General features: G+C 43.9%; 7 protein-coding genes across 7 annotated transcripts; 1 reads left to right on the top strand and 6 right to left on the bottom strand.

Moving 5' to 3' along the window:
- Positions 1-26,686: 26,686 nt before the first annotated feature.
- LOC308294672 (gamma-crystallin M2-like) lies at positions 26,687-27,764 on the bottom strand (the record flags this gene model as incomplete). Its single annotated transcript, XM_080737451.1, has 2 exons — positions 27,522-27,764; positions 26,687-26,968 (listed from the first exon to the last, which is right to left on the bottom strand). The coding sequence occupies exons 1-2, from the start codon at positions 27,714-27,716 to the stop codon at positions 26,687-26,689; spliced, it is 477 nt and encodes a 158-aa protein (XP_080593577.1). The 5' UTR covers positions 27,717-27,764.
- Positions 27,765-30,246: 2,482 nt separating this feature from the next.
- On the bottom strand, positions 30,247-31,324 carry LOC308294645 (gamma-crystallin M2-like; the record flags this gene model as incomplete). The annotated part of the gene is made up of 2 exons (XM_080737404.1): positions 31,082-31,324; positions 30,247-30,528 (listed from the first exon to the last, which is right to left on the bottom strand). The coding sequence occupies exons 1-2, from the start codon at positions 31,274-31,276 to the stop codon at positions 30,247-30,249; spliced, it is 477 nt and encodes a 158-aa protein (XP_080593530.1). The 5' UTR covers positions 31,277-31,324.
- A 2,482-nt stretch (positions 31,325-33,806) lies between these two features.
- LOC308293926 (gamma-crystallin M2-like) lies at positions 33,807-35,371 on the bottom strand (the record flags this gene model as incomplete). Its single annotated transcript, XM_080736592.1, has 3 exons — positions 33,807-34,088; positions 34,642-34,884; positions 35,339-35,371. The coding sequence occupies 3 exons, from the start codon at positions 35,369-35,371 to the stop codon at positions 33,807-33,809; spliced, it is 558 nt and encodes a 185-aa protein (XP_080592718.1).
- A 1,351-nt stretch (positions 35,372-36,722) lies between these two features.
- On the bottom strand, positions 36,723-38,303 carry LOC308294426 (cytidine and dCMP deaminase domain-containing protein 1-like; the record flags this gene model as incomplete). Its single annotated transcript, XM_080737159.1, has 1 exon — positions 36,723-38,303. One exon carries the CDS (start codon positions 38,301-38,303, stop codon positions 36,723-36,725), a length of 1,581 nt encoding a protein of 526 aa, XP_080593285.1.
- Positions 38,304-39,488: 1,185 nt separating this feature from the next.
- Positions 39,489-40,934, top strand: LOC308293868 (adenylosuccinate lyase-like; the record flags this gene model as incomplete). Its single annotated transcript, XM_080736512.1, has 1 exon — positions 39,489-40,934. The coding sequence occupies one exon, from the start codon at positions 39,489-39,491 to the stop codon at positions 40,932-40,934; it is 1,446 nt and encodes a 481-aa protein (XP_080592638.1).
- Positions 40,935-43,549: 2,615 nt separating this feature from the next.
- LOC308294425 (CCR4-NOT transcription complex subunit 4-like) lies at positions 43,550-45,589 on the bottom strand (the record flags this gene model as incomplete). The annotated part of the gene is made up of 2 exons (XM_080737158.1): positions 43,550-44,184; positions 44,356-45,589. The coding sequence occupies 2 exons, from the start codon at positions 45,587-45,589 to the stop codon at positions 43,550-43,552; spliced, it is 1,869 nt and encodes a 622-aa protein (XP_080593284.1).
- A 5,248-nt stretch (positions 45,590-50,837) lies between these two features.
- LOC308294041 (alkaline ceramidase 3-like) lies at positions 50,838-51,623 on the bottom strand (the record flags this gene model as incomplete). Its single annotated transcript, XM_080736746.1, has 1 exon — positions 50,838-51,623. One exon carries the CDS (start codon positions 51,621-51,623, stop codon positions 50,838-50,840), a length of 786 nt encoding a protein of 261 aa, XP_080592872.1.
- Positions 51,624-72,089: the final 20,466 nt, after the last annotated feature.

Here is a 72,089-nt window from a genome sequence, read left to right as displayed (position 1 = left end):
GCTGGTCTGGGCTAAGATGCCAGGGCTGAATTTTAGTCCCAGTCCGTCCCTGGTTGTGTTGTCAAGAGGAAGATGAGAGACACCAGACTCAACCACACAGATGAGCGTATGGCCTCTATCAAAGCAAACCTGGGCTTCCATAACACTTCAGCAGTACCTCAGGCTGACCAACTTCATGCCACGCTCCACTGTTGAAGGAATTTGTTCAAAAGTATTCCATACAAAGTACTGAGTGCATAAATTAACATAACCTTTCAGAACTTTGACATTTCTGTAACCTGACTGCGCCAGATGACGGCAGCAGCGTGTATGCCTGGCTGCATACCGCTCTGCTTACCATCGGTACGCACTACTGCCACCATCTGGCGCAGTCAGGTTAGTCAATGTCTCTCGGCTCCACAATTTCACTTGCAAGTGTGGGTCCCACATTTATAAAGATTGTTGAATTCATTTACTATTTTCCTTGTTTCATGTATTATTTTATTATCTTTATTAAATTGGTTTGGATAATCAGCTTTTACTTTACCTTTTTTAATTACTTCTAGCCACTTCCGGTGCGCTGGTACAGGGGCTGCACTAGCTCCTTTCGGAACCCCTCACTCCACTGCTACGCAGCTCCGAGATGGGGTTCCTACTGGTCGGCTGCCGAAATCTTGTTGTTGGATCCACGATCCGCCGTTAGCGATCACTTCTTACCTTTGATGAACACTCTATCCAAAAAGTAACGGGCCTCTGTGAAAGTATAATCGTTTTACACTTTAAGCGTGGAACAACCTCGAAGCACTGGGATGAAATGAAGACTTTATATCGCTCGAAAGACCAGCCGGCTCTGTGTTTTCCCGTGTTTTCCCCGTTGTAGTCTCGCGTGGCCAGACTGTTGCCTCCGTTTTCCCGTATTTTCCCCGTTGTAGTCTCGCGTGGCTGTGAGCATTTGACCAAATCGCGGAGGCAACAGTCTGGCCACGCGAGACTACAACGGGGAAAACACGGGAAAACACAGAGCCGGCTGGTCTTTCGAGCGATATAAAGTCTTCATTTCACCACAGTGCTTCGAGGTTGTTCCACGCTTAAAAAGTAAAACGATTATACTTTCACAGAGGCCCGTTACTTTTTGGATAGAGTGTTCATCAAAGGTAAGAAGTGATCGCTAACGGCGGATCGTGGATCCAACAACAAGATTTCGGCAGCCGACCAGTAGGAACCCCATCTCGGAGCTGCGTAGCAGTGGAGTGAGGGGTTCCGAAAGGAGCTAGGCTGCACCGCAACACAGCGTGTCGCGTATGCCTTGTTTGTTTGTTTTTTGTCTGTGTGCCTAAGTTTAATGTTGTGAGTCTTTATATGTAGGGATGGTTAAGATGAGGGCCGTTGAAATCGCTCTGCTGATCCTGTGGATAAACTTCTGTGGATTATGCCTGTTAGGATATAAATTATGATACATAATTGTATGGTTTGTGTACGAGGCTCATATGACCATATAAGGATATATTATGAACTGAACTTACAGTATAAGAGACCACATTTTGGTCGGATACTGTAAAGCTCAGGCTAATAGATTACAGGTCATAGTAACTTTGGTTGCCCTGGCTACGAAATCATGATATACTGTATGTCACTAGTGGAAAATTACCAACACTACGTGTCACTGTCTTCCTTGTTATGATCTGGGAACAAATGAATGAGTCCCACGATCTTATACTGTCATAACTGTACTCTTTATATACATGTTCTCTTCCATCTTGGAAGAGAGAGAGATTTAGAAAGCTGCCGCAATGGTAGCTCACTGTTTGTCTCCTCTGTCTGACTCCTCTCAAATACAGCAATCTAAGATATACGTCCTTTGGTCTCTTTGTCTTATTTTAATTATGGATTTATAGATCCATACTTATTTAACTTTAATAATTTATTTAACAATAATGGTCCTTCGTAGCCGTATACAGTTTGTCAACATTGGCCGACTGAGGGACGGAGTGTTCAGGCTGTTTAGCCATGGTTCACTCTCTCCCCCGGTGGAACAATGTTGCAACACGTATGAAAAAGTACCAGCCAGGAAATCTCTAAATTGCTGTATTTTCAGACAAAGGATTTTATTTAGACAACAGTGTTATCTGAGTTTTGGATTAATGTGGACCCGCGTGGACATCCATCAGCACCGAACCGTGTGACGAAGGGTTGGATATCTCCACCGATGCTCCCTGTGTGCGGTGCTTTGGGATCTCCACGCCTGGCAAATTCCTAAGTTGATTAAGATAAGTACATATTTACTTAACCCCGTAACGTGTTGTGTCTTTCGAATTTTGAATTAACGATGTTAATGTAATGATAACTAAGATGATTTTGAATTATGTTTTCTCCCCGTCTGGAGGAGTCCGAAAGCTCCTAATAATGTTTTGGTTTGACACGCGTCGTAAATTAATCCTTATCTACTAGATCAGAATGGTTGTAAAACTCTTTGTTTCATCTTACAAAGTTTCAGGGAGGTGTGCACAATCCCTATTCTATTTTTATCTATTTCTCTGGTTTGGTCTTGCTCTCTCGTTGTGATGAGGAAGCAGAGATAAATATTTTCAGACTTTAACTTTTTTTTCGGTACAGTTTTTGTCGTCGTCTTCCACAAGTTGTTGTTCAACTTGTTGTTTTGTCAGTTTGTTTGGACCCTATGAATGGTCATTATTTGTTTGGCTTATAACCTAGGGCGTGAGCTTTCTAGCCAGCCTGATTAAAACCGTGCTCCTTAGTCAGTTTGTGGTTATAGCTTGTTTGTCTGGACCCTATGAAGGGTCAGTATCTGTCAGTTTGTTACTGTCAGTTCACTGTACCGATAATACTGTGTTTATTTAGGTCTCTCACTTTCATGGCTTGGCCCGGCCATTGGAAAGTGAGAAACAACATTTTATCTTTGACTATGTTACTGACCAGTTCTGTTTTCTGTAATATTAAGTACTTTTAAGACGTTTTAAAATGTCTCTGAGAAATTAAAGTTAAGATTTAGACTAAGAATAACTAACTCAAATTATTGATGTCTAAATTAATTTAATATGTTGTAATGTTAAGTTTTAAAACCTACCAGAGGCTTCTGGCTGTGTCTGAGTATAAATTGTCATTTATTTGATGACTTCTCTGTGAGAATGAGTTTGCTACTGTATGTGTGAGGGCGTGCACGAGTTTTGGGGAAGTGCGTGTGCATGGTGTTCTGAGAGAGTGTGAGGGTGTGCATGCCGGCGCCGCCCCCCCCCTCCCTCATCTTGTCAACCCCCCCCCCCCCCCCCCCCCCAACTCTGTGTCTCTGACCCGGTATATGAGCGTGTGCGTGCGTGCGTGCACTTGTGTGTGTGTGTGTCTGTCTGAGTGCAGCGTATGTGTGCCTGTGTGGCTAGAAGACATCTGCAGCCTTCAAGGTCAGATGGTCTGTGTGTGTGTGTGTGACAATTGTTTTGGGAACATGTCTCTGTTTAGACCTCCTCTCTCCTAGTTTTCGTCCACATTAAATTGTTTTCTGTGTAAAGTATTTTGTTGATGTTCTATCCTGTCTTGTTATGAATACATTTTAGAAAAACTTCATTACCCATAAATCTCTTGTTTTCGAACTTCCTGTTCCCTGGTTACCATAACAACCTTTAGACCCCATTACTGGGAAGGACACAAGGTCGCTTCTCGCCCTTAAGGCGTCTTACTGGTACTAGACACAGTGTCTAGTAACTCACTACCCCTTAGCCCTTATTGATTTTCAAATTAAATATTTGAATAATTGAAATTATTTATGTAACTTTTACAACTATTGTTGTCAAAAAAACGGGGGAGTTTAAGGATTAATATATTTTAATTTTGATTTGTTTTTAATTAATTTAATTTGGTTTTTCATTGATTTAAGATTTATTTGAAACTTAATTTGAAATATTTCTGTTTTCATGGGCTTGAGACTGGACGGAGAGAGGAATGCAGTGTGGGGAAGGAATCGGGTCACCGGAAAACAACCACGACTGAGGCGGGGTGCAGACGAACCACCATCTGAGGCCAGGACAGTGCATGCCAATCCACCGCATCGGCACAAGTAAAATCGTGCCTGGTCGGTGAGTTTCTGTTGAAGTTATGCCATGTAGTACAAACTCTACCTGAAGAATTAAATTATTTTGGAAACAGTAAACTGGCCAGGTTCTCTCTGCTCCGTAGGAATTAATCACCTGAAAGAAGAAGACCCAGAAGAACCCACAGCTTCTGCATGTCCTCCTCCACACGTCTCTCCATGCCCCACCGTCATCATCATCCGATCCTTGGACTTATGGACTTTTTAATTCATATTTTATTTGTTTTCTTTCTTTATTCTTAATTTTTATTTGTTTATTCAATTTTAATTCTGTCTTCATTCATCTGTAAAAAATGATGAAATATTTTTATTGGTGTCATTTTTCTTTAACTTTAAGGTTCCCTTTTTGAAAATTTGAATTTCTAAATATTATTAAAGTCTTCATATTATTAGTATTATTACCCTGATAAAATGTTTAATGTGGAGGTCATATGAACCTCATACAAAAATAAAACGGTAGATTGTTAGGATATAAATTATGATACATAATTGTATGGTTTGTGTACGAGGCTCATATGACCATATAAGGATATATTATGAACTGAACTTACAGTATAAGAGACCACATTTTGGTCGGATACTGTAAAGCTCAGGCTAATAGATTACAGGTCATAGTAACTTTGGTTGCCCTGGCTACGAAATCATGATATACTGTATGTCACTAGTGGAAAATTACCAACACTACGTGTCACTGTCTTCCTTGTTATGATCTGGGAACAAATGAATGAGTCCCACGATCTTATACTGTCATAACTGTACTCTTTATATACATGTTAAACTTCCATTTTGGGAGAGAGAGAATTATCAAGCTGCCGCTATGGTAGCTCACTATATTGTCTCCTTGTCTGCACTCTCTCAAATACAGCAATCTAAGATATAGTCCTTTGGTCTCTTTGTCTTATTTTAATTATGGATTTATAGATCTATATTTATTTAACTTAATTAATTTATTTAACAATGCCTGACTGTGGAGCTTCGGAATCTACGCAACAGCGACACAAACAGCTGGCGTGGAGGGGCGCCTAGGCTCGGCTACAGCTACAGCCGAGAGGAGCTGCTGGCACTACGACCAGAGCCAAAAACAACGACCGCAAGCCACGTCCACCTACCGGTGTTGAATAACATCCCTGCGGAGCTGATCCGAAAGCGGAGGAGGAAAAGAGGGAAGAAGGGGGGCAAAGAGAGTCGCCTCAGAAGAAGGTCGACTCGCCCTCCGCTTCCCTTTATCGTTCTGGCCAACGTACGAGCCATTCACAACAAAATCGGCACGATACAGACCTATGCAAGGTACAGTCATGACTTACGTGCGGCATCGCTGTTTTGTTTCACTGAAACCTGGTTAAAGCCATCAAAACCAGACTCACTGTATGAAGTCCCCGGTTTCACTCTGGTCCGACTAGACAGAGGTGGAGGGAGCGGATACGGTGGCGTGTGTGTGTACGTCAATGATCTCTGGTGTCGAGCCATTACAATAAAAACTAGGATATGCGACGATCCCAACGTTGAAATCCTGGCTATGACTTTAAGACCTTTCTACCTGCCCCGTGAATTCGGCTGCATTCTGCTGTTCACTGTGTATGTGCCCCCAAAAGGGCCAGGAAGAGCTGCACAAGCAGCGAAGACCATTGCTGACTGTGTGCATGAACTCCAGCTGCAGTACCCAGACGCACCAGCAATCGTGCTGGGAGACCTTAACCAGTGTTATTTGGACACTGTGCTGCCGGGGTTTGATCAATACGTCAAGGACGCGACGAGGAAAAATAATATTTTGGATAAGTGCTATGTAACATTCCTAATGCTTATGTAGCCAAGGTTGGGCCACCCATATCGACCTCTGATCACAATGTTGTGTGTATGTCTCCAGTCTATAAGTCAAAGCTAAAGAGAGAAAAGCCAGAGAAGAAAGTAGTTAGGACGTGGACTCATGAAAGCAAGGAAGAACTCAAAGCATGCCTGGACTGTACAGATTGGGACACTTTTAAGAACGGTTCATTAGATGAAATCGCCACCGTTACAAACGACTATATTAATTTTTGTGTACAGTTGGTTGTCACCACAAGCGAGATAAAAATCTACCCAAATAACAAAACATATGTGACCAAAGACATTAAAGAAATTATAAATGAAAGAAAAACAGCCTTTGTAAACGGTCAGGTTCCGTACGGAACCCTTGTTTTCTTAGAGATGGAAGAAAATCTCCCACTTGGGTAATGTCGCCCCCTGGCGATCATTCAGAGAAAATAACTTCAGCTCCCGTACTAGCTCATTGGATAGGAAGGGCTGTCAATCAAATCCCGGAGGGATCCGCCCCACCGCTATAAAACCCCGGTGGGCGGAAGTCATGTCCTCTAAAACCTCTCTGCCACATTCAGTGAAACAGAGGGGCCTAGAAGTGGGAGATTTTCTTCCATCTCTAAGAAAACAAGGGTTCCGTACGGAACCTGACCGTTTTCTGTCAAGATTCCAGAAAATCTCCCACTTGGGATTCTTACACTCCCCGATAAGCCACAACCAAACCCAAACCTTCACATACCCATCAAAGAGAGAAGATCACGACCCAAACGGGCGTGACCCATCTCCCAAAGAGAGTCCCAGGCCCACCGGACCTGGGTGTAAAGGGTTGAGAATAGAGAGAGACCCTGACAGACCGAAGTCCGCCTCATTCAACTAAATGGACGGACAAGTCCGCCTTATAAGTAAGACACTCAATATAAGGGAAAAACAGGGTCCCCCCCAAAGCACCCCAGGTGGCTACATGCCCACCCATGGGAAGGGGAGAGCCACCCTTCTAAGAACTAGAAGAAGCGGCCGCACCCAGAACCGAATGCGCCAGCGAGGAGGATTCGATATCCAGGTGATAATAGGCAGCAAAGGTAGAAGGCGAAGACCAATTCGCCGCCACACAAATTTCCTGAATGGAAACCCCCTTTGCAAGTGCCCAAGAGGTGGCCACACCCCTAGTACTATGGGCTTTAAGTGCCACCGGCACCTCAACGCCCGCACTAGAATAGGCCAACCTAATAGCGTCGACAATCCACCTCGACAGAGTGGGTCTGGACACCGGCTTTCGGACAAGAACATTGCCCATCTCCACAAAGAGCTGAGAAGAAGCTCTGGAACTTGCAGTCCTGTCACAATAAACCTTCAATGCCCTGACAGGGCACAGGCAATTCAGCCGTCTATCCTCCTCCGAAACAAACGGGGGAGGACTGAAAGCCAACAGAACCACTGGTTCCTTTGGAACCACCATGTTCTTAGGAACAAACCTCAAATGAGGCTTAAGCAATACCTTGAGGTCATTGTTCAAAAACTGCATGCACTCTGAAGACACAGAGAGCGCCTGCAAATCATTAACTCTCTTAGCCGTAGCCAAAGCTAGCAATAGAGCAGTTTTGAAACTCAAAAGTTTCAAAGACAAACCCCCCAAAGGCTCAAAAGGACCCCGACACAGGCCCTCCAAAACCACCTGCAGATCCCAAACCGGGAACAAAGCCCTAGATACAGGTCTCAGCCGGTCAACCCCTTGCATGAACCTGATAATCTCTGGGACCTTAGAGGGGGCCTTGCCTGCCACCCCGAGATGACAGGCATTAATAGCCGCCAGATAACCCCTCAAGGTAGAGAACGCCAGACCACTGTCCAGGCGCTCCTGCAGGAAATCTGCAATCCTTTGGGCCGATGCCACATGAGCCACCACCGGCGGGTCCTGTACATCACACCACTCCTCAAAGGCATTCCATCTTCCATCATAAGACACCCAAGTAGAGGGCGCCTTAGCACTCTGAATGGTGTTCACCACCGCAGGAGAAAAACCAGCCGCTAGCAGGTTCTCCCTTTCACGTGCCAAACCCACAGGTCTAGGACCTGTAGGTCCTGGTGGAAGATCTCGCCCCTGGCCTGGCTCAGTAGATCCCTGCACTGAGGGATCTGCCAGCCCGGTTCGCAAAGGAGAGGAGCTATCACCGATCTCCAAGTCCCTTTGAAAGGAACCACCAGGAGCATCTCCAGACCCAACCTCCTGACTCTCTCCAGAGTGGGACGAATCAGGTCGTAAGGGGGAAACGCATACAGAAGGCCCCGGGGCCACTCGTGAGCGAACGCGTCCACCCCCATGGGAGGAGTGCCCCTCAACGCGAATAAAAGAGAACATTTCGCGTTCTCCTCTGAGGCAAACAGGTCTACCACCGGCTGACCAAACTTGCGAAAAATCTGTCTCGCCACTCTCGGGTGAAGAGACCAATCCTCGTAGCGAGGACCCCCCCTGGACAGGAGATCTGCCCCGCTGTTGAGGAGACCCGGGACGTGAGAGACCCTGATAGACCTGAGGCGCGACACGCACCAAAGAGTCAGATCCCGAGCCAACCGGTCCAAAGGTCGAGAAGACAGGCCCCCTTGTTTGTTGACATAAAACATGGCCGTCGTGTTGTCTGTCCTGACCAGGACGTGACAATCCAGAATCATGGGCTCGAAGTGCTTGAGCGCCAGGAGGATCGCCATCAGCTCCAGATAGTTGATGTGATAAACCTCCATCTCCGGGGACCACAGGCCTTGAGCCGTGTGACCCTCGTGAGTGGCGCCCCACCCGCTGAGGCTGGCGTCTGTGGTGATCACCTTGTGGGAGATCACCTCGCCCATCGTGACTCCGCTGGTGAGGAACCGCCTCGCCCGCCAGGGGGATAAGGTGTCCACGCAGTGAGGAGAAACCACCACCTTCTTGTACTTCAAGGAGGGAGGAATCCTGAGGGACAACATCCAACGTTGAAAAGGTCTCATATGAAACCTGCCCAAGCGTAAAAGAAACACAGCGGAAGCCATCATGCCCGCTAGTACCATGCAACTCATGTAAGTGAGTTCTCGTCCCACTCGAAAAGAGTCCAGGCATTCCCGAAACTTGTCCACCCTCTCTTGCGAGAGACGGGCCGACATGTCGGACGAGTCCAACAGGACTCCGATAAAGGGAAGACGACGCATTGGTGTCAGCATGCTCTTGCCGTGGTTGACATTGAAACACAAGGCCTTCAGGTGATCCAAAACCACTTGTGTGGGACTCGCCACTAAGTGGGCGGAGCCCGCCGAAATCAACCAATCGTCGATGTAGTTCGCTAGCCTGACGCCCTGTTGTCTCAGAGGCGCGATGGCGGCCTCGGTCACTTTCACAAAAACCCTGGGGCTCAGTGACAGACCGAAAGGGAGCACTGTGTATTCGTATAGGCGACCCTCGAAAGCGAACCGCAGGAATTTCCTGTGTGGTGGATAAATCTGAATGTGCTGATAAGCGTCCTTCAGATCCACTGAACAGTGGAAATCCCCCTGTCTGACAGACCTCAACAACGTGGGAACTGTCAGCATCCTGAATTTGAACTTTTTCAGATGTCTGTTCAGACCCTTTAAGTCCAGGATGGGACGAAGCCCCCCCCCCCCCCCCTTTTTGTGTACCAGAAAATAACGGCTCCAAAACCCAACGCGGGATTGGTTCCTGTCCAGCTCCACTATAGCCCCCTTGCTTAACAAGGAGCTGATCTCCTCACTCAATAAGTCTGCTTTCATCCCGCGCGCGCGGGTGTGAATAACCCTGCTTGACAACGGGGGTTTGTTCGCAAACTGCAATCTGTAGCCACGTGTTATCGTTCGAAACGCCCATTGACTCGGATTGCACGTTTTCCACCGGTCCGCACAGCGGGCTAGTGTGTTTTGAGAAAGAGAAACCATACCCCTGTCCCGCCGAGCCGGCAGAGCCTTTTTGCGGCGGGACCGGATGCGGGGGGCTCGGGTTTCCGTATCCGGTACGGCCGGATGCGGGGAGCACGGTCTTATAGCGCCGAAAGGCGGGGGAGGAGACACCCTTCGCTTGTACCGCTTGGCCGGCGGAGCAGCTAGGCGGTGGGACCGGAAGTGGGGAGCCAGCGTTTCCGTATCCGGTACCACCAGAAGCGGAGAGCGTGGCGTCCAGGCACCATGAAAGGAAAGAGCAGGAGGAACAGAGCGGACCGTCTGATAAGCAGAAGCTGCCGCACTTAACACATTCTCCCTGGACAGTGGGGGAATATTTACGTTTAACCCCTGTTCTAAGGCCTTTATAGCTGTCCCTTGACGAGGGACAATAGGCCGTTTCAAACCTAACCCCTGACTCAAACCCGGCCAAGAATTGCCGTTCATTGGTGGGTGAGGAGAACCCATAGCTTTGCTGCACGCTAAAATTACTGGTTGTTGAGTAACCCTGTGATTGACTAGAGAGTCCTGACGGGACTTCGTTAGACTTACAGGAGGCATGCAAAATGGGGTCGTCTGGGCTAATGCAAGAGAGTCGGACAGAAACAGACTTTGTTTGTTCAACACACTCTTTACTTGACACACTGGGGGTGGCAACATAGACATTTTCATTTTCATTTCCCCAACGTGGGGTACAGAAATCAAACGTCCACATTTGGGGGGAGGGGGACCGGGTAACGCCTCGGACCCCCGCCCCGGAGGAAACCCCCTCTTCAAAATGTCACTTGCGCTGTCCCCTGCCACGGGCTTTGTGGTAGGAGGACGGCTGCCTAGCGTCCTTACTTGGCTGACGGCGAGTTTGGGAGCGCTCGGGAACTACCACCTTGCTGCGGGGTCTGTCGGGAGCCCTAGCAGAGGAGGCACCCCGGGAGGCAGATGAGTGCTTCTTGAATGAGGAACGGCGCACATCCCTGCCACGGGAGCGCGATTCCTTCCTGGCAGACTGTGGTTCCTCCTGGGGGACAGTGGTAGACTCGACAATCTCCTTGGCTGTCTTAAAGAACGCCACTCTGCCTTGTAGTAGCTCCAGGCCCCCGCCCATGAGGGTGGTGGGGCTGCTCTCCAGGTCCATGAGGGTCTTGTAGGTCTCCGACCTGGGACCCTGGGGCTTGGAGTTCGGGTCCTCGCTTTCCAGTTTGACGTAGTCTAGCCAGCGAGCCCGTTCTGACTGCATGCAATAATCCATTGCTCTGCCCATCCATTTGACAGCATGACAGTTGACCTTCAGCATGATGTCAAAAAGAGAATTAAGCTCCGCGGTGTGTTCTCCAGTAGGCAGACCCTTGACCAGGTCCTTAGTGGAGGCAAGCAGGAGTTGGTTGAGGTTAATATCCTTTGCCGCCAGAACAGCAGATCGGTAGGTTTGCCGAGTTCTGTCTGACTGCAATCTGTCCTCTGCGACGTTGAAACCCGGGGGATTCTTTCCAACGGCTCCGACGAAGGGGCCATTTTTGCCCGTGCCCAAATCTCTGAACTGGGGTTTTACAGCGCCCATGAAAGATTGAGCAAGAAGCTTATCCATATTGGGACAAGTGGACATACCCGCTTCCTCTCCACCGACAGTGTCCAGGAGCGAGTAGTTCAGCTTCTTGGGGTCTTTGTGTAGTTTCCAGGAGGAGTGGAGTGCCTTAGTAAAGCCCCTCACCAGAGGCAGTCTGGTGAGGACATACGGGGCGGGAGTAGAGGGCTCCTGCCCGGGCATCTCGTCGTCCTCCTCGGCTTCCTCAGAGGGGAGAGGAGGTGGCAGCTCCTCGCCCACTCTAGCAATGGCGCGTTGATAAACGGTGAGGTAGTCCAGCATTTCCAAAGCAGCCGAGTCATCGTCCGTCGCCGCCCCTCCATCCGCCTGCGTGGCGGGAGGAGGGACGGGGGGTCGGGAGGGAGTAGAGGTGGTCCCCGCAGAGCGCAGTTGACGTTCTGGTTCTTACCATCCACAACAGCAGGATCACGGGAGTCATCGGTGTAGGAGCCATCCTCCATGTCCTCCTCATCATCAAACTCCCTGTCGGACTCCTCACACGAGCTCTCACTAGGAGAGTAGTTGGGATCCGATTCGGCTCGGAAGCTCCGGACCGTCTTTCCAATTTTCACAGCTAGGGGGACGTCCCCAACCGTGGCATTGCAAAGTTTCTTAGTGGGCCCCGCGCCCGTAGGTGATATAGTTACCGGAGGGATAGGAGAAGACTTCTTGGTGTGCTTCTTTCCAGCAACAGTGCCAGGCCCGCTCGCTCCAGTGACAGTGGAGCTAGCTGCGGCCGGCCGGGCAGGCGGGGTCGCTTCAGAGCGCTGGCCGCCACCTTGACGTTCGGTGGCGGGCACTTTGGTGCGCGGCGCCTCGCTGCGCGACGCGGCACCGACACGTTCGGTGTCGCGCGCTTGGGAGGGAACCGGCATAGAGGGTGGTGCACATCCTCCGAGTGCAGCTCTGGCCAGGTGGAACCGGTGTGCCAAAACGGAGGGGCTGAAGCCGAGGCAGTCCTGGCAGAAGACCCCGGCTCTCCCCGGAGGGCTGACGGCTCCGAAGGCGTGGGCCACTCCCAGGCAGTCCACGCAGTAGTCGTGAGGATCCTGGCCGTCTATCTGTCTCGGGCAGCCGGGACACTGCCTCGGCAGGAGACTCAGGAGATCCATAGCGCTGAAAGAAGTTAGCTTCAGCTACACAAACAAAGGAGCTAATCAGGCTAACGGCTAACGCTACAGAGCACTCGTGTCGGGCAGAGGCCTAACCGAGTGTCGCAGAAAGTTTCCAAAGTTCTGAAGACGGCTAACCGTCGAACTGAGCTGCAAAACAACAAAAGGGAGAGCTAAAGTACGATAAATAATCTAGACTCACCGGTGGGCGACTTTTAAGCCGCCGCTTTAGGCTAACGAGTAAAGATTAAATAACAAATTGGCTGAGTTTCACTGAATGCGAATCGCAGAGAGGTGAAAAGGGACATGACTTCCGCCCACCGGGGTTTTATAGCGGTGGGGCGGATCCCTCCGGGATTTGATTGACAGCCCTTCCTATCCAATGAGCTAGTACGGGAGCTGAAGTTATTTTCTCTGAATGATCGCCAGGGGGCGACATTACCCAAGTGGGAGATTTTCTGGAATCTTGACAGAAAACAAAGATTTTGGTACTATGAAATTGGCAGATAAAAAGATAAAAATCAAAATGAGGCAGGCAAAATTGGCACATAGACAGCGGTTGGAGGACGCATTTAATGCCAATAATCACAAAAGGGTGTGGGATACGATGAAATCCATGACAGGAATGTCATCCCCCACGAAACCTATTGTGACAGATAATGAACTTGGCTTTGCCAATGATCTAAATACATTTTTTGCTAGATATGAATCATTGGACAACTCCTCAAAGTGCACTGATATACTGAAGGCTGTAACACCTGCCCCCTCAGACCGAATTACTATCACGGAAGAGGATGTAAGGAAAGTGTTTCAGTGTACTAACACGAGGAAAGCTAATGGGCCAGATGAGTGCAGTGCTTTTCTCCTCAAAAATGTTGCATCTGAGTTGGCTCCAGTGTGGCAACCATTATTTCAAACCTCTGTAGACACACACACAATTCCTCTGCCTTGGAAAACATCATACATAAAACCACTGCCTAAAATCCAATGTCCAAAAGAACATAAGGATTATAGACCCATAGCTCTCACTTCAGTGATTATGAAATCACTAGAAAGAATACTCTTGCACCATCTTGTTAGTATGACCAAAGAAAAATTCGACCCCTGCCAGTTTGCATACAAGAAAGGTTGCGGTACAGAGGATGCGGTTGTCACACTAGTCCACTTAATTACAAAACACCTAGATAAGTCTAACATGAATCATGCAAGGGTGCTGTTCTTAGACTTTTCTTCAGCTTTCAACACAATACAGTCTGATATACTAGTGTCAAAGATGGTGCAGTTGGAACTGAATCCATACTTAATACACTGGTATGCTGCCTTTCTCACCAACAGGGTACAGAGGGTGAAAGTGAACGGAACCCTCTCCTCAGCAGTAACAACTAATGTTGGGCCCCCCCAAGATTGTGTAAGCTCAGCTATACTTTTCACCCTTTATACTGACAGCTGTCGTACTGAGGAATGTCTGTCTGAATGTCGTACTAACGAACCAGACCAACACATTCTAAAGTACTCTGATGATACAGTTTTAATTTCACTCTTAGATAGTTCCAGTGATCCTGGACTGCACCAACTAAGAGTAAATAAGGTGGTTGAATGGAGTGATAACAACGCTCTCATCATTAACACAAAAAAGACAGAAGAGATTGTTTTTGGTGCACCACCAGATACACACAGATCTCCCATTACTATTCATGGTGAACAGATCAACCAAGGTATGTTCGTATACGTACTTCGGAGTAGTAATAGACCATCTTTTGTCATGGAAAGATCAGATTGAATCTGTGTGTAAGAAAACAAAGCAAAGAATCTACTTCCTTCGCCGTTTAAGATCATTGGTGCTAGTAGACAGATTCTTCTTATGTTTTTCACGTCTGTCATTATGAGTGTTCTTCAGTACTGTAGTACCACCTGGTATGGATGCTTGTCTGCAGCCCTTAAGTCACAACTGCTGCAACAACTGAACATTTGTTCAAAGATAGTTGGACAACCACTTCAGAGGCTATATACGACTACGTATGATAACAGCATTCTAAGGTTGGCAAGAAATATTACCTCTAATAGTAGCCATGTGTTGCATAGAGAATATAGGTTGCTGCCTTCAGGAAGGAGATATGGTGTTCCAGAATACAATAAGGTCAGACTAAAAAGGTCCTTTGTTCATCAGTCGACTTTAAGGCTTAATCAGGAGTTTGGCCATAGGTAGGCTTGGCGGTGGACACTGCTCTTGTCTATATTATCCTTATGTATGTAAACCTGTCTTGTTTTTGTTACAGTATGTGTTAAAATGTTTGTATATATGTTATGTGTCGCATACATGGCTGCTGTGTCGCAAGACAAATTTCAGTGTGAACTGACAATAAAGTACTATATCATATCATATCTTTATTAAATTGGTTTGGATAATCAGCTTTTACTTTACCTTTTTTAATTATACTATTTAATATCTTCCAAGTCCCTTGTATATTACTCCTGTTATTCCAATTGCTTATGGTAATAATCCTTATTTTTTTATTCTTATTATACTTATTAGTTTATTTTTATGTTTTATATCTAATTTCTGCTTACTTTGTTCTATGCTTCATATCTAATTTCAGTGGCGGTGAAGTTTCAATATTGAGCTGGGTGCTCGTTTTTGACCCCGCCCCTTTCTGCCCCCCCACCCCCCATTCAAAATGCTGGCATGCCTACTTGAGTAAAAGTACAAAAGTATTGGTATAAAATAAAAAGCCTACAAAAAGGAAAAGCTTAAAGTATCAAAAGAAAAAAGTACTCGTTAAGAATTGAACAGTACTCATTATGAAGTAAAACATATTTGAGTAAAAGTACTCAAAATACAAAAGAGTAAAAGTACTCAAAATACCAAAGAGTGAAAAGTATTGTTAAAGTATCTAAAGTAAAAGTACTCGTCTCTACTCAAGTAATCAAGTCAATTGACATCACAATAAGTGTGTGTGCGCATTGGCCGTGTGTGTGTGTGTGTGTGTGTGTGTGTGTGTGTGTGTGTGTGTGTGTGTGTGTGTGTGTGAGAGAGTGAGTGTGTGTGAGTGTGAGTGTGTGTGTGTGTGAGTGTGTGTGTGTGTGTGTGTGTGTGTGTGTGTGTGTGTGTGTGTGTGTGTGTGTGTGTGTGTGTGTGTGTGTGTGTGTGTGTCTCGCACGCGCGCGCCTGCCTGCCTGCCATCACTCAGAGCGAGACCCAGCTGCACTGTCTGTATTCGCTATGAAACACTCAATACACGGCGTCCACAATCATTTGGAAGTCGGCGTGTCTCCCTCCCAAACGACGCTGTTTCCTTGGATTCACAGCCGAGAATATGAACGTGAAGCCGGGCTGAATGAATGAGAAGACATCACTGAGTACCGAAATTAAGTCGGGAGGTCACAACATTTCGGCAACACCGAGGAGCCGAGTTTAGTCGGTTGACGCCCCCCCGAACCAGGGGAGGCGAACCATATTTGGGTTCGCCTAGTGCCGAACCGAAATTAGTTAGGCTCTTTATTAGAGTGTGAATCGACCCTAACCCTAACCCTAAACTTAACCTCAGTAACCGTGATGAGTAACTAACCTGCCGACGCTAGTCGGAACAGCGGCCCGTCGGGATAGTGAGCGGACCCCTCTTTATTCTAGAAGGTCTCGGAGCACGCAAGCTCACAAGAGATTCCCTGAAGCTCCACTCCAAACCACGTCGCCCACCTTGATTTGTCTCTGCAGATTGGTCGGAGCTTCATGTGACATTTATACTACTACTTTCAGCGATATAAGTGGTAGCATGTGGCGTTAGAATTGCATTTATGGGACAGAGAAACAGAACTGAATTTTGGGGCGGAGTGACAAGAAAGCTGTGACCTTAGAATGTTCCACTGGACAGCACATATGAGAGTAGGGATAAAGTCTTTAGACTTTTATGCAGCTGTGGGGCTGCAGGACGAGCTGTACTGCTTTGGAGGAGGCAGAGATCAAATGAATGTTCACGTCTTCAACACAGTGTCTTCATGCTGGAGGAAGTTGACCCCTGGAAGAGGAGAATGTGAACTTGAAGTTCCCCTGGGGTGTTTTGGCCACACAGCCGTGTTGATAGAAGATGCAGTTTACCTCTGGGGAGGGCTTTATTATTTAAGTATTCCCGAGAACCATGATCTTTATGCATTTGATGTGAACAACCACACATGGTTCAAACCCTTGGTGTCCGGGACTGTTCCAAGGTGGAGTTGCTACCACACAGCCTGTGTGTTGAATAAGGTCATGTTTATCCATGGAGGATGGAGAAATGGCACCGTTAAGGACATGTACAAGTTGGACACCACCACAATGGTCTGGTCTTTCATTGACACCAGAGGCACAGCACCACCTGCTACATGGCACTCTGCCATCATCATCGGTACAAAGATGTTTGTACTTGGGGGAGAAGGGGACCCGAATATCAAATGGGACCAGAATGAAATCAAAGTGTTTGACACAGAGACCAACTGCTGGCTGAGCACGCCTTCTACAAAGATTTGTCCAGCACGAAGCTATTGTCCTTCAGCCTTTGCCTACAATGGAGAGCTGTACACATTTAGTTGTGAAAAATGTAAAGAGCATGACCTGTGGACATTCAGTCCAAAGACCTTCTCCTGGAAGAAGGTTCTGTCCAAAGGGAAAGCACCACCTAAGATGATTCTCACAGTCTGTTGCATAGTGGGAGATCGAATCGTCTTCTTTGGAGTACACAAAAGCGCCGATGACCTGCACATCTTAGTCTTGAGTCCTAGTCTCAAGACGCTTTGCAATCTAGCAGTTATTCAGTACGATCTGGTGCAGACTGAACTCCCACACAACATCAGGTGGGAACTGGCAGCTATGACTGCTGTCAGAAAAGTGTGACCACGATGAAGAAGGAAAATGTCAATAATGAAACATGGGACTTCCGGTTAGGATGTGAGAGAGTGTAGACACACAGCAGGGTGGCTCTCCACAAACGTGATATTTAAACTGGACTAAAACCATCAAGTCAAGAGTAAAGTACTTACTCTGAAAGCGTAATTTAGGTAGTTATATGTACAGCACACTATGTCCCACCGGGGTAGCAGAAACTCCCACCAACACAACATACAAGCTTATGTTACTCGACAGCGAACAAACACCAAGAGCAGAACAGCAGACAGCATGGTCAGCTCACCCGCTTGGAGAGGATGGCGTCACGTACGCAGGAGTCAGACCGCGAAGATCAAACAGAGGAAAATGATAATAAAAGGAAAAGGAATAGTGAGACAGCAAGTTCATGTGAGAATGTTCTGGAAAGAAATACTTGGTTGGAATGAGATCTGTATCGAAAACAAACGGCGCATTTAGTCAACCGCATGCAGTGAGCAAGTTTTTAGTGAATAGAGTTGGAGAAGGTCTGTGAGAGTGACAAGAACTGGGATGGTGATAGTGAAGTGAAGGAACGCAAGACAGATGGAGGAAATGTTGAGAGTTAAGCGGTACAACGGGAGCGAAGTAGCGTGTTTCGAGATGACAGAGAGGCCACGGAAGAAGGGAGTTATTAGTGGAGTACCACTGGATGTTAAAATGTGGCAAATTGTGGATGAGGACTGTGTGCAGGACACCAGGAGGATGTCTCGGTATAGATGTGATAGGGATGAAGGGAAGGTGTGTTATTGTTCATTTTTTTGTATTATTTCTTTAACTACAATGATGTTTTCTTTTTGTTTCTTTTATTTAAACTTTTATTAAAAACATTGTATTTCCGTTATAGTATTCTGTTGTAATAATTTCCTTCCCCCCTAATCATTTCTCTTTTTTTTCTGAATGGATTGCCTGGATGAGATAACGAGCGAATATGTTGCAGCCTATGCACTATGGGGTGATGTCCCAGCTTGCCAATTGGGTGGCGGCTGGGCGGACCGCAGGACTGTGAAAAGGGACACTGGTGGCTCAGTCGTGCTGAGCAGGGGAAGCAGCAGGACGTATTGAACAAGAGCCGAGGCTCATGTGCTTGAGTGAAGTAGCTAGGCTACACTGAGAGACATTGTTGAACCTTATAGTTACAGCGAACGGAGAGACTGGCTGCCGGTGAGAGAGGCTGCCTGGCCCGCTGTAAGAGAACGGAGGGACGACCGCTGGTCCGCTGTGAGCTGTGAGAGAACGGAGAGATGATCGCTTGACCTGCCGGTGAGAGAGGCGGAGAGGGACGGTCCTGCTTGTGTCGCACGTCTGCAACACTCACCGGGAAGCACCTGCTTCCCGGGTGTGTAAGTAACCTTCCTTGGCGACACATGAAGTTAAACACCGTACCCTTAAGACGATCCATGCTGTACCATTGAACATATAAGCTGGCGGCCTCCCTTTTTTCTGTGTGTTACAGAACGACGTAGGATGTATACTGTGGAATCCTATCTCTGCTGAGCTGTGTGGCTCCCTGGTGCCCACCCCCTGGCTACCATTCGTCGAACAGACGATTACTAGTAGAGTGCTTACGAGCTACACCTTGCACTTTACTAGTGGATCCAAGATGACCTTTTAATAACATTTTAACCATTAATAAATGATTTAAATTATGTTTTAGTGTAGCGGCGCCTTTTAGATATTTAGGTTTTTCTTTTTGTATTTGTCCAAAGGGCATTTTAGAGATCCCGTTTTGTATAGGCCGAATAAACAATTTGTACTTTTGTACCCCCCTGAACAAACGTTTGGTGTCAGTCTCTCTGGGTGTTTGAACCCACCTATTGCTCTCCCAACCTGGTATAATTACGAACCTGTGTCTAGCCTAGTGGTATTAAACCTTTAATGGTTTGTTGGTTAAAGTCCAACTGGCGTTGTCCGGCAACAAAGGTCCCCCTTTTCCATTTGGGTTTATATAAGAATAATCATACAACAGTAATATATATATATTCCTTTAATGGTAAATGGTTAATAGTATTGCATTATTATAATACAGCTGTTTTTGAACGTAACAGTAAGACTGGCCCACCTTACATAGAGATGGACAGAAGGAGCTAAGTGAATCAATCTGTGTAACGTTTAAAGACGAGTTGCCAGACAGAATTCGTATAGACTACGTGAGTTATAGGGTTATAAGTGTGTGCAACCTTGTATAGCAGTTGGTGTTAGCATTAGCATTTTTGCTAATGATTTGCTAACATCATCATCATTAGAATTTTTAACATTAGAATTTTTATCATTAACTTTAACATTAGCCACCCACCCACCGACTTTGAGACCAGTAACGTGTTGGGAAGTGGAGACATGGCTGTTTAAAGCCCAGCCAATAGGAAGGCAGCAATTACAGATAATTCCTATTGGCCATGTAAGTACACACAGCGAGTTTCGAGACGGTACCATGCTGCAAACTGGAGATATAGCTGTTTAAAGCTCAGCCAATAGGAAGATAGGGGCGGGGCTTAAAAGGGGGCAGGGCTTAAGTAATAAGTCCTTATTGGCCGTTTAAGTCCAGACACCAAGTTTCAAGACGGTACCATGCAGACCAATTATTTGTTTACAAACATTGAGACTGACTGCACAGGTGACTGTATCATGTAATCAATTCCCAACAGATCCGCTTTGGGGAGCACTGGTTATTCAACCTCCTCTTGTGTGCTAGTGAGGTGCGCCCATGGGTGCGCCCTTATCGAGACATATACCTGTAATGTATACTTCATTGCGCAACGGTATTCCGCGTCAAGAGTAGCTGATATACAAACTCACATCGCGTCACCAATGCTACCGTTCTGAGCTTGGAGGTCTGCGCGCGACACCGTCGCAGGACGAAGCATAAATTAGGCTTAATGGACTGCAGCTGGGCGAGCAGTAGACACTCTGGTGATCATGAGGAGCACTCCCTCTGTTCTGATGACGCTGAATGGAGGTGGGGTTTGAATCGCTATTATTGTTTACAATCAACAGAAACTAAGGATTATATATTTCAAGATTCAAGAGTGAGAAATCACAGTAAAAATCCTAAGCATTCTTCCTCCACACTGGGAGAAAAACGGCATCTGAAAGTTTGATGGAATGCATTTTTAAACGCAAGTGCCATCCATTGCATCCTATGAGTGGTGGGGTTCATTTTGTGCCGACTCGCGTGCGCATACTGGTTTTTATCAGTGTGACGTGGACCATTAAGGCATCTATAGGAATACAGATGGGGCGGGGCTTAATCAATTACAGCTCATCCCTATTGGCCGGAAAAAGACCAAAGTTGTGTGTGCATTGTAAAGTTTAAATGACGTTGCTAGGTAAAAGTATGGCAGAGTTATGTGGCGCCAAAGTTTCTGTTTTTTCTTTCCTGTCTCCCATTAAAAGTCAATGGTGTTTTTGTGCGTAGTTTTTTACGAATTACGTTGCCATGGTAACTCGGATCGGAAAGAAAAGTGATAGCACATTCCCGGCCGAGCCGCACATTTTGATGTATATATTGCGGGGGTGGCGTAAATCGTGCAGCAGTTATTACGTGCCGAAATTTCTCCCATTCAAAGTCTAAGGCAGGGGTCTTCAACAGGGGGTCCGGGACCCCTAGGGGGTCCTCAGAGTTACTACAGGGGGTCCTCCAAATCTTTGAGTGATAGAAAGTTTTTTTTTCTTCCTTTTTGAAGCGGTGGAAACCGCTTCCAATGAATGGCTTTGTGTGTATCACGCCCATATATGGTCATTTCAGTCCAGAATGAACAGGTTTTTTCAAAAACAGAATGTCCGTTACCTCCAATTTCTCTGTGTACCACGCCCATATATGGTCATTTCAGTCCAGAATGAACAGGTTTTTTCAAAAACACAATGTCCGTTACCTTATGTCCATATATGGTCACTCCAGGCCAGAATGAACAGGTTTTTCCTGTCCCGTACGTGTAAAATATCAGTCCAGAATGAATAGGCTTTTTCAAATATGCAATAGGTCTCACTTATTGCATAGGTCTCACCTATTGCATTGGATTGGTGAAGCTTCACATGACAATTCAACCCTATAGGTAATAGCATGGTTTATACTAAATAATTATTAACTTTGCTATAGTCAGCATGGAGAGGAACATGTACAATTTGATCGTCTCATCAAATGACTTGGTTGTGCTATTGGAGGTTTTATCTGTCCACCGCTTCACTTCGAACCGAGGTTCGTCTTGTTTTTTATATGAACCACTTGAACCCTAGTGTCCATATTCTGAGAACTTTAGCCAAAAATAGCAGATCTACAAGCACACAACGCCTCATGCTGCGAGGCGTTGTGAGCTTGTAGATCGGCTATTTTCGGCAAAGAGCTTTGGTGTAGAGGGGAAAAAGAGCAGACTAAGTACAGAGTGAAAGGTCAAGTTTATAGTGAAAGGTCAAGTTTATTAAGTATTGATGGTTCAAGTGGTTAAATATCTGAAAACACAAATTGACATGAATCCAAAATAAACTGTTGATTGTGCTGTCAAACAATTAAATTATATGAAATCTACGATAAGGTTGTGGGGGTCCCTGCTTCATCTCTCTCTCAACTAAGGGGTCCTTGGCCTGAAAACGTTGAAGACCCCTGGTCTATGGCATTTTAGGATGTCGTTTTTTGCGAATTACGTCGCCATGGTAATGCGGATCGGAAAGAAAAGTAATAGCAACCTATTCCCGGCCGAGCCGCACGTTTTGATATATATGTATATATTGCGTGGGTGGCGTAAACTGTGCGGCAGTTATTATGTCCAGAAATTTGCAAGAACATTACTTACTGACTTACTTAAGTATGGCGGATTACAATAAGTGTTTTGACATTGCATGGCAGGCACACTTAATAACAGATGAGCTGGCTTAATAAACTGGGCAGCTAATCAGACAAATTATCTACAGGAAGTTAAGCTTGATTGACACAATACATTTGACATTAAATTAGGCATTGCCACATTGATATTTGACTGTGACACTCCTGGTTCTCTCTTAACATGTACAGTAAGTAAAAATATGTGGGGTTGTTATATGGATCCGGGTTGGGCTCCTGGCTTGGTAAGCTTAGCTAAGGACTTATATACGTAAAACAAATATACCAATACATCAGCAGCTGTAGACAAATAGTTGTAACCTACAACAGAATTAGCGATGAACTATAAACGAGCAACCAGAGATGGGCAGTATTTGAAATACATGTATTTGAAATACGTATTTGAAATACTTTTTTGTATTTTGTAATTTGTATTTGGCTGGGACGGAAAAAAATGGATGTAATTTGTATCAAAATACTTTCAGGTCTAGTATTTTCTGTATTTGAAATACAAAATACTTTTTATGTAATTTTATTCTCAAATGGACACATTTTAAACATTCACAAAGGTTTAAACTGTAGGGGGAAAGATACATTTTCTTTCAATCTAATTTGCTGTTGGTTTGTGTGTGTGTGTGTGTGTGTGTGTGTGTGTGTGTGTGTGTGTGTGTGTGTGTGTGTGTGTGTGTGTGTGTGTGTGTGTGTGTGTGTGTGTGTGATACAGCCATAGCACTTGACTTTGGTTTGCTTCAAATGTATTGTGCATTATGATTACAATTTCGAATTACTTGCGCGCAAGTACTGCGTTCATCTGCGTATGTATGTAGGTTGGTAGGTAGGTAGGTAGCTGTGTGTGTTTAAGCATGTAGCACAATAAGGGACCAGCATTTCTGGCAATGTCATCATTAACAGCCAATGAGGGACCAGCATTCCTGGTGATGTCAGTGATGATATCACTGGCATCGCCAGTGGTGATGCCAGTGGTGAGCGCACCTCATGGCGCGCTCTGCTGGCGTGCAAGCAGGCCATACATGGCCTACTTGTGCACAAGGAGCAAGTTGGCACCTCAACAGAGTGCAGTTTTAGTAATTATAAGGCTGGCAGAGCGGGTTTTGCACTCTATGAAGTACTGGCGCAGAGGCAACTGTGCATTCAGTCTCATGCCATAGTTCCTTTAGAAGATAACGGTAAAGTGGGTTCCAGACGATACGCGGTCACCGCCTCCTAGTAATTCATTTTCAATGAGAGGCGGGCGGCTATTTCTGCCGCACAGCGAAGTTTTGAGGCGTTGAGCGAGCGGGCGCAGTCCCGTGAAAATCCCTGCGAGCATGCTCGTTTGTGCATGCGTACATGGGCAGTGAGAGTTGGATTGTGTTCATCTTTGTGAAATACCTTGTGGCGTTTACTCACTGAGCAAGTGTGTTTGTGTCTCACCGCGGTGCGGTAACCCAAGCGGCAGCCGTAGCGTTGACCGCTTATCGTGTGGAAGGCACTTCTGGCCTGAGCTCTCACACACTGGCACACAGTGGTAAACATTTAGGCAGCCTGCTCAAGACTAACACCATAGTATGGTCAATTTAAGTGCCTTCCACACGATACGCGGTCACCGCTATGGCTGCCGATTGGGTCAGCGGTTACCGCACGCGGTATTTCACAAAGATGAACACAATCCATCTCTCACCGCCCACATGCATGCACAAACAAGCACACTCGCGGGGAATTCACAGGACCGTGCCCGCTCGCCTCGCTAGTTAATTTAATACTTGGCAGTCAATCTATAAAAGTACTAATCATTGCATCAATTTTTATAAAAAGTATTTATGTATTTTCAAAATACAAAATACGTATTTGAATCTTAAATACATTTCTCTGGCCTGTATTTATATTTCGTATTTTGATACATTTTTTGACCCAGTATTTGTATTTTGTATCAAAATACTTTTCAATGTATTTTCGCCCATCTCTGCGAGCAACTGGTTTACAGTGGATGAACTGTAAACCAGTCTTTTCCAAACAAGCTCCTCATTTAGTTGGGTAAAATGAGCAAACTCTTTAAACATAGCCTACATTATAGTTGCCCTCAGCAATTTGAAACCCTCAAATGGGCTCTGTGCATATAGCCCGGGAAATTAGTACAACAATCGTTCACTTTGTGATACAAGCACCAAATTTTGCACAAAGTTCCCTATGAACCTACTTTTCCCAAAAAGCATGTTAGCCACTCAATTTATTTAAAAAAGGGTTGGGGTCCCATTGACTTTCTATACAGTAAAATAATACAACAAAATTAATCTGTTTTAAGTAGCATGTGAGGGGTCAAACTAGGGGTTTTTCATGATCCTGAATCCAATGCAAGCATTTGTTTTGCACAAAAAACATTCCTTGGGCTAAGAAAGGCCCAACGAAACTATGGTTTAGTGATGAGTCATCACTTTTCACAGTAGTGTGGGCCACTGTGGGGGCTATTTTTTGCCCAAGGAATGTTTTTTGTGCAAAACAAATGCTTGCATTGGATTCAGGATCATGAAAAACCCCTAGTTTGACCCCTCATATGCTACTTGAAGCAGATTTATGTATTTGTTTTGTTTTACTGTATAGAAAGTCAATGGGACCCCAACCCTTAAAAATAAAAAATGAGTGGCTAACGTGCTTTTTGGGAAAAGTATGTCCAGAGGAAACTTTGTGCAAAATTTGGTGCTTGTATCACAAACTGAACGATTCTTCCAAAAAATAGACTTAATTTCCTAGACTAATAGGCTAACTGAGTACCAGGTTTCCAGAAAGGTGACGTACGAATTCCCTGTTCCGGTTCAGTTTCCCATGCAGTAGCTTTGTTTGATTGGCAAAAAGGAAACACATAGCCTACAGTATGTGTTTCCGGAAGGTGTCATGTTTAATACAACTTCTTAGGTGTTTCCAGTTAAAATCTGCTGTCGAGCCAATCAAACAAAGCTATGGGAAACTTAACCGGAACAGTACTGTACTGTACATGGGTATTCTTCTGGATACACATACGTCATGTCCTAGCATGAGCGAGTAGGGGAAGGGGATTAACGTCACGTGATTCATTGAGACCATGGTTTCAAAAACGTGTATGTGTGTCTCAAATGATATGATTATTGGCAGAATCGCAGAAAGTTTGAATATTTGGCGGTCCGCGTCATTTCGCACAAGATGGGCGGTTGTTGCAATTGCCTGCACTACAATACTTTCACCATATGTTGCGCGATGACGGAAAAAACGAAACATTCAATGTAACAACATGTATGTTCGATCCAATCCAATGGTGAAATCTGTGTTGTTTTCACCAAATAGAAAATGGTGGCCCGTATACGTAAGTGTCTCAAAGAATGCCTTAGCAGGGGTGTCCAAAGTGTGGCCCGCGACTTCATTCCTAAATTGTAAGATAAAGGCCCACCAGCACCGTCAAACAAATATTTTCATGTTTGACGGTGAGAGTATAGCGGTGAGAGTATAATTTGCCAGGATTGTTTCCTGTTGTCTCATTCTGAAGGGTTCAAAGAAAGTCTATTTCATTTATTTTTTACCTTACCTGGTTACATTTGGTAATGTGAAATAAGGTCAAGAGTTATTTGTGTTTTATTCAGAGCGGACACCTGACAAAAGATAATTGATATTAAATATCGATGATGATAGTTAAATGAAATCGTTTAAATGCGATGCATACCGTTCTGTTTGTATGTGACTTTGTAATGGTCTGACCGAAAGTACATTATGTCGGCCCTTGGGTGTTTTAATATATTTTGAAAAAAGTTTGGACACCCCTGCCTTATAGCGTTAAGAAAGAGTTCTCCTTATCAACGCTATGGACCAGAGCAGCTAGGTATGCCTCAATGCCTGGAAACCCAGGACTACAGCTTCACTCTGAGGCTATTCACACTGTTGGGATTACATTACTGTGTCAGTCAGATTAAAGTCCTGTGAGTCCATATCACTAAAGGCCTCAATGCATTCACCAGAGTAAGGTCTGCCTTAAGTGTTTATAGGTAAGATTATGAATATATAGCAACATGTTAAACCATATGGTCTCAAAAATGATATACAAAACAATTTGAACGATAAACGCATAAACCACAAAACATTGCTGATTTGAACTGGATGCGCCCAAAACATAACTGCCACCCATCTTATACTGGCCCATTTGGAATGGCATCCCATTCTTCACAGGATTTCAAATGCTGCTGCTGTCAGACAGCTTTCAGAATTGAGCAGTCCACTGAGATCTTTATACAGTATATATCTTATCGTCAGATTAAAGTTCATCCACTTTTGAAAATCACTGGCAATTTTGAATGGTATTACCTGAACAAGACCATTAGTTCTTCTGACTATAAGGAGGTGTTTCTGTACCACATTGATGTTGGAGGTGAATGTAAATGACCTATGCATGTTTCTGTGCATACATAAAAAACCTTGCAATTTACTTATATAAATATACTTTATTGACTTTCCTAGACAAGTACATCCATCAGGGAATCATTTAATAGCAGGAATCCATGATGCGCCTCATGCTCATGAACCTCATGCCACTGCTCATGCCCATGTTCATGAAGTTCCTGTACTCTCCGGGCCTCATGTACATCATCCTGCCCCTGTAGTTGGGCTGCTCATACATCAGCCAGTGGCCGTCCATCACGTTGCAGGACATGCAGTTGTTCATGCGGTAACGGTCCATGATGTTCTCACAGTCATCCATCATCTCGTACATCTGGCCTCCGAAGTTCTCCCTCTCGTAGATCCTCATCCTGTAGTTGCCCCTGTACTGTGATTTCAAAGTTGGCAGGGACGTGCAGAGAATGTTAGAGAGGCAGGGGCTGAAATTTCTAAAAGGGCTTTTTGGTGAAAATATCGAAAATAGCAGACCTCCAAGCTCACAACGCGTTGCGCTGTGACAGGTGAGCTTGGAGGTTGGCTATTTTCAGTGCTTGATACCACACTGAACTATGGCATAATCAAGTCAATACTGGAGATGTGCCGTAACAGATTTCTACACAGAGAGGGCAATTCTTTCAACATAAGATGCTGCATTCAAGCTCAGGAGAGTTTGGACAAGGCAATATTCTCTTGAATGCTGCCTTCAGCTATGGCATGGAAAGGAGGGCATTTTCATTTCTTTCACCATAGTAAAAACTGCACACATGGTGTGGAGAGGGGACTTTTTACAGACGGATAAAAGGGCAGGAGCTCAAGCCCCCCTTTGATGTCTATGTGTGCACGTGCCAGAAAGTAGGATGTTTAATGTATTATCGCTGCTGCATTTGAATATAATAAATGGACAGAATTACTTAAAGAAGAGCTTCCTGTGCCGATCTTACCATGGGGATCATGCGGCAGGACCTGATGTGATCGCTCATGCCCATCATGCTCATGTAGTCGGCGTACTCTCCCCTCCTCATGAAGTACTGGTTGCCCATGTAGTTGGTGCGGTCGTACACCATGAAGCAGCCCCTCTCCACCCTGCAGGAGTGGCACCTGCTCAGGTAGGAGGACATGTCAGCGCAGTCGCTCATGCACTCATAGGAACGACCCTGGAAGTTCTTCTCCTCGTAGAAGACGATCTGAAAGCAAAAGAGGAAAATATTTTGAGGCAACAGAGCTTTGCCTTCATTTGTCAAACGCTGTTTTGGAGGCCCAGCAATATTGTGTTTGTGAAACCGCAGAATATTAACCTATTCCCTATTTTATATTTGGAAAAATAGCAGATCTGCAAGCTCACGTGTCACATTGCAACCCATTGTGACCTTGTAGTTCCTATTTTCTCTTATTTAATTCTTTCAAATGTTGCGTGACGATTTTCTCCTACAATGACATGCTAAATAGTCCATATAAACTAATTTATAAAATCACACCCACAGTGTGAAGTGAGGGTGGTATTTATGAGTTGATTTCATTAAGTGTCCCGCGTGTGGGACATGCATACATACATAATGTACATACATACACATACATACAGACAAAGCCAGATGTAGGAGCGGTTAGCACTGCTCAAATATTGTATGCAGTCAGACTTAAGGAATGTTTTTTGTGCAAAACAAATGCTTGCATTGGATTCAGGATCATGAAAAACCCCTAGTTTGACCCCTCATATGCTACTTGAAGCAGATTTATGTATTTGTTTTGTTTTACTGTATAGAAAGTCAATGGGACCCCAACCCTTAAAAATAAAAAATGAGTGGCTAACGTGCTTTTTGGGAAAAGTATGTCCAGAGGAAACTTTGTGCAAAATTTGGTGCTTGTATCACAAACTGAACGATTCTTCCAAAAAATAGACTTAATTTCCTAGACTAATAGGCTAACTGAGTACCAGGTTTCCAGAAAGGTGACGTACGAATTCCCTGTTCCGGTTCAGTTTCCCATGCAGTAGCTTTGTTTGATTGGCAAAAAGGAAACACATAGCCTACAGTATGTGTTTCCGGAAGGTGTCATGTTTAATACAACTTCTTAGGTGTTTCCAGTTAAAATCTGCTGTCGAGCCAATCAAACAAAGCTATGGGAAACTTAACCGGAACAGTACTGTACTGTACATGGGTATTCTTCTGGATACACATACGTCATGTCCTAGCATGAGCGAGTAGGGGAAGGGGATTAACGTCACGTGATTCATTGAGACCATGGTTTCAAAAACGTGTATGTGTGTCTCAAATGATATGATTATTGGCAGAATCGCAGAAAGTTTGAATATTTGGCGGTCCGCGTCATTTCGCACAAGATGGGCGGTTGTTGCAATTGCCTGCACTACAATACTTTCACCATATGTTGCGCGATGACGGAAAAAACGAAACATTCAATGTAACAACATGTATGTTCGATCCAATCCAATGGTGAAATCTGTGTTGTTTTCACCAAATAGAAAATGGTGGCCCGTATACGTAAGTGTCTCAAAGAATGCCTTAGCAGGGGTGTCCAAAGTGTGGCCCGCGACTTCATTCCTAAATTGTAAGATAAAGGCCCACCAGCACCGTCAAACAAATATTTTCATGTTTGACGGTGAGAGTATAGCCGTGAGAGTATAATTTGCCAGGATTGTTTCCTGTTGTCTCATTCTGAAGGGTTCAAAGAAAGTCTATTTCATTTATTTTTTACCTTACCTGGTTACATTTGGTAATGTGAAATAAGGTCAAGAGTTATTTGTGTTTTATTCAGAGCGGACACCTGACAAAAGATAATTGATATTAAATATCGATGATGATAGTTAAATGAAATCGTTTAAATGCGATGCATACCGTACTGTTTGTATGTGACTTTGTAATGGTCTGACCGAAAGTACATTATGTCGGCCCTTGGGTGTTTTAATATATTTTGAAAAAAGTTTGGACACCCCTGCCTTATAGCGTTAAGAAAGAGTTCTCCTTATCAACGCTATGGACCAGAGCAGCTAGGTATGCCTCAATGCCTGGAAACCCAGGACTACAGCTTCACTCTGAGGCTATTCACACTGTTGGGATTACATTACTGTGTCAGTCAGATTAAAGTCCTGTGAGTCCATATCACTAAAGGCCTCAATGCATTCACCATGGAGAGTAAGGTCTGCCTTAAGTGTTTATAGGTAAGATTATGAATATATAGCAACATGTTAAACCATATGGTCTCAAAAATGATATACAAAACAATTTGAACGATAAACGCATAAACCACAAAACATTGCTGATTTGAACTGGATGCGCCCAAAACATAACTGCCACCCATCTTATACTGGCCCATTTGGAATGGCATCCCATTCTTCACAGGATTTCAAATGCTGCTGCTGTCAGACAGCTTTCAGAATTGAGCAGTCCACTGAGATCTTTATACAGTATATATCTTATCGTCAGATTAAAGTTCATCCACTTTTGAAAATCACTGGCAATTTTGAATGGTATTACCTGAACAAGACCATTAGTTCTTCTGACTATAAGGAGGTGTTTCTGTACCTCATTGATGTTGGAGGTGAATGTAAATGACCTGTGCATGTTTCTGTGCATACATAAAAAACCTTGCAATTTACTTATATAAATATACTTTATTGACTTTCCTAGACAAGTACATCCATCAGGGAATCATTTAATAGCAGGAATCCATGATGCGCCTCATGCTCATGAACCTCATGCCACTGCTCATGCCCATGTTCATGAAGTTCCTGTACTCTCCGGGCCTCATGTACATCATCCTGCCCCTGTAGTTGGGCTGCTCATACATCAGCCAGTGGCCGTCCATCACGTTGCAGGACATGCAGTTGTTCATGCGGTAACGGTCCATGATGTTCTCACAGTCATCCATCATCTCGTACATCTGGCCTCCGAAGTTCTCCCTCTCGTAGATCCTCATCCTGTAGTTGCCCCTGTACTGTGATTTCAAAGTTGGCAGGGACGTGCAGAGAATGTTAGAGAGGCAGGGGCTGAAATTTCTAAAAGGGCTTTTTGGTGAAAATATCGAAAATAGCAGACCTCCAAGCTCACAACGCGTTGCGCTGTGACAGGTGAGCTTGGAGGTTGGCTATTTTCAGTGCTTGATACCACACTGAACTATGGCATAATCAAGTCAATACTGGAGATGTGCCGTAACAGATTTCTACACAGAGAGGGCAATTCTTTCAACATAAGATGCTGCATTCAAGCTCAGGAGAGTTTGGACAAGGCAATATTCTCTTGAATGCTGCCTTCAGCTATGGCATGGAAAGGAGGGCATTTTCATTTCTTTCACCATAGTAAAAACTGCACACATGGTGTGGAGAGGGGACTTTTTACAGACGGATAAAAGGGCAGGAGCTCAAGCCCCCCTTTGATGTCTATGTGTGCACGTGCCAGAAAGTAGGATGTTTAATGTATTATCGCTGCTGCATTTGAATATAATAAATGGACAGAATTACTTAAAGAAGAGCTTCCTGTGCCGATCTTACCATGGGGATCATGCGGCAGGACCTGATGTGATCGCTCATGCCCATCATGCTCATGTAGTCGGCGTACTCTCCCCTCCTCATGAAGTACTGGTTGCCCATGTAGTTGGTGCGGTCGTACACCATGAAGCAGCCCCTCTCCACCCTGCAGGAGTGGCACCTGCTCAGGTAGGAGGACATGTCAGCGCAGTCGCTCATGCACTCATAGGAACGACCCTGGAAGTTCTTCTCCTCGTAGAAGACGATCTGAAAGCAAAAGAGGAAAATATTTTGAGGCAACAGAGCTTTGCCTTCATTTGTCAAACGCTGTTTTGGAGGCCCAGCAATATTGTGTTTGTGAAACCGCAGAATATTAACCTATTCCCTATTTTATATTTGGAAAAATAGCAGATCTGCAAGCTCACGTGTCACATTGCAACCCATTGTGACCTTGTAGTTCCTATTTTCTCTTATTTAATTCTTTCAAATGTTGCGTGACGATTTTCTCCTACAATGACATGCTAAATAGTCCATATAAACTAATTTATAAAATCACACCCACAGTGTGAAGTGAGGGTGGTATTTATGAGTTGATTTCATTAAGTGTCCCGCGTGTGGGACATGCATACATACATAATGTACATACATACACATACATACAGACAAAGCCAGATGTAGGAGCGGTTAGCACTGCTCAAATATTGTATGCAGTCAGACTTAAGGAATGTTTTTTGTGCAAAACAAATGCTTGCATTGGATTCAGGATCATGAAAAACCCCTAGTTTGACCCCTCATATGCTACTTGAAGCAGATTTATGTATTTGTTTTGTTTTACTGTATAGAAAGTCAATGGGACCCCAACCCTTAAAAATAAAAAATGAGTGGCTAACGTGCTTTTTGGGAAAAGTATGTCCAGAGGAAACTTTGTGCAAAATTTGGTGCTTGTATCACAAACTGAACGATTCTTCCAAAAAATAGACTTAATTTCCTAGACTAATAGGCTAACTGAGTACCAGGTTTCCAGAAAGGTGACGTACGAATTCCCTGTTCCGGTTCAGTTTCCCATGCAGTAGCTTTGTTTGATTGGCAAAAAGGAAACACATAGCCTACAGTATGTGTTTCCGGAAGGTGTCATGTTTAATACAACTTCTTAGGTGTTTCCAGTTAAAATCTGCTGTCGAGCCAATCAAACAAAGCTATGGGAAACTTAACCGGAACAGTACTGTACTGTACATGGGTATTCTTCTGGATACACATACGTCATGTCCTAGCATGAGCGAGTAGGGGAAGGGGATTAACGTCACGTGATTCATTGAGACCATGGTTTCAAAAACGTGTATGTGTGTCTCAAATGATATGATTATTGGCAGAATCGCAGAAAGTTTGAATATTTGGCGGTCCGCGTCATTTCGCACAAGATGGGCGGTTGTTGCAATTGCCTGCACTACAATACTTTCACCATATGTTGCGCGATGACGGAAAAAACGAAACATTCAATGTAACAACATGTATGTTCGATCCAATCCAATGGTGAAATCTGTGTTGTTTTCACCAAATAGAAAATGGTGGCCCGTATACGTAAGTGTCTCAAAGAATGCCTTAGCAGGGGTGTCCAAAGTGTGGCCCGCGACTTCATTCCTAAATTGTAAGATAAAGGCCCACCAGCACCGTCAAACAAATATTTTCATGTTTGACGGTGAGAGTATAGCCGTGAGAGTATAATTTGCCAGGATTGTTTCCTGTTGTCTCATTCTGAAGGGTTCAAAGAAAGTCTATTTCATTTATTTTTTACCTTACCTGGTTACATTTGGTAATGTGAAATAAGGTCAAGAGTTATTTGTGTTTTATTCAGAGCGGACACCTGACAAAAGATAATTGATATTAAATATCGATGATGATAGTTAAATGAAATCGTTTAAATGCGATGCATACCGTACTGTTTGTATGTGACTTTGTAATGGTCTGACCGAAAGTACATTATGTCGGCCCTTGGGTGTTTTAATATATTTTGAAAAAAGTTTGGACACCCCTGCCTTATAGCGTTAAGAAAGAGTTCTCCTTATCAACGCTATGGACCAGAGCAGCTAGGTATGCCTCAATGCCTGGAAACCCAGGACTACAGCTTCACTCTGAGGCTATTCACACTGTTGGGATTACATTACTGTGTCAGTCAGATTAAAGTCCTGTGAGTCCATATCACTAAAGGCCTCAATGCATTCACCATGGAGAGTAAGGTCTGCCTTAAGTGTTTATAGGTAAGATTATGAATATATAGCAACATGTTAAACCATATGGTCTCAAAAATGATATACAAAACAATTTGAACGATAAACGCATAAACCACAAAACATTGCTGATTTGAACTGGATGCGCCCAAAACATAACTGCCACCCATCTTATACTGGCCCATTTGGAATGGCATCCCATTCTTCACAGGATTTCAAATGCTGCTGCTGTCAGACAGCTTTCAGAATTGAGCAGTCCACTGAGATCTTTATACAGTATATATCTTATCGTCAGATTAAAGTTCATCCACTTTTGAAAATCACTGGCAATTTTGAATGGTATTACCTGAACAAGACCATTAGTTCTTCTGACTATAAGGAGGTGTTTCTGTACCTCATTGATGTTGGAGGTGAATGTAAATGACCTGTGCATGTTTCTGTGCATACATAAAAAACCTTGCAATTTACTTATATAAATATACTTTATTGACTTTCCTAGACAAGTACATCCATCAGGGAATCATTTAATAGCAGGAATCCATGATGCGCCTCATGCTCATGAACCTCATGCCACTGCTCATGCCCATGTTCATGAAGTTCCTGTACTCTCCGGGCCTCATGTACATCATCCTGCCCCTGTAGTTGGGCTGCTCATACATCAGCCAGTGGCCGTCCATCACGTTGCAGGACATGCAGTTGTTCATGCGGTAACGGTCCATGATGTTCTCACAGTCATCCATCATCTCGTACATCTGGCCTCCGAAGTTCTCCCTCTCGTAGATCCTCATCCTGTAGTTGCCCCTGTACTGTGATTTCAAAGTTGGCAGGGACGTGCAGAGAATGTTAGAGAGGCAGGGGCTGAAATTTCTAAAAGGGCTTTTTGGTGAAAATATCGAAAATAGCAGACCTCCAAGCTCACAACGCGTTGCGCTGTGACAGGTGAGCTTGGAGGTTGGCTATTTTCAGTGCTTGATACCACACTGAACTATGGCATAATCAAGTCAATACTGGAGATGTGCCGTAACAGATTTCTACACAGAGAGGGCAATTCTTTCAACATAAGATGCTGCATTCAAGCTCAGGAGAGTTTGGACAAGGCAATATTCTCTTGAATGCTGCCTTCAGCTATGGCATGGAAAGGAGGGCATTTTCATTTCTTTCACCATAGTAAAAACTGCACACATGGTGTGGAGAGGGGACTTTTTACAGACGGATAAAAGGGCAGGAGCTCAAGCCCCCCTTTGATGTCTATGTGTGCACGTGCCAGAAAGTAGGATGTTTAATGTATTATCGCTGCTGCATTTGAATATAATAAATGGACAGAATTACTTAAAGAAGAGCTTCCTGTGCCGATCTTACCATGGGGATCATGCGGCAGGACCTGATGTGATCGCTCATGCCCATCATGCTCATGTAGTCGGCGTACTCTCCCCTCCTCATGAAGTACTGGTTGCCCATGTAGTTGGTGCGGTCGTACACCATGAAGCAGCCCCTCTCCACCCTGCAGGAGTGGCACCTGCTCAGGTAGGAGGACATGTCAGCGCAGTCGCTCATGCACTCATAGGAACGACCCTGGAAGTTCTTCTCCTCGTAGAAGACGATCTGAAAGCAAAAGAGGAAAATATTTTGAGGCAACAGAGCTTTGCCTTCATTTGTCAAACGCTGTTTTGGAGGCCCAGCAATATTGTGTTTGTGAAACCGCAGAATATTAACCTATTCCCTATTTTATATTTGGAAAAATAGCAGATCTGCAAGCTCACGTGTCACATTGCAACCCATTGTGACCTTGTAGTTCCTATTTTCTCTTATTTAATTCTTTCAAATGTTGCGTGACGATTTTCTCCTACAATGACATGCTAAATAGTCCATATAAACTAATTTATAAAATCACACCCACAGTGTGAAGTGAGGGTGGTATTTATGAGTTGATTTCATTAAGTGTCCCGCGTGTGGGACATGCATACATACATAATGTACATACATACACATACATACAGACAAAGCCAGATGTAGGAGCGGTTAGCACTGCTCAAATATTGTATGCAGTCAGACTTACTCTGCTCATCATGTTCATGTCGGTGGCGGACATTTTGGCTGTTGTTAGCTGCTGTACAGTAGGTGACTGCTGCTGATGGTGAACTGCTCCCACCTGCCTCATGCCTTCGTTTTTATACTAACCTACCAGGCAGAAGCTCCATTGTGTCAAATCCCCTGAGCCAGCAACAATACATAGAAGCCCATAGAGCAGTGACGGTTTGTCCACATGTACAGGGACTGGTGTGCCTCAAAAGACCTTAGAATGGGTGTTACTCTCGGAACAGCATCACCACACAAAGCCTCTTTGAAAGGGTTAACAAAGAAAATCAATCAATACCAAATGCTCTCTATACTATGGCAGATATGAGGGCTATAGTGGCCCACTTGTGACTAACATTATGAACATTCTCATATAATGGTGTTCCATGCGAGCCCACACTGTTTCATAAGAACAGTATTTCTAATCTAACTTGATGTGTTCAGGGGGAGGAAAGCCAGGCAGGGTAAAAAAAATAATTGTCTACTGAACTGAAAATAAAATAAAACGTTATTCATTCTGAATGAAAAAAATACAAAAATACATGCAAATCTGCAGTAGGAGCTCATGTCCCCCACCCCCTAACATGCACTTTGTTTATTCAAGTCTGGTCTCTGTAATGAATGAAATCCATTCATTCATTCATTACTCATTTATATTTTTCACAGCTGTCCTTCCCAGAGGTATTGTTTCTTGTAGCTTTGAATGAAAGCCTGTTGCATCCCGACCTGTTCTCTCCAAAACAAACTATCCAGGAGTTTCCATGGGTTTTACTGAAAGAGAGGTTCAAACTAATGTTTACATCCTAGCTCCTTCATAGGTACACCACTGGGACTAGTATGGCCTCAGTAATAACACAATATAGCTTCCATTTCTCCGGCTTTGAGCTCAACCACAAGTTAATTGTGGGCTAGCTGAAAGGCGAGACCAGTGTGTTATACCAAATCTTTATAGGTCAAGTTTATTCTCCTAAAAAAAAGACAGACAATACAAAGGCAGGGCCCTTAGCCAATGAGGAGCAGCGTTCTAGGTGACATCATCAACAACAAGTGCGACCTGATATAAATAACAACAAGAGACCAGTATGTTATACCAAAACTCTATAGACCAAGGTTATTCTCCTCAAAAAACGACCGACAGTACAAAGGCAGGGCCATTAGCCAATGAGAAGCAGACAAAGGGTAGATCTTTGTGCCCATACATGGCGTTCCATGCGAGCCCACACTGTTTCATAGGAACAGTATTTCTAGTTACACTTACTTTTAACCTATTTGTACACCGAAGTCATTTCAGCCTGCATGAGGGAAGGAGGAGGACATACGTAGATTTTGATTTTACTGACTTTGTAAGACGATTGTTTTCTTGTTTAGTTGCAGATGGGGGGCGTGTCTTGGGTTCCGTCATGGCAGCGTTTCTTGTTGCACACGTTCTCTTCAGCCAGCATGCCGTCTTTCCAAACAAGTCCATTGTTTGCGAGGTAGGATGAAGATGAACTCTTCTGCCATATGAACTTTCTTACTCCCCTGAGGCCGCTGAACCTCAGGTAGGAGATGTCTCCCTTGTCCTTGCCACTGTCCTGGTCGGTGGTGTAGATGTGAGTGATGCCCGCCCCCCTGATCAGAGGAACACACTCATCACACGGACACTTGGTAACAAACATCATGGTGGGCTCCCATGCTTTGATCTCCCCAGTCCTAAAGGTGAGAGCGTTTTGTTCTGCATGGATACTGTATCTGTACTTGTGTTTCTGTCGATCCTGCTGCTGCTTGATGTCCAGCTGACGGTACTCGGCGTACGGCGAGCCCACTGGGTAAGCGTTGTACCCGCAGCCCAGCAGGTACAGCTTCCCCGTACCGCCACAGCCAGCCGACTGTGTCCTGGCCCAGATGACCGCACCAACGCCCGCCTTGGGGTCCTCTGTCTGGTAGGATAGCAGTCTGGCTTGAATGATGCAGTGGCGGGCCACTTCTTGGGAGACTCCTGGGTGAGGGGACGTGCATGATGCAGCCGGTGAGGACTGGGGTGGCTCCACGGTGGAGGACTGCTCGCTGTAAAAGCCATGGTGAAGCAGCGGGACACCGGCGGCCACCGACGCCAGCACTCCCAGTAGCTCCCTCATGTTCTGCCTCAGGCTGGTGAACCAGGGCTCCAAGCAGAAGTTCTCCAGTCCCATGTGGGTCAGAACGTTGCGGTGCTGCTGCTCCGTACCGACCAGGAAGTCTCTGGAGAAGCCCTCCAAATGTTTCCTCCGCTGCCTGAAGAAGAGTTCCCCTGCCTCCACTCCCGGCTCGTCCCGACTCACCCGCTCCATGAAGTCACTCCCCCTGGAGGTCTCATCGATGAACTGCGTCAGGCCGGGGGCCAGCGGCTCCAGCAGAAAGCAAATGTTGGGGCGGCTGATAGACTTCAGCCTCTCCGTTGCCACAGCGTCCAGTGCGGCCTCCTGCGTAATGCAGTCACCGGCATTACGGTCTGTAGAGATGGAGCTCAGGAGGCTGACCTCGGGGTCTCCGGGCCAAAAAGTGATCTGGCTGACTCCTGCATTAATAATCAGTTTGAGGCAGGTGGCACAGGGTCTCCTGGAGAAGTAAAGCTGACATTCAGACAGTCTGTCCCCGTGGCTGACGATGAGAACCTGACCCGCATGGAGCTCTGGACCTGAGCAGTGGAGCCCCACCACTTTACTGTCCTTCACCACCACCACACCTGTCCGATGGACAGCCTCGTTGTCGCCTCTGTCCACCGACTCATCTTTGGGAAACGACTCCATCCACAGGCTCAACAAGGTGAACATGTTAACCTTGGACAACCTGGGGATGTAACCCTGTAATCTGGTGTCCGTTTGTGTGCTAGCATCTTGTGCTTTGGGATCTCGTCTGCACTGACACGTATCCTGACCATCCTGGAGTGAATCCTGGTTTACATGATTGCTTCTTTCTGTGGCCATTCAGTCCTCAGGTCGTGCACGTTACCCCTATCTCTCTTGTCCGATCTCTTTCTACCTCTCTCTAAAGTCATTTCTAACCCAACAGCAACCTTTAGGTAGACCCAGCTCTGATATGACATCACACACAACACAAACCATTGCCTAATGTTGCATATTTTTTCAGGCATGCCCTGAATTTGGCATTGGCTTTTAATACTCTCATATGTATGCATGTATTGTGTGTGTGTGTGTATGTATGTACCGGTATGTACGTACAGTATGTATGCATGCATGCATTGCAGTGACGGAAATAATTATTCAATCTGATCGATTTTGTAAGTTTGCCCACTGACAGAAATGATTGGTCTATAATTTATGGTATTTAACAGTGAGAAACAGAATATAAAAATGTATTAATGCAAACTGCAATGCATTTAGTTATGTCATATATGTATTTGACCCCCTAGCAAAACATGACTTAGTTCTTAGTCGTGGAGAAACCCTTGTTGGCAAGCATAAAGGCCAAACGTTTCATTCTAGAAAGTCTGGAGGAATCTTCTCCCCAACATTACCTGCAGTAACACATAATGCTGTTACTGATGCTGTTACCTATATTTTATTAGTGTTGTTGCCTATAAGGCAAGACACTATTGTTCTGTTCCTACTTTTCCAAGTTCCAACTGTAACTTTTAGCGAATGAGGAAGCAGCATTCTCTGTCACCTTTATGCTGCTTCCTCATTGGCTAAAAGTTACTCTATAAAATGTGTTCTGCTTCCTCAAAAAATGTAAATTCATTTTCTCCATTGACTTTAATGAAGTCAATGGTGAAGTTTTGGATTAAACTTCACCACGCTAAAGATCACACGTGCGCTCGTCATTGAATGACGGGCGTTCGCGAGAACAACGCACGCCCGCCGGTTCAATGCATTTACCGTAATAGTCGCACGGATGTGTAATGACAATGGAAAATGTCTAGTCCTCGATTATAATACGACCCCATATTTCGAGGAAGTGTGGCCATGCCCATATATGGATATATATATACTGTATACTGTATATATATATATAGGCTACTGATGACATGAGGAATCTCTATATATGGGCATGAAAGGGATACAGGCAGATATACTAGACAGGCTAGTGGTTGTGATCGACCTGTAGAAGTCAAAGCAGTGTAAACTTTCTGTTCTCCTGACCACCACACTATGGAGGGACCCGAAGATTTTATGAAGTATCGCTCCCCGCTGGTGTCCAGATATGCCAGTAAGGAAATGGCCTACAACTTTAGTGACAGGAAGAAATTCACAACATGGAGAAAGCTGTGGATCTATCTGGCCAGAGCGGAGAAGGCTCTGGGTCTGCCCATCAGCGATGCTCAGATTGCGGAGATGGAGAGCCACGCAGAAGACATTGACTTTGCCATGGCAGCCGAGGAGGAACGGAAGCTGAGGCATGACGTCATGGCCCACGTGCACACCTTCGCTCACTGCTGCCCCACTGCAGCTCCCATCATCCATCTGGGAGCCACCTCCTGCTACGTTGGAGACAACACTGATCTGATTATGCTGCGTGACGGATTTGACATTCTGTTACCTAAGCTTGCTAGAGTTATTGACAGACTGGCAAACTTTGCAGAGAAATATGCAGCTCTCCCGACCCTTGGATTCACGCACTACCAGCCAGCTCAGCTGACCACGGTGGGGAAGCGAGCCTGCCTTTGGCTACAGGACCTGGCCATGGACATAAGGAACCTTCAAAGAGCCCGTGATGATCTGCGTTTTCGGGGGGTCAAGGGGACCACTGGCACACAGGCCAGCTTCTTGCACCTCTTCCAGGAGGACCATGACAAGGTAGAAGAACTTGACAGAATGGTGACAAAGATGGCTGGCTTCAAAAAATCGTACCTGGTGACAGGACAGACGTACAGTCGCAAGGTGGACATTGATTCTCTGTCCACTCTGGCCAGCTTAGGAGCTACTGTCCATAAGATCTGTACTGACATCCGCTTGCTGGCCAACATGAAAGAGATGGAGGAGCCCTTTGAGAAGGAGCAGATTGGATCCAGTGCCATGCCCTACAAGAGGAACCCTATGCGTGCAGAGCGCTGCTGTAGTTTGGCCCGCCACCTGGTGACGCTGTTGGCTGACCCATTGCAGACGGCCTCAGTCCAGTGGCTGGAGAGAACGCTGGATGACAGTGCCAACAGGAGGATTTCCCTGCCCGAGTCTTTCCTGACAGCTGACATCATCCTCAGCACTCTGCAGAACATCACAGAGGGCCTGGTGGTCTATCCCAAGGTCATCCAGAGACACATCCGCCATGAGCTGCCCTTCTTGGCCACTGAGAACATCATCATGGCCATGGTGAAGGCTGGGGGAAACCGACAGGATTGTCACGAGAAGATCAGGGTGCTGTCTCAGCAGGCAGCAGCGGTTGTTAAACAGGAAGGAGGGGATAATGACCTGCTGGCCAGGGTCCAAGCGGACCCCTACTTCAACCCCATCCTGGGACAGCTGGATGCTCTTCTGGAACCCAAAACATTTGTGGGCCGTGCCCCCCAGCAGGTGTCCAGATTCCTGTCTGAGGAAGTGCGTCCCCTGCTGGGGCCCTACAAGGCTAAGATGGATGTCAAGATTGAGCTGGAGCTCTAAAACACACGCCTACTGTAAGAGATCCTGGTGTGTGGCCATGGTGAATCCTCCACTGATAAAAGAGAACAGAGTCTGCACACTAGTGATGCTGAAAAGGCTCTGCTGTATTTTAAATGAGTCTTCAATGTTTCGATCAATTCAAATCGAAACGTTGACGATGCAATACAAATACAGCAGAGCCTTTTCAGCATCACCAGTGTGCAGATAATTCTCTTTTATGATACGTTTTCTTGTCTTGCACCTGGACCACGGATGTGCGTGCACTGCACCTCAATAAAGAACAGTTGTTCTGACATGAAAAAAGGGACACAGGCAGACAGATCGGACACGGATCTCCATATAGTATGTACATATGGGCAAAGGAACACAGACAGACATACCCCACCTGGTATTGCATACCGGTTTGGGAAGCATTCCCAAGTTGCATTGTTCCAGAGTAGGCTGATGCCCAACAGGCACTGGTCTGGTCTTCAAATAGTTGGTTCTCACTAATGGCACCGTTTCTGTCTACTCGCTAATCTGTCTCAAAAGAGGACTGTTCAGAAACCTGCCTACCACAGTGACATCTTCAGTAAGCAGGTTTGATCATTGTGGGCTCGCTGAAAGCCAATGAGGAGCAGCGATCTTGGTGATATCACCACCAATAAGTTCAACATGATATAAATAACAACAACACGTGGACTTGCTGAAAGGCGAGACCAGTATGTTATACCAAAACTTAATCCACAAGTTTCCAACGTCCCATCGTGCATTGCGCAGAAGGTGTGCAGCATTTCCGGAGTTGCAGCCGAGTGTGATCTACAAGCTCACAGCAGTTGCATCTGCGACGCGACGTGAGCTTGTATGTCTGCTGTTATCCGGTTGTGTCCCACACATCATTCTACAGTAAATTCTGGTGGAAAGAGTTGGATATAGAGTAGACCAAGGTTATTCTCCTAAAAAAACTGAACGATGGTACAAAGGCCCTGCCTTTGTAAGAGCAACGTTCTTGGTGACATCACCATCAAAAAGTGCGACCTGATATAAATAACAACAACACCCACATGAGATCTTTTGTAGTACAGTATGTTCTCCCAAATCTTTAGATACTAAGGTTATTCTCCTCAAAAGACTAACCGACAGTACAAAGGCAAGGCCTTTTAGCCAATGAGGGAGCAGCATTTTTGTTGACATCACCTCCAACAAGTCTTCTTCTTTCGTGTATCATCGTCCTTGATGTATGTTCTCCCAAATCTTTAGATACTAAAGTATATAAAGAGTATAAAATGTAGGAGTCTCAGAAGTAATGTGCTCTTTGATTTTCATGCCCATATATGTTGGAGTGCCTGTTGGGTAGATCTTTGTGCCCATACATGATGTTCCATGCGAGCCCACACTTTCGTAGGAACATTATTTCTAGTTACAAATACGATTTTAAACTTATTTTTTTTAATGAATGCAATAATGCAAAAACAAAGGCCATTTCATTATGCTAACTTTCCAGGAGGAGAAAGGTTGTAGTTTCTAACTTTAGCTTTTTGTGAGATTGTTTGGTGCCTGGGCCTGAAGCCTCTATCATAGTCCAAGGTGAAGAGCTATCACCTCACCACAGTGTAGTTTTCTAGCTATCACTTAAAAATGTGTTTAATGGACATAATGAGGTTTCCACCTGACAGAGACGATATGATCAGCTTTAGTTTAGAAAACTACACTGTGGTGAGGTGATAGCTCTTCACCTTGGGCTATGATAGAGGCTTAATTCTCACAAAATAAAGCTCCAATGTTCACGAATGAGATGGACAAACATTTGCATGTCCTGGTAGATCTTTATCATAAACATTGAACAAAATGTACAAACATTTTCATATCATGGTAGATCCAGGGCAATGAGAATTGTATCCCACAAGATCTGAAAATCCTCATGGATACAATTATTGCAGTCATTCTTTATACCGGTACATGGCAGACATCTCTATGGTGTCTATGATGTACAAAAATGGTCAGAATCTTGTTTTGATAACTGAATTCTTGACACTATACAGTGTCAAAACAACCCAGAATCGCTCTGCATTCTACCCAATTCTACAAAGCTGTTTTCAATAGGCTCTGTGCATAACTGACAACCTCATGTGTTTCCGGTTCAGATCTGCTGCCGAGCGAACCAAACAAAGCTATGGGAAAATGAACAGAAAAAGAACCTTCTGCAAACTACAGTTATTATGCAAAGCGCCATACGGTTATTATGCAAAGAGCCAATACTGAAATAGTTGATTAGATTATATTAGGTCTGGACTTAAGTTATCCAATTCTGTAAAGATCTGAAACAGTAAAATGGTGATGTGAAAACCCTGGAAGTCCCTGAAAGCTGAAAGCAAACATAAGGAAAAGGGTCCAGTTTGGGCTGATGAAATACGCCTAGTTCCTGTCATGTAATATAAGTAATGCTGAAAATGGAACAGCTGGGATAGTGAGCTTCAGTCAAAAAAAGTAAAAAAAGAGAGGAGTTCAGAAGGAGGAAGAAATAAAAAAGTCAATAATCTCTGCTAATTTGATTGAATGTTTCTCTTCAGTGTGTAGGTAAATGTTGGGTTGTGTGCGTGTCTGCATAATGTATGAGTGTGAGGGTTTCAGTGTCCCTAGTTGCGGTCCATAGCAGCACTCTGTAGCAGGTCAGTCTGGCTCTGGCATGGGGGTCTGAAGGGGAAGCCTGGAGGAGGTTTCACAACCTGGCTGACTAACCCAGTACTGTGATGCCCTGGAAGCATACTAAAGTCAAAGAAGCTGCTGTGTGAAGGGCCTGTTACTGTGGGGTCAGCTGTGTGGTTCGATTGTGCAAGGCTACTGTGTGCTGAGGCTGGACCGGCCACACCCATCCAGGGCTGATGTGTTGCGGAGGAGTTGGCAAAGGAAGGGTAGGATGAAGGGTACCCTGGGAAGCCATAGGAGCTGCGGTTAGGGAGGAGTGGAGGGAGGTAGTTTGGAGGCAGAGGGTGGCTGTGGAGATGGCTGGGGGGTAAGGGTCCTGGCGACATAGAGGGGAAGCTGTCTTGCACAGAGAACTTCTGGGTTAGTTGGCTTAGTTTGGCCAGCTCCTCCTCCTGTTGCTGATGCTTGGATGAACCAAAGCCGAATGCTGCCTCCCAGTCTGTAGAGGATGATACTGGGATGCAGTCTGATGTGAAGGGCCTCTGTGGTTCTGGAGTTGGGGGCCAATTGTTCTGTGGGTAGCTGGAGAAGCCAGTCAGGCCACTGGGAATGGGGTTCCTGAAGCCTGAGAACAGGAATTTGGACTCGACACCGAGCCCATCAAAGTGGGAGTGTGCAGCAAGACATGTAGAGGGTGATACTGGGACGGAGCTTGTGTTGAAGGGCCTCTGGGGTTCAGGAGTTGTAGGCCAGTCTGAGTGGTTCTGTGGGGACCAGTGGCAGCCTGCCAGGACACTGGGGTGCCTGAAGCTGTCTGAAAACAGGGATTGGGACTCTGCAACTGGCCCCATAAAAGGGGATTGAGCTGTAAGGCCTGCTACACTGATCGGCACCGGCAAGCTGGATTTGGTGAGGTCTGGAGGGGGAGATGGAGAGTCACAGCCCAGGAGCAGTTGTGAGATTTCACCATTGCCTAAACCAATGATGTCTGTCAGTTTGCCATTTGGGCTGGTGGGCTCACAGTTTTTTGATGAGAAAGAGGAGATCGGCGACGTGAGGCCCAGATCAGAGTCTGGCCTCTCTGGGTTTACATGTTCAGAGTCTGAGCTGCCATCTAATGGCGGACTCTTTCTGTGCTCTAAAGACAGCCCATCATTGGATATCGTGCCTGTGGGCGTTAACCACGCCACTTTGTTAGTGCTTTTGGGACTTTGTAAAGAGTTGGATTTGCCCTTTGGTTTGTCCCATCCTGTGGCTGGGGTGGTCTGTAGGAACGTGGGGTTAACTTTGAGGAGATCTTGTAATAGCTTCTGCTTGTATTCTTCATGCTTACCTGCCTGTATCTCCTCTTTTGTAAAGGTAGCATCTTCATCTCCAAGCTCGTGTAGATATGTGCAATCTGGTTTGGGACATGGCATACTCTTTAGAAAATAACTGCAGTATTTTGTTGTTCCTAAAGAAGCCTTAAGTATTCTGCCATCTACTTTATCATTGTTGACACACTGTATAGCTCTAAGGGCGTCTTCAGACCGACTGTATGTTACATATGCACTGGCAATAGCCCCCTGTGAGCCGGCATATGACGTATTGTTGGTCATCACTTTCAAAGTGGTGATTTTCCCATACTTCCCGAAATAATTTCGCTTTAGTAACTTGGTGTCGGCCATCCTCTGCGATAGCCCCAATACAAACACCAGGTTTTTCTGGATGACGCGCACGTTGCTCAGATGTTTGCGGGTCTCTGTGATCTTCTGCTTCTTCTCATTCTGCTTCTGTTTCTTCTCGTTCTTTATCCTCTGCAGCTCCTCCTTTGACAGTGGCTTGTACACTGCAGGGTCCTCGGTGTATGGCTTTCTGCAGGTGGGGCAGACACCGTTCTCGTCGGTACGGATTTGGTGCCAGCAGAAGCGGCAGATCTGGTAGCCACAGGTACAGGGGAAGAAGTTAACATCATCAATTTCCAAGGGTTCCATACAGAGTGGGCACTCCATGGGATCCTCCTTGACCTTAGGGCTTTGGCTTTGGGTCATAATCAGGTTGTCGGCTTTTAACAGAGCAGATGAGGACGGCCTTCTATGTTTTATGTCTGAATCTAAGTTGATTCACTGGCTAACAAAATCAAGGTCTAATGGTATGCTTAACCCTACAATGCCTTATATAGCCTTATACCAAGCTCTGGTCTGACATCACGCAAATAACGATTTGGTGAGTTCAGAATTCTCCTCTATGTGAGTTGGGTTAGGTTGGATTAGACAGAAACCTTGCATAGCGTTGTTATGATCCATCGAAAGTCATGGGCAACTTTTTGAAATGTGTTATTATACTTAATATCAAGGACGATGATACACGAAAGAAGAAGATTTTGTTTGAGTTGTTGATTTTTGTTAGTGGAAACGAACAAAATAAAATAAAAGATGTTAAGGCTCAAATCGGCTTAAACTGCTCAAATATGGAGACGACTGACGTGATGTCATCGTACTGACATCATAGTTTACTATCATACTATGATGGCAGTCAACTATGATGTCAGTACTATGACATCAGTAGTACTGTGACGTCAGTCATCTCCATATTTGAGCAGTTTAAGCCTAGAAGGTTTAAGCATAAACGTATTTTATTTTATTTTGTAACAAAAATCAACAACTGAAACCTTTTTGGAAAACACTTTCTATGAAGCCCATATGTATACATATATACATAATGCATATGTATATCCCATTATATAATATTATAAGTTATATATATAAGCAACCTTCTATAATCCTTTATATAAATGCGCAGAGATACAGGCTATAGGATAGATAATGACTTAATAATGAATACCCGGAAGGATATGCACTGCACCTTCATTGAAATGAATGAGCATGGAATTCCAGTCAATTCTCCCAAAAATATTGATAAATCCGCAAATCCTCATATATGGTTGGGTCGATGGTATCTCCAAGGGGATCTCCATTTAAAGGCATTAAGGGACACAGACAGACAGACATACAGAGATCTCCATATATGAGCATAAAAGGACCGATGGATACAAAGGGTTAATACCTATTGTACCCGTTGTGAGAGTACCCGCACTATACCCGGCCATAATGCGTTCTCAACGGACAGGGTTCCCTACAGACATTGACCAATAAAAATAGTAAAATCATCAATACTGGCCTCCAAGTACTACAGTATATGCATGCCCATATATGGATCACATTACGTGCACCCATGGGAAGACGGTCGGTAGAATCAGTGGAAGGTCATTACTGTTTAACATGACCCTATTCTGGGGATGTTATAATAGGCTAAACCAATATGTACACAAAACAAGCTATTTTGGGCAGAGATTTGGTGCAGAGCGGGAAGAGGAGTGGACTAACCAAGTATAGGCCTTTGGAGGACCCTGCATGAGCAACAAAGGGCAGTAACTGGTTTTACTCATAGTTTTATCCCACCCAGCAGGATTAATAACCGCCTTAGTGCTCCACTGAGGAAAACATTTCAAAATGGGAGTGTTATTTTCCACAGATCATTTGAAGTTTTCACAGAATATCCACTGTCAAAGTTAGCCTGCGCTTTTTTTTGTTGAAGGTGCCAGAGGCCGTGTCTTCATTTACTATTTCTGGGAGCTCCACAAGGAGGCACTGCATATCATTCACTTCTAAGAGTACGTCATCCTTGGAGACGCTGAGCTGGCATTCTGACGTGGAGAAAACATTTGGCATGTCAACCATCAGCTCCACCCAGCGACGACTGCCTTCAGAGTCAGTGTTCACTCTGAGCTGGTACTCTAACTCTGATTGAGGGTGTGCTGTTTCTTTGCTGGAGATCACCTCGATCAAATTCTTCTTGTTTTTCACTGGCCCAGCAATGAGTTCAGTTGCCAGGTTTGACTCACTTTCTTGCTCGCATTGAAAAGAAATCTGTTGTAGGAGTGAAGCAGGGGTCTGGGTGGCAAGGAGTGAGGCTGTATCAGGTTGTGTGCTTCTGGGTGCAGACAATTTTGTCGGCTGCCAATCCACCCCAAGGCGACGGTGAATATCTGACAACCTTCCCTTGATGTTGCTACTGGTGACTGTGTACTGTTGAGATAACTTCAGGCCATGCTGATTCTGTGCAAAGCTCAGAATCAGCAGGTATAATTTCTCCATTGCTCTGTTTGCCTTCAACAACCCCAGCACCGTGGGGTTAAATGCCACGTCCAACACAGTATAGTCTTTGTCTCCTTCTACGATTCTTTGCAGTTTTCCTCCAACCAAAGGCATTGGTTTAGTGAGATCCTCCTGAGGTGCAGGTACACGTCTCCATGTACACACATTGATGTAAAGCATTTCCTTTGGTTCCGTTATTATTTCAGTGTGAAGGCATGAATAAGGTTCAGGTGGGGAAGTTGCTCCTTTCTTCATGTGGTGTTCAATGAATCGCTGGTAAGCGTTCTGGTCATTTTCAGAAAGATCATCCAACATGGACCAAAACTGTTGTAACATCTCTTCTGAACACCCCATGGACAACATTCTAACTCATGCAGCTATAAAAGCTGTCTACCAAGGCAAAGACAAACTTCAATAATGAATGTTCAAGAGTATATAGGACAGCTAGGTTACAAAGACCTGAATGCTCGCTATGCAATGACAAAATACACATGTAAAAGGGATTTTTAGCATGCACCTTATACACTTCATATAGGCTGACCAAGCTTTGGTCTGACGTCAGACCTAATGTTGACCTTACACAGGTATGTCCTGTATTTTTCATCGCTCTCCAGAAAAACAAGATGGTATTGATGTCTTTTGACTGGTACTCTAACTCTGATTGAGGGTGTGCTGTTTCTTTGCTGGAGATCACCTCGATCAAATTCTTCTTGTTTTTCACTGGCCCAGCAATGAGTTCAGTTGCCAGGTTTGACTCACTTTCTTGCTCGCATTGAAAAGAAATCTGTTGTAGGAGTGAAGCAGGGGTCTGGGTGGCAAGGAGTGAGGCTGTATCAGGTTGTGTGCTTCTGGGTGCAGACAATTTTGTCGGCTGCCAATCCACCCCAAGGCGACGGTGAATATCTGACAACCTTCCCTTGATGTTGCTACTGGTGACTGTGTACTGTTGAGATAACTTCAGGCCATGCTGATTCTGTGCAATGTGGAACTCCATATTTGGACAATTAAGCTGAAGTAGAGCTTCCACAGTTCATCCCTCTCTCTGTCCAGTCAGTGATTGCCGATCCAACCAATATGCCCATATTGGGTATATAGTCCTACTGATGCCATCAGTGATCTCCATATATGGGCATAAAAGGAACACAGGTAGACAGACAGATACAGAGATCTATGGGCATTGGGCATAAAAGGAACATAGACAGACGGTGTGGGTACAACGTAGCCTGGCTTGGCCAGATTAAATACTAATGCAGCTAACTAACTGCAGTATATATCCCCTCCTTGTTTTAACAAGGGTGGATTGTCTAGCTGCGCTAGGCGAGGTACGTGTACTCTGACAAAGAATTATGACAAATATCAAACATACATCAGTAAATGAATGTAGGCTATATTTGTTCAATATGACTAGAAGCAGAGATAAAACATATCCCCATCCCTGCCACTAATTCGCGCAGAGACCCATGGAGTTTGGAGTCAGCATGGATAGGGTATCACAGCACACTCCTGGTTCTGCACGTTTCACACACATTGCTCGGTTTTGTCTTTGTTCTTACAGTAGCTGCTTCCCTTGCCGTTTATGTACTTGCAGGATGTACAGTTTTTAAAAAATCCAAAAATGTGCCCGGAAGTCCTGTGATACTGTATCACATAGGACTTACCGTATCACTGATACGGTAAGTTGAAAGTAGGCGCACCAGTCATGCTGCTTAGAAACCTGCAAGCAGGTCCCGACCGCACTCTCAAGAATGGCGATAATGCATTTAAATGATGGGCAAAGTAATTTACTGTGAGATTGCAGTAGGCACAAACAGCGGTGAAAAAATCCTCCTCCCAAGAATACCTCACTATGACAGGGGTGATGAGCTTCCCTTCACCTTCATTAGACGACAGTATGGTAAGACTAAATTAATTTCCAAGCGGATTCCTTGTGGCTCGCGTCACAGCAACCACCTTGCATTCCCAGAATTTCATCTTTCTAGTTAGGTACTGCTTTTTATGTACTTTTCTATTGTTTTCATGTAATTTTAAATTACGTGATTTGTTTTGTCTTTTTTTGAGCGGTGCTCCTACGTTTCACTTTGTGTGTGTCAGCCAAAAATAAATATTCTTGGTGACGTCACCATCAAACTGATATAAATGGCTGGAGGCTGAAAGTTGGATGATAGTGGGTGGAGGTGGATGAAAGTGGGTGGAGGTGGAGGAATGTGTGTGTGTATGTGAGTGGAGGTGGGTGAAAGTGGCTGGAGGTGGGTGAAAGTAGCTGGGGGTGGGTGGGGGCGAGTTAAGTTGGGCGGAGGAGCAGCATTCTTGGTGACATCACCAACAACATGTGCGACCTAATATAAATAACCCTCAATCTAGATGTGGTCACCGAGGCGTCACCATACCCACATATCCAGCACCAATCGCAGTACTTGCACGCTCTACTTGTTGTTTATTTTTATTACCTTCTGTAAAATGTGTCTTCCCGTAAAATGTGTCTTCCCGGGTCTTGAAAAAAAAAAGATAAATAGAAGTTAAAGTTAGAAAAGGTCATTTGGGGTCTGTGTGTTTCTATGCATAATCTAATAGTATTATATGTGGCACTTCTGGGTTGTGTGTTGAGTTCCCAGCACTGATATACTCTATGGCAGTCATCTCTGAATGGTCCAAACTGATTTAAATGAATGTCACTCGTACCAACAACCTTCATGAGCAGATCTTTTCTGCTTCTGAAAAGACCACCTCTGTTGTTTTGGCTTCTTTTTGTTACATTATATCGTTTTTTCAACGAGTGACTGTTCTGGGCTTCTCTATGAACGTTCATCAGATATCATTCAAGCCTGGTTTGACTTAACGTTTTCTTGTGTTAATGCTATATGCATGGCTTGAGAAAGTGGGAGTCAACGTTATTTCTATGAAGCCTTTCTCAGGTACAGTATGCAGGCTCAAGGTAGAAGGCGTTGTTGAGGACGGTGGCCACCTTGACGCAGTCCTCGCCGGCCACGTTGAGCACGTCCAGCCGATGGGGGATGGTGTGATGCCTTAGTCCGGGTATATTTGGCCTCTGGTCGGGTTGTTGGGATTGAGTTCTCAGCAGACTTTCTACTGCTGTCATCATCTCTGAATAATGGTCCTGATGCCTTCAGGTTGTTTTCTGGGATTACATGTGCAACGTAGGCCACACTCCACAGATAAACTTTACCTTTGGTCTGTGTCCAAGGTAGGTTGACCTGATCTGGATGCTAAGAAGCATGTGGAGGTAAGCCCCAAGGGTTGTGAAGACATGCCACCAGGCATGGAACTGTGTCACTGAACCAACAATAGGTGGTAGTGCATGTCTGCTGGCTCTTAATGAGCCACAGAAGATGCTGTCAATATTCCACAGTAGGTATCCAAACAGGAAGCAACCTAATGAGGTATAACACATGGACTTAAGCCATGGGTACACCCATGTTACTATGTAGATAGATCGCACCACTAGGCATGTTATCAGAATGCCAATCATGAACTGATGAAAGAGAGGCTCCTTCCATTGCAAATAGACCAAAGTGACACAAACACTGAAGATGAACGATAATGCAATAGAGGATAAACTGACGGTGTTCTTCTGCCTGAAGGATTCAAATAGACAGTAGACAATAACACACATGTAGTAAATCATTGGCAACTCGTCCAGCAACTGCATCTCATAGAGCAGAGTCATGTGAAAACACCAGGAACCAACGCCAACAGCTGCCAGTCCCAGAAAAGAGCTGACGTAGCGGAACTCAAGGCCATCTCGGTATGCCTGGATGGCACCATAGATTGGAAGAAGGATCATGATCAGGTTACTGATGGTGTTCCAGAATTCTGCAATGTAGAAAGACACAACATAATTCTCTTCACACCAATCCAGTGTTGAAGTCGGTGGCCCCCAGTATCCCTGCCTGTCTAAAGATGGAGCCATGATGGCAGAAGAGCAGTCCAGCTATGCAAAGAAGTCTCCTCTCTCTCTGTCTGTGTCTGTCTCTATGTCTGCAACTCCGTGGATGGCACTCAATCAACGTTTGCCAGCAATAGCACCACCAGGACAACACTTGACAACACTATATACAGGCTGACCGAGCTAACATCACACACAACACAAACCGTTGCCTAACAACAGCGATTTGCACAGGCATATCCTGAATGTGACATTGTGCCTGTGGTTTGAATTGAGGTTTGTGAACCCACGTTTTTGATTCCCTTTTGTTTTGTACAGCACTATATTTTTTCACCCTTAAAACACGGTGTTGACATTCCTTTTGTAATTCCTTCTACATACCTAGTTGTTTGCTGTTGCACAAAAGTAGAAACAATTGTTTTTGGACATTCATCTAGACATACAGAAAATTCATTTTTTGCCATCTGTCACCCCATGCTCTGAACCATACGTTTTGTTGCCACCACTTGTTTCCGTTTGCTGTAGCCAATGAGCCATGTATGGTACATATATGTACATACAAACAGAGAAAGCCAGATGTATAGGAGTGGTTAGCACCGCTCAAAAATAGAGTATATTACATTTGGCTTAAGGGAGGGACGGGTCGGCGGGCAGACAGGCCTGACATCACACTTAAGCCCTTTGCACACAGGCGCGTTTAACCGCACAGATAAAACGGACAATATAATTTTTTTAAAAGAAAACAATGATTCTCTATGACCTCATGCACACCGGCTCCGAATTAGCCGTGCGACGAGTGGCTGCCGCCGTGCGTTTTTTCTCGATCGAACCCAGTTCGATTTGTGCGTCTTGTCGCGTGCGGTAAAAAACTAATCACTCCTTTTATGACAACTTTTTGGATCCGCTGCGCCAATTCCGCACAGCCTTGCACACCAAATCCAATGCGTTTTATTCATGCCGCAAACGAAAAAAACGCAACTGTCCTGTGTGCAAAGGGCTTTACAGTATGTCACCACTGACACAATGCAGCTACTCCCAGTCCCAATTACGGAGTGTATTTGCTGAATGTGTCGTCATGGCATCAGGTGCAAACAAATCAGTCAGCTCCATATATGGGCACAAAATGGGGCATGCCCATATATGACTCGAGGGAGTGCGATGCTCACTGTCGACTAGTGCGGATATCCAGTTGCCCATATATTGGCCATTCCAATGTACATGTACTGAATATCCATATATGACATCAGGGCTCTCCATATATGGGCATAAAAGCGTCACAGGTAGACGGTTACAACAGGTTCTCTGACAAAGCCCCCGACACCATGACTCGACGTACTGTAGGTGTGAGGGCTTTGTAGCAGCCTAAACCTCTAGTTTATAAAATCACCTCAAATAGCACCTGTATAAAATCACAGTTTCACATGATTGTTGAAGTGGACTGTTTAAAGAAAACCAATCAAAAACAGCAGGTTAGTGAGGCACCATATACACGACTGGTTTGCAGGTCACAAGAAAGAAGGGAGTTGCATGCCAAACCAACTGAAATGTAACTAGAAGCAGTGCTCTTCTGAGCACAGGTCAGGAAGGTTATTGTGAACTCCTGGTGGTGCTATAATAGGTCAATGTGAAAAGGGTGTCTTCTTCGGCCTTTCACAGCAATCGAGACGCTGCATGCATGATTTTGTTCCAAAAATGTATTTTGCAAAAGTCTACCTGCTGGTGGCGCTACAACAGGCCAATGTGAAAAGGATGGCATTTGTTTCTTGACCTAGTGGGAATGTGGGTGCAAAGTTTTACGGAAAGTGCAAGCTGCGTTCATGATTTGAGGCATTTTTTTTCAAAACTGACCAATCCTGCCAACTTTGGAAGCCAATGTTAATATGAAATATCTGAGAGATAAATCTTGATCACATGCCTGTAGAGATACTGTGTATTGATTTGTGGATAAAATCTGAAGGAGTAATATTAAAAAAATAGGGGCGATTTCATAATCTCGGGCTCGGCCATGCCTTTCGGCCTGGCGGAGACAATAAATTAATTACAAAAACATCTTACAATGAGGTGTGAAGGACCGGTCATGAGAGTTCATAAATGCAGTGGCTAATGAATAAAATAATGGTGCTTATTGACAGGGTGAAAACAAAGACAAAGGCAATGCAAAAACATGGCGAGAGGAAGGACCAATATAATACCCTAACATCTGGGCAGGTGAGCATAAAGTTCTCCTATACTCAAAATGTTTTCCCCACCAACAGTTAACTCCCTCTTGGAGGCATGACTTATTGACTTTGACTATACAGATTGTTCTAAACTTGCCACCAGAGTGCACTTTTCAAAATGTTCCACTGGAGAAATCCTCAAAATGGGAACCAGATGTGTCACATGTAAAGCAGTGTAAAACTATAGGTGGCAAAACAAAATACGATATCTTGTGAGTTGTGTTGTAACAGCTGAATAGTATACAGTGCCACATTTGCCATTGTATTGGTCTGAGTTTGAGCTGCTGTGTTGTGTTCCCAACTCAATAGTCAAAAATAACTTGTGTACAGTAAGTCACTCACAGTTATCCTCGTGGAATACACGATTTTCATCATATGGTTTATCCTCTTGGGGTTACGGTTAATAGGCTCTAATATTTAATGTCACCACAAAATCAGAATAATGGAAGGTTGTTGACAATGACAGACATCTACAGTAAGTCAAGTGTGTGCGTGTTTATTTGTTTATTTGAAAAGGATCCCCATTAGCTGATGCCGTACAAAAATGGTATCAAAGTGTAAAAAGTTATTATGCAGAATGCCCCATTTCACACATTTTTTTAATGTATAAAACCCTTTTGAAAGCCGATCTACAAGCTCACTATGCCTCGCATCGCTACACATTGGGAGCTTGTAGATAAGCTATTTTCAAATGGCAGAAATGTACAGTATATAGGGCTGAAATGGTAATATGTTTTGCAATAATCAAAATCTACAAAGTAACTGGTAACTAAAGCTTTTAAACAATAGTGGAGTAAAAGTATAATATTTGTCTCTGAGATGTAGCCGGGTAGAAAATACAGAAAATTGGAAATACTCCTGTAAAGTAAAAGAAATACCTCAATTGTACTTAAGTATAGTACTTGAAATGTTCTCAGTTACTTCACACCACTGCTTCTTGCACATGTACAGTATGCACTTTCAATTCACTTGATTGACATGAAATCCACACAGTCAAGTTCCTTCTTGTTTTTTAATTAAAGACTGTCACAATCATGACATTTCACTTGACTAATTGTGATTAAAGGCTTCACCAAGGCATTCAACCAGTCCAATTGTCCCTTAATGCTGAGGATAATTATAGTTAAAAAATAATTTGTGGAAACCCACCTACCAGTGACTTTATCGTTGGGGCACAGCACGGTCACACACACTTTTACTCGGATTCTGAATGGAGCGGTTTGCTGCCATTTGTGGATTTCTGCAAAAGAACGCTGGCTGCATTCTCTTTGAAATGCATTGGCAGAATCCACCCTCATGCTGTAGGTAAAAGTGTAGTGTGACCGTGCCCTTGGGCAATTTTTTCCCCTCAAACAAGATTTTTTTTAAATGTCTTTAACGTGAAAAATGGCTTCCATTATAACCTGCCAACTTTCCAGGAATAGAAAGCCTGCAGTTTCTGTTAGCTTGGATTCCTCATCGATGATGTCACTGGTAGGCAGGTTTCTGAACTGTCCAGTGTCCACAGCCGACAGCCCGTCCTTTAACAATTTCAATTCGTTTTTCACATTGAACACTGGATCATACCAAAGAAAAATATTTCTGATTGTCATAAGACAAATAACTTGGAATATACAAAGAAATAACTGACATATTTAACACATCTTAAGTTGGTGGTTGTGGAAAAAGAAAAAGAAACACAAAGCTAAAATGAGCTTTGGTGAGTTTATAGATCAGCTATTTTCGGGGAAACCGACAAGTTCTGGGTGATGTCAGATTTTCACATCCAATGCCAATCCTCCACCGATTACTTATGTTTTGGCCCATATTTTGACAAAAAGGTTGAAAGTGATTGAAATGGCGACACAATGGCTGAATAATTGCTGACAGTGACATGGTCACAGGTGGTAGGTTTTCTCTCCTTTAGTGTGAACTAGCCCTTACCCGTTCAAAGATATGAGCTCCAAAATGATGTGCAGTGTGTGGGTTATGGGATGTGCACTGTGCATACAGTATATGAGGGATGGAAAGTAACTTTAACTGGTGCTTGCATGATAATATGTAGGAGCATCAATGTAAGAAATACCCGTTTCGTTTAATGGCTACCCCCCCCCCCCCAGCCCGCCCGCCCACCCGCCTGCGCACACACCCGCCTGCCTGCACACACACACACACACACACACACACACACACACACACACACACACACACACAGCTGGTTAAACATGTTGCCTCATGCTAGATGCAGAATAGATTAGCCTCAAGCTAGATGCAGAATAGATAGTAGATACACCATAAAAATGCTAATATACAGCATACGATTTGTGAAAGTGACAAACGGGCTTCACAGTTATGTTAGGTGTGTTCATATGCTAATTGTGATGCGATTTCAGATCAATTGCTCCAGCCACTGATGAGAAACGCTGTTTCAGACAGACAGACAGACAGACAGACAGACATTCGCAAAATTATAGTATAGATAGCTTGAATGTGTCTCTTTAAAGCACTGTGATGTCTGAACCATTTCTTACACGGGTCACAGTAGTAGTAGTTGTCTGAATGAATCCTCTCGTGAGATCTGAGGTCTGGGTCAGCGCTGAACCATTTATCACACTGGTCACAGTGCAGTGGCGTCAGTTCAGCAAAAGCTAGGGTATGGCAAAGATGGGAGTCCTCATGGAAAAGAGGCATTACATTTTGTATAACACGATTCTATTGTGAAAATAGCAGATCTACATGTTCGCAACGCCTCGCGCTGCGAGGCGTTGTGAGCATGTAGATCGACTATTTTCACAATGTCTGAAAAAAACTAGTTTTGACAGTTTTTTACATGTTTCTACGGTTTATTGGGCTGGATATGGCAGCCTGGAACGGTTGTTCAAGTCAAAGATATTTAATTAATGAAGATAGCTCATCCTCATTGGATCCACTAGAGTGCGACATGGTACACAAATCCTACAAATAGACTCCTAAGTGGGCGCCGGCTTGACGGCAAATCTCGCACACGTCCTGTTTACTGGTGCTATAGATCCCGCGAGAGTGTGTTGCTGGGACAGCTAAAGAGCAATAATAAAGTTGATTTTCTCAGTTGTTGTGTTGCTGAAAAAAGCCACTTTAGTATGTCAATTTTGTTAATATTATGAGGCTTGTGATGATCGGGTCCAATATTTAGTTCAGTGACCATAGCTTCTGAACTATTATTTTGCTCTGTGTTCACGTTAGCTCTCCCATTGTAAATGAATAGACTCCAAACATGCTTCCGCCTCCTAAAAAGGTATCTACCTACGTCACACAGAAACGGGAAGTACAGGTCTTTTGCACCCTCTTGCTATCGCCCTCTTGGTTCAAGTGCAGCTAAACTTGGCATGTTAGTAAACGTGCCACAATTAACAATAATGCATAGCACCTGTGCAGCTGACCTGCGGAACCTGGGAATATACCATTCTGTCAAAATGGGGAGAATACGAGTGTGGAGAATATAATTATAATGCCTTGTTAAAGTGGCATTTTGTTACATTTTGCATTTGTAGTTATTTTTACTATTTAACAACATAATAACCAGCACAGATCGACAAAGAGACATTCGTGGATTTATATTTATTTATAACTTTTATTTCCCCCCTGGACCCAGAGTATGGCAGCTGCATACCCCTGCCATACCCAATTGACACCCCTGTCACAGTGGTAGGATTTCTCTCCTGTATGAATCCTCTGGTGCTGTTTGAGATGACCTTTTAGGCTGAACTTTGTCCCACACTGGTCACACTGGTAGTTCTTCTCTCCTGTATGAAGCCTCTGTGCTGTGTGAGCACTTCTCTGGCTGAACGTTTTCCCACACTGGTCACAAATAGGTTTCTTCACTGGTAGTTGGGAAGAAAAGACATCTGCGAAGGAGAATGAGGGGGGGAATAAAGAAACCACAAAATGATTAAAATAACATGCGTTGTGTTACCAAGTGATAATGTTCTCATGACCATGAGGCTGAGGATGAGGAAGGCTTGACACCGAAATTAAAACAAAAAAAAAAGTACCAGAAGTTTTTTTTTTCTTTTTAAACTAGCAGTCTGAGGAGGCTAGTTGGTCCGGTTGACGGGGCGAGATCCCCCCTTCTTAACGCTGGGCCTGACCAGAACCATTCAATTTAATGGGCAAAATGGAACTTCAAGTTACAATGGGTTACTTTATACAGTATAGGAGGGGGCGTATCTGACTAAATGAATATCAAATATACTGTGTGTCTGGGGTGCACACAAAAGCAAACTGTGACACTTTCATGGGAATGTTACACTGTTTGCTTAATTTGCAACTGTCAGATAGTTTCATTGTAGAGTATCGTTTTAATTCAGTGTTCATGTTTATAGGATGATTGCTACAGTTTGAATTCACCATGCCACGGAAAGCTCCAATCCAGACTGCCGGCGGCGGCGCTGGTTCGGATGATGAGTTTATTTGCCACTCAGTTCTTCAAGAACTGCTTGATCAACAAAAGGCTTATTTCAAAGATCTACTGGAACAGCAGGAGAAGACCTACAGATCATTCGTACAGATGATCATGGATTCCACCAACAAGCGAATGGACTGCTTTAGCAGTGAGCTTGGTAAGATCGCACAGAGCCTGGAGTTTTCACAAGCAGAAATAGCGGATCTGAAATTGGCAACAAATAAGGCAAATGTGTCTTATGAAAAGGACAAGGTTAATAATGACCTGCTAAAAATCCAGTCCTCCCTTGCTGATTTATCCGCTAAAGAAGATTACATGCAAAATCAACTTAAGCGCAACAATCTCCTGATTGACGGCATCCCTGACATTAAAACTGAATCTTGGCAAGATTCAGAGAGCAAAGTAAAAAAAATTCTAGCTCAACATCTGCAGCTGGATCCTAAACTCATTGAACTTGAGCGCTGTCATAGAACCGGGAGGTTCGAAGCCGACGGGCGGCCCAGAACCGTGGTGATTAAACTCCTCCGGTTCAAAGATAAAGAAGAAATACTTAAAAGATGCAAAAACCTAAAGGGTACAAATCTCTACATTAATGAGGACTACTCAGACCAAGTTCGACAGAGAAGAAAGGATCTTCTACCCCAGCTTAGAGAGGCGCGCACTAAAGGCAACATTGCGCACCTCAGATATGACAAGCTGGTCGTGCGTTCGCGCACTGCTCCTGTAGAGACTGGAGAAGGAGACGTAGGCCTAATCTAGCCTATAAATAAATAGTTTGTTTTTATTTTCCTTATACTTTTTGGTTATTTTAATTTGATTTTATTTTAATTTTTAATTTTTCTCATGGTGGACCTGGTCACTTCGAGCCGACTCAGGTTAACAGGTACAAATCTTTCTCGGGATGAAAAGTATTTTTTTCCTTTAGCTAATGTTGACCCTGATACCAACTCCACAGTTTTTAATCAAGGCATTTCATCCTGTGATTATTATTCAGCTGACTCCTTAAAGTCTATTTGTGTGGATAAAAATATAAGCAATGAAAACTGCTTTTCTTTGTTCCATCACAATATTTGCAGTCTTAATAATGACAAACATTTTGACGATCTTATAGATTATCTTGACATACTCCCCATAAACTTTACCGTTATTGGATTAACTGAAACATGGTTGGACAAAGATAAAGTAAAAAAAGTTTTTATTAATAACTATAATCACTACCCGAGCTTTAGATCTGAGCGAGGTGGAGGTGGAGTGTCCCTCTTTGTTAAGGAGGGCATCGCATTCTCCCCACGCAACGATCTGGTAGCTTTAATTGGAGATGAAGCAGAGGCTGTTTTTATAGAACTTATTGAGCCTTTCTTTAAAAAGAAGGTTATCGTGGGTTGTATTTACAGACCTCCGAGTTCAAATACGAACTGCTTCATTGATTGCTTTTATACTGCACTTGGTAAGATTATGAATGAGAATAAAACATGTTATATTTTGGGAGATACCAATATCAATTTGTTTAGTAGTCAATCATCCCAATTCATTGATCTAATTAACGCATCATCCTTCCGTCCTCTTATAACCAAGGCAACCAGAGTTACTCCCACAAGTCAAACATTGATTGATAATATATTCACAAATCATGACAGCATTTCAGGTGTACCTGGTGTTTTGCGTTGCGACCTATCCGACCACTATCCGGTGTTTTATTTGGCACCACAATCAGTTATAATAAGCCCTAATCATAACAATGTTTATTTTGCACGAAGCTTTAATAACAACAGGATTGCGAAGTTTAATAATGACCTATCCACAGTAAACTGGGATGCGGTTATGAATGAAAATGAAACCCAAGCTGCATATGATCTCTTCCATGGTATGTATTTCAGACTTTTTGATGAGGCCTTTCCACTGCAAAGGAAAACAAATAAAGTTAGGAAACAGAACAATGGCTGGTTAACAGCCGCCCTTAAACGGTCAATTAAAAAGAAACATAAATTACATTGTGATTACCTCACTAATCCTTCACCGTTAAATTTGAATCAATATACAACTTACAGAAATAAATTAAATCATTTATTGAGGTCAGCAAAACGAAGGTTTTATGATAACAAATTTTCTGAATCTCAAAATGACATGAAATCTACATGGAAGATTATTAATGAGCTTATAAATAAAAAAAATAACCGGTCTAATTTGCAAACTGAATTTAAAATGGTAGACACAATGACCTCCAATCCATCTGTAATAGCAAATGCATTTAATGATTTTTTTGTAAATATTGGTCCCTCGCTTGGTGAAAAAATACCAGATACTCCATTGTTAATCTCTGGGTTAAAGTGTCCCTCTCATTCCTTTGTGCTCGATCAGATCACGGAGAAAGAGCTTAATGATATTATAAATAAACTTAAATCACGTGCAGCTGGGTATGATGAACTTAAATCTCAACTTTTGAAGAAATGCCTTCCATACATCTCCAAACCACTCCTTCATATTTTGAATCGCTCTCTTGTAACAGGTGTATTTCCAGATCAATTTAAATTAGCTAAAGTTATCCCTCTTTATAAAGCAGAGGACTCTGCTTTATTTTCTAATTACAGGCCTATATCCATCCTTCCATGTTTCTCTAAAGTTTTGGAAAGACTAGTTTATAATCGTTTGGTAAAATATTTTAATGATAACAATATGCTTTATGCCCATCAGTATGGTTTCAGAGAAAAACATTCCACTTCAATGGCTCTCACCCAATTAGTCGATAATATCCTCTTAGCTCGTAATAATAAAGAAACTACACTAGGCGTGTTTGTAGACTTATCGAAGGCTTTCGATACCGTCAATCATGATATTTTATTGCATAAACTGTCACTTTATGGCTTAAATGGAACTGCCTTGTCATGGTTTCAGAGCTACTTATCATCAAGAAGGCAATATGTTTCATGGAATAACACCTCCTCTGAATACAAATTGATTTCTTGTGGAGTGCCCCAGGGATCAATACTTGGCCCTTTACTTTTTCTTATTTATATAAATGATTTATATTTAGTCTCTCCAAAACTTTATTTCATTTTATTCGCTGACGATTCTAATATTTTCTTTTCTGGTAATGACGAACAAAAATTAATAGTGGAAATGAACCAGGAGTTGTGTAAAGTAGACACCTGGTTCAAAGCAAACAAATTATCTCTGAATGCAAAGAAAAGTTCATATATGTTGTTCAGACCTCTTAATCACCCAGTTAAGAGTGGTCTTAACCTTAATAATATCCAGATTGACAATAATATATTAGAAAGGGTCACTGTAACAAAGTTTCTTGGAGTACTTATAGATGAAAACCTTACTTGGAAAGATCATATAGCACTTGTATCTAATAAGATTGGAAAGAATATTGGAGTCATCAGAAGAATACGCCACCTGGTGGCAAGAAAGATACTCATTAACTTATACTATACAATGATATATCCTTATATGTCATACTGTAATATGGTTTGGGCAAGCAATTTTAAAACCAATCTCAATTGTATTTTTCTGCTTCAAAAACGTTTTATAAAAATGATTACTTTTTCTAACAGATTCACTAGTTCAACTCCATTGTTTCAGTCTCTCAGAATTCTCCCCATTTTTGCTTTAAACAACTTTCAAATATGCATTTTTGTATTTCAGTCAATTCATAAACTATTTCCAGACAGTTTTCAAAATGTATTTAAGTTTAACAATGAAATTCATAATTACTTTACCAGGTCAGCTGATGATTTGCATTCTAATTTTTTTAGGACAACAACCGCTCAATTTTCCATAAAATATAGAGGACCTCATTTTTGGAATTGTTTGCCACATCAAATAAGAGACAGTACAACCCTCAGCTCTTTCAAGAAACAACTAATGATGTTTTTGTTAGAAAACATAGATAGCTAGCCATTAGTGGGTTAGTCATGGATATGGTTTGTCTGCATGTGATACTGGATTACTGGTATGTTGTGTGTGGGATTATATTCAGTGTAGTATATATTTATAATCATCCATTTCTTATATTAACTATGTTATGGATAATTTCTGCCTTCACGGAAGGTTAAGATATACATACTGAAAAAATGAATACTTACAGTATTTCATAATTGTATAATTAGTAATAACTATTTTTCATTTTCTTGTAAAGATGATTCTAAGCTTGAATGATAGCTTTTAGGAAGGCCACTCGACAAGCCCTTCATGGTTTTTTTTGGGCCTTTCCGGCACATTATTTTTATTTTGTCTTTATTTCTTTATGATGTATTGTTTTGTCTTTTTTCTATTTTGTTGATCCATATGTTCTTTTAAAAATGTGCAAATAAACTAAACTAAACTAAACTATGATGCATTTGCCCTTTATTGCCATATGGTGTGACGGTCCCCTCACAAGAGTCTTGGAAGAGGCTTGGAAGAGGCATGAAACCATGCGACTTCCATAGAGGATGAATTGGACGACACCCTCCCCCCCTCATTCACAAAGGACAAGGAGCGGGCAGGTGACTTTACTGTTTGTAGAAAGCCTGGGAGATCCCCTCTTGCTTTCTCCCCTGCACACCTCTCAACACTGTGGCTAACACATGACACTACACAATCCACTCATGCTTACACACCTTACACTACTGACGTTACTGATTACACACCTCATCTGTTTAGCTATAGTTTGGTTATTTTGACTTGATTCTTTAATAAATATTATTTAAACTTTGTTTGACTGTTTTGTTGTGGTCTCTGGCGCCCCTAGCCCAGGATCATAACAATAGTGACAGTAGATTTTATAATGTTGTTTGTTGACAATTTGTTGTACTGCTACATGGCATGTAGCCTACTGTATGCTACACTCAGTTCCTTTAACATGCAACTCTCTGGTATAACTGACAGCTAATATTTCCATTGTGTAGCAATGTGACTAACCCCCCCCCCCCCCCCACCCCCCTCCCCCATGGATGAGGCTACCGCCTATGCTAAATTAATATTCCCTTCATTGTTAATTCTCTCTCCTGAAAGAAACTTGAAAGGTTTCAAAACAAACATCACATACCTGTTCTGTGGAACTTTATTTCCGGCATCAGCTTTAGCTCCATCAACCTGCGCCCATGGTAGATCTGTCCCTCCTCTGACAAGAAACCCTTTGGAGGCCATGTCTCTTTCAAAAAGCCTTAACAGTTCCTCTGCAGTCCATTTGGACAGTCCATGTTTGAGGCACGGTGTTAGCAGCTGGGATCTGAATCCACTTAACATTGTTATTGAGAGCAGGGCAAATGTTTGGGCAAATTATTGGTCCACTACTCCTTGACCAACACAGACACAGTAGACCCACTGTCGTTGGTCGCAGGAAGGAAATGCCAAACCTGTCTTGCCAGGAGGCATGCGCAGAGGGCCTCTGATTTGGTTAATGAGAGCTAATAAGACACACCTGCTAGTTTAATTATCAGGGGTAGACTCAGCTGTGTTATCCAGTATAGAGCCACCTTTCCACGAGGTGGAACCTGGGTGGAACCAGGTTACCAGGCAGTATTTTAAAGTAACTAAGTACATTTACTCAAGTACTGTAGTGTACACAACATCTTCACCTACAAGTCACCCCATGGAGAGACGTAGCGTTTACTGGGCGTGGACGTGGTAAGATTTCAACTACTGGGCATCCCACTGAGCAATAGACGGATATTAGACGTCTAGTTTTTTTCTAGACGCAATTTCAACCGTCTAGTTTATGTCTATATTTAGACCGAAATTAGACTTTGCCTTTTTTCCCCACAATTCAATAACTATTTATCAAAAAAACTACAGTAAGCTGCATAACTGATCTCCTAGTATTGGACTATAATAATAATAACATGCGCTGGTCAATTTAAAGTATAGTTTAGACTTAGTCGTGATTTAGACGTCTAAATCAATACCGCGTATCAACGTCTATATCTAGACCAAATTTAGACGATTAAACGTAATCCATATTTCAATAAATATATAATTAAAAAAATAACTGCACGTTGCAGAATGATCTCCAAATATTGCTTTAAAATTATTTTAACAGTCATTCGTCAATATAAGGTATCCGTCTAGATGTACACATCTATTATACCGCTTTTCAACGTCTATGTTTAGACCATTATATAAGTCATTTGTTTTCAACCGGTGGTACGTGGACCACTAGTGGTCCGCAGAGGTATAGCAGGTGGTCCGGCTATGCATTCATTAAACAAAAGGTACTTTAACTTTTTTAACTTTACTTATATTTTAATTTTGAACTCTACTTTCTTTTTTGTATGTGAATATGAAGAAAGATCTTTGGGAATAATAATAATAATAATAAAAAAAAAAAAAAAAAAAAAATGATAGAATGATATAGGCTTATGCGCCTATCAATACAATTAGTTTCCTCAGCAATGCGTACTACCCTAAAATTAACACAGGTGGTGTGAGTCTCATTGATTAAACAAAATAATTGTAATCGATAGGCTTATGCTGCGCCTATCAATACATTTAGTTTCCTCAACATGAGCTGAGCTCAACATTCCTCAGCATGACTGTGCTTGGGACTTATAAGCCAGAGATCGCCAGTTCGAACCCCGCCGACAACCTTGATTTTCACTATTTTCAACGGCCCGTTATGGATCAATATTGATCCATTTACTGTTTACAGTATATTTTTAGACCTCATTTAGACGTTTAATCCACATCTATAATTATACCACGTTAGAATTATTTTAAATAACCTTTTTATTCGCTGTTTTAAGAAAAATAAATGAAGCCGGAAACAGCTCTTGTCTATAAAGTGCTCCGCGTGTGCCTATTCAATATATATTGATTAAATAAAATCATTTTAATAGCTATTCATCAATACAGCTCAAGTGGGTACTCGGGACCAGCCTGGTTCCCCCGGGGGGTCCCTGGAATGCCTGGCCGGGCCCCGGCGCTCGGTTGTCGGCTAGGGACCACTGGAAGGCCCCCCTGGAAGTGCGGCGGCCTAGTTGTGCGCCGGCAGCCGGCCAGAGTGCGTGGAGCCCCCGGCCGGGTCCGGGGCGACGAGCCGGACGTGTGGGCGCCTGGTTCGAATCCGCACGGCAGTGGAGCTGCGGTCGGAGAAAGCCTGGAGCTCGGAGCGTGTTCAACCGCTACACTTAGGCTCATTTTCCCACGTTTAGAATTTTTTACATTTTCTCCTGGGGCCCGTGAACGGCGTGGCGGGGCACCGGTGCTCCGTGGGCTGCCAGGGACCCCTAGAGAACCCCCCCTGAGAAGCAGACCCCTACCCGGCCGGGCCACGTCGCGTGGAGTGGAGCATTGGCTTGTAGATCGGCTACTTTTGGCTATTTTTCCATATTTTTTTCCAGGGGGTCCCCGGAACTCCGGGGGTCCCCGGGGGCCCCGGCGGTGGCCCTGCCCCCGGGGACCCCCTGGGTGCCAGCCCCGTTCCTCCCGGTCACACGGGGGCTGAGTTACGGCCTTTTTAGCTGGCTGCAGTGGCGGGGGTCGACTAGGTGGCGCTCTATGAGCGGCATGCTCTGGGGCGCAGAGGCCAACGCGTGGGTACCACCCCCGGCTCTCCCGGCTGCTCCTAGCCCGAGTTATGCCATTTTATGCGTGCTGCAGTGGCGGGGTTCTGCCAATAGGCGGCGCTCTACACGCGGCCGGCTAAGGGGCGCCGAGGCGGACGTGTGGGTACCGGCCCCGGCTCTCCCGGCCGCTCCTAGCCCGAGTTTTGCCATTTTTTAGCTCTTTGGCGGTGCCGCCAGGGGGTCCCTGGGGGTCCCCGGGGGTCCGGGGGGTCCGGGGACCCCCAGCCACTCTGCGGCCCCAGGCCGAGGCCCCAAAGTCGGACAGGAGCGGAGCGGCGGCCCGCCTGGTTCTCCAAAGCCATATCCCCAGGTCCACGGTCATATCGCCAGGGGTCCCTGGAGGTGGTCCCCGACCGGGGGTCCCTGGAGGTGGTCCCCGAGCGGGGATCCCCGGACTCTGCGGTCCGAGGCCGAGGCCCTGGAGTCGGATTCGAGTCGAGCAGCGAAGGCCTCTCAAATCCTACTCATGTTGTCAATGATGTCATATTCAAATAGGACGAAACACCCATTTTAACCAACAGGTTCCAGTGGCGCAGAGGATGAGTACAGGACTAAAGCACCAGAGGTAGTAAGTTCGAATCCCACTCACAATGTCAATGATAATGTCACAATCTAATATGGTCAAATACCCATGGAGCAGAGCATCAGAACAGAACTAAAGCACCCGAGGTAGTGAGACAATCAGTTTTTCACTACTTTTGACGGCCGTTAAGGTCAGTTTTTCACTACTTTTGCTGGCCGTTAAGATCTAAATATAGACGTCTATTAGACGTCTAAATTTAGACCCAGGTATAAACTTAGACGTCTATTAGACGTCTATTAGACGTCTAGTCTAAATATAGTCGTCTAATAAATTTCCATTTCTAGACCATTTTTAAACCATTTCTAGACGCGTCGTCTAGGTGACATATAGACGTCTAATAGACGTCTAATAGACCTAAAAATGCTCGGTGGGATATTCTGACCTATTTCGTGAAGTTGACACGGTGACACCCCATATATATGATGAAAAGAAAACATGGATAAAAATGGTGTAATTCTTTAGTGCTTGATTTGTGCTGAATTGTGCCGTAGATTTTATAATTTGTGCTGATATCATTTCTGAAATATTTTAAGCTATAATAAGTTTGCTGAGCCTTGCACCCCCGTAATTTGCCAGCTCCCAATAAGAAAAAGATTGTCTCATTCTTTCGTGCTGGATGTGCTCTAATTCGTGCCTTTGAAATCATCAATTGTGTTTTTATATATATTTATATATAAATATTGATATGGTTATGAATTAGCAGATTTAGCAGCAGTACTGTGGTTTTTCTACAGAGGGCAGTGCAGTACAGAGGTGGTGTGTAGAATGTCAAAAAAATGATACCAGCACAAATTATAAAATTTACGGCACAATTCAGCACAAATCCAGCACTAAAGTGACACCATTTTTATTCATGTTTTCATCATATTGGGTGCCAACTTCACAGAGGTCATATACTCTACTTTACTTGTATTTATGCCATACTACTGCATGAATACAGATGTTTTACATATTATAGACCTACACTGGCTTCCTGTCGTGTAAACATTAGTAAACATTTCAATTACACAACACCAATCACTTTTGTCTTTATTTATCTACAGAAAAGACCTCATGATGTTGAATTCATTGAGGCAATGAAATTGATGGAGCAAGAGAAGCTCGAACACGAGAAAGAGTTGCAGAGAGAGCAGCTGGCGCAGAAGGAACAGCAGTTTTCGATGACCATGCAGGCGATGGAGAAAGCCAGGTTAGAAGATGCTGCAGCACGTGTGTGGAGGTGGTGGAAAAGGTCAGGATGGGAGAGGCTGCTCTCAGAGAGCAGGAAATGGCAATGCGACGGCAGGAAGCTAGAGCAGTCGTCTTCAACAGGGGGTCTGGGACCCCTAGGGGGTCCTCAGAGTTACTACAGGGGGTCCTCCAAATCTTTGAGTGATAGAAACTTTTTTTTCTCCTTTTTTATATTAACCACTTGAACCCTAGCGTCCATATTCTGAGAACTTCAGCCCAAAATAGCAGATCTACAAGCTCACAACGCCTCGCGCTGCAAGGCGTTGTGAGCTTGTAGATCAGCTATTTTTGGCAAAGAGGTTTGTTGTAGAGGGGAAAAAGAGCAGACTAAGTACAGAGTGAAAGGTCAAGTATATTAACTATTGACAGTTCAAGTGGTTAAATATCTGAAAACACAAATTGACACGAATCCAAAATACACTGATGATTGTGCTGTCAAACGATGAAACTATATGGAATCTATGAAAAGGTTGTGGGGGTCCCTGCTTCATCTTTGGCCTGAAAATGTTGAAGACCCGTGCTCTACAGGCAGTTCTGGTGTATTGTCTCTCCATTCCTCTCTGTATACCTCACCATGGGTTTCACAAAGATTGTCTATAAGATACAGCGCTTCACGCTACCTTAACAGTCCCAGTTGAGTTGTGGTCTCCTTATGCAGCAGTAGCTTCGTCACGTCTTCTTGTGTCAGCACTCAGCATGCACCAACACAGACTAAATATAGACGTCTATTAGACGTCTAAATTTAGACCCAGGTATAAACTTAGACGTCTATTAGACGTCTATTAGACGTCTAGTCTAAATATAGTCGTCTAATAAATTTCCATTTCTAGACCATTTTTAAACCATTTCTAGACGCGTCGTCTAGGTGACATATAGACGTCTAATAGACGTCTAATAGACCTAAAAATGCTCGGTGGGATATTCTGACCTATTTCGTGAAGTTGACACGGTGACACCCCATATATATGATGAAAAGAAAACATGGATAAAAATGGTGTAATTCTTTAGTGCTTGATTTGTGCTGAATTGTGCCGTAGATTTTATAATTTGTGCTGATATCATTTCTGAAATATTTTAAGCTATAATAAGTTTGCTGAGCCTTGCACCCCCGTAATTTGCCAGCTCCCAATAAGAAAAAGATTGTCTCATTCTTTCGTGCTGGATGTGCTCTAATTCGTGCCTTTGAAATCATCAATTGTGTTTTTATATATATTTATATATAAATATTGATATGGTTATGAATTAGCAGATTTAGCAGCAGTACTGTGGTTTTTCTACAGAGGGCAGTGCAGTACAGAGGTGGTGTGTAGAATGTCAAAAAAATGATACCAGCACAAATTATAAAATTTACGGCACAATTCAGCACAAATCCAGCACTAAAGTGACACCATTTTTATTCATGTTTTCATCATATTGGGTGCCAACTTCACAGAGGTCATATACTCTACTTTACTTGTATTTATGCCATACTACTGCATGAATACAGATGTTTTACATATTATAGACCTACACTGGCTTCCTGTCGTGTAAACATTAGTAAACATTTCAATTACACAACACCAATCACTTTTGTCTTTATTTATCTACAGAAAAGACCTCATGATGTTGAATTCATTGAGGCAATGAAATTGATGGAGCAAGAGAAGCTCGAACACGAGAAAGAGTTGCAGAGAGAGCAGCTGGCGCAGAAGGAACAGCAGTTTTCGATGACCATGCAGGCGATGGAGAAAGCCAGGTTAGAAGATGCTGCAGCACGTGTGTGGAGGTGGTGGAAAAGGTCAGGATGGGAGAGGCTGCTCTCAGAGAGCAGGAAATGGCAATGCGACGGCAGGAAGCTAGAGCAGTCGTCTTCAACAGGGGGTCTGGGACCCCTAGGGGGTCCTCAGAGTTACTACAGGGGGTCCTCCAAATCTTTGAGTGATAGAAACTTTTTTTTCTCCTTTTTTATATTAACCACTTGAACCCTAGCGTCCATATTCTGAGAACTTCAGCCCAAAATAGCAGATCTACAAGCTCACAACGCCTCGCGCTGCAAGGCGTTGTGAGCTTGTAGATCAGCTATTTTTGGCAAAGAGGTTTGTTGTAGAGGGGAAAAAGAGCAGACTAAGTACAGAGTGAAAGGTCAAGTATATTAACTATTGACAGTTCAAGTGGTTAAATATCTGAAAACACAAATTGACACGAATCCAAAATACACTGATGATTGTGCTGTCAAACGATGAAACTATATGGAATCTATGAAAAGGTTGTGGGGGTCCCTGCTTCATCTTTGGCCTGAAAATGTTGAAGACCCGTGCTCTACAGGCAGTTCTGGTGTATTGTCTCTCCATTCCTCTCTGTATACCTCACCATGGGTTTCACAAAGATTGTCTATAAGATACAGCGCTTCACGCTACCTTAACAGTCCCAGTTGAGTTGTGGTCTCCTTATGCAGCAGTAGCTTCGTCACGTCTTCTTGTGTCAGCACTCAGCATGCACCAACACAGACGTACCTGAAAGACAAATACATGATCAGCAATCAGTTATCATAATAGCTGAGAATATGGTTCTCAGTTCTCAGAGGGAAAAGGTTATTTCTGATGTTTAACAAACTAACTAATATTACATAGCATTACAGTAGATAGAGGCCTCCCTTTCTGTGACTATAGTGGCTAGATTTGCTACCATCCACCTAACAATGAAAGAAATGAAAGAAAACAAAACAAAACAAAACAGTAGCTTTTCAGGAAGCTACAGACTCTTTGACTACACCAAAATGATTTGAACAAAATTGAACTGGTTGTAATATGCACAATACACACATGATAAATAGTGTTATTTGTGTAAGTGTGATCCGTGTCAATGTGCCTTTAAGTCATTTTTCATTAGCTAGGGTTCATCAATGGAATTGTTTTGTAAAGATTGGTGGGCTGTAGTGTTTTCAGAGCACCAGTAGAGGGCAGTCTAAGCTTTATATTCTGCAATGAAAAACTATTTGACAAAACTATGTCCATCTGCCCATTATAATGATCTGTTTGTTTTCCATCTCTCAGTTTCCTACTTTAGATTTGAAGTGTGCGTGTGCACGAGAGAGAGAGAGAGAGAGAGAGAGAGAGAGAGAGAGAGAGAGAGAGAGAGAGAGAGGCTGATTCACTCAGGCCTGCTGTGCCACATTTAAATGCCACTGAACATACATGGGTTACACACACACACACACACACACACACACACACACACACACACACACACACACACACACACACACACACACACACACACACACACACACACAAGAAGAATACATCTGGAACCTCGCTCTAAGACCTTCTCTGGAATAAACCCGAATGTTACTGACAGATAGATATGGACCAGTATTTACTAGAGAATAATCAATGTTGATCTATAATAGGTCCCTGGCGCTGTACAGTATCATTTCTGCTAGTATGTCATCAATCCCTGCTGCTTTCCCTTCTTTCAGCTTTCCCATTGCAGTTCTGAGTTCCTCTATATCGAAGGCCTTGGTGAGAGGGCATTCTCCTGTTGGTCAGCAGTGGTTTCGGTTACGGCCATTGGCCACCAGCTGTGATACAGCAGAGTTTGCTGTTGTTTGTCTTGTTGGTGTCATCTCATTTCAGACCTTCCTTCGTTCTTCCCCAACTTCGCTGATCAGGGTCACTCCAAGTTCCATGGTGGTTGAGGAGAAAGGGATCTTTATTCTATTCCTCATATAGGCTCTCAGCAGGTCGCTGGGTGTATCCGATAGCCCCGGAATATGCTGTGTCTGGCATCCTCTGAGTCCGTCTGGCTGACATTTTCACCAAGTCTATGAAGTTGGTGTAGTTATTGAGATCTGGTGGTATGTTCTATATCGTCGTTGTCGGGTGAAAACCTTGTATGTCCAAAACCGTTGGTTTTGCATTTATCATTTTTAAAATGATTTGAACTAGTGAAAACAGCCGATCTACAAGCACACAACCGCCTCGCACCGCGAGGCGTTGTGTGCTTGTAGATCTGCTGTTTTCACTACTTTTGTGCGAGTGCGACGGTCTTGTATGATGAAGCAGGGATTTACTTTGCGAAAGAAGGTACACATTTGAAACTTGGAGATACAAGGTTTCCACCTGACAACGACGATATGGAATGATAAATCTCCTGTTGGAATGATAACAGGTCAGCTTTCCGTATGTTAAACCTTCTGTGGATTGGAGCTTGGAGTGCAGGTCTATTGGGATAGGGTCCATGTTATCTATTTGGGCTGGCCTCTGTTTTTCTTCCCTTGAGAGGGTTCCAAGTCAGACAGACTGGTTGGCTTATTGTGAAAATAAACATGATCGTAACTTACTTGACTTTACACGGTTAAGTCAAATACACAATTTTTAAAACGGATGTATTTTATAACCGCACAAATAACTTGCACAAATAGCTTGTGGGGAAAATAACAATTTCCCCCACAAGCCAAAAAAAAAAAAACCTTTATGAACTTTGCTCTGTATGGTTAAACTCTTGACA

The sequence above is a fragment of the Nannobrachium achirus genome (genome assembly GCF_963921795.1).
Source record: "Nannobrachium achirus genome assembly, chromosome: 11".
Lineage (NCBI taxonomy): Eukaryota > Metazoa > Chordata > Actinopteri > Myctophiformes > Myctophidae > Nannobrachium > Nannobrachium achirus.
This window is presented reverse-complemented; position numbering and strand designations above follow the sequence as displayed.